General features: G+C 48.2%; 1 protein-coding gene across 2 annotated transcripts; it reads left to right on the top strand.

Annotated features, from left to right (window-relative positions):
* The first annotated feature begins 34,442 nt into the window (after positions 1-34,442).
* On the top strand, positions 34,443-65,153 carry CUNH14orf132 (chromosome unknown C14orf132 homolog). Of its 2 annotated transcripts, XM_055593080.1 has the most exons (3): positions 34,443-34,751; positions 59,576-59,770; positions 64,233-65,153. In XM_055593080.1, exons 1-3 carry the CDS (start codon positions 34,725-34,727, stop codon positions 64,278-64,280), a joined length of 270 nt encoding a protein of 89 aa, XP_055449055.1. In that variant the 5' UTR covers positions 34,443-34,724; the 3' UTR covers positions 64,281-65,153. The 2 variants fall into 2 exon arrangements, with proteins under 2 accessions (XP_055449055.1, XP_055449056.1); XM_055593081.1 differs by lacking the exon at positions 64,233-65,153 and having other exon boundaries at positions 59,576-60,189.
* Positions 65,154-71,382: the final 6,229 nt, after the last annotated feature.

Genomic DNA, 71,382 nt, shown 5'->3' with positions numbered 1-71,382 from the left:
CACAGAGGCCACCCAGCAGCACCCAGGCTAAATGGGATGTGAGCTTCTGCCTCAGACTATTACTCAGAAGCTTAAACTTCCTGAGTCCGAACCATTCAGGAGCCAGGGAAGTCTCTCCTTCACCACCACCACCATCTGGCCTGGCTGCCATACCCGCTAGGTGCCTTCTGAGATTAGCTGGTTTGCAGGTGGAAAGGGCACTAACCTGGGTTGAGCCTCTGCTCCCTGACCCTCCCCAGCCTCATCTCACTCTGAGAGGCCACCTGCAGCCACTCCTCAGGGCAGGGCCCCCAGCTGGCCAGGGTATTCCCCACCCTGGTTCTATGCACTTGGCATGTCCTTTTGCTCCTTTTCCTACCTTGGCTCACTGGCAGGCAGTGATCTGGGATTCTGGGCTCCACTTGTATGTCTGTCTCCATGGACTCCACATCATGGTTAAAGGTAGCATGGTGGATTGTCACTCACATACTCAGGGGTGGGACCTGACCTGAACTGGGTCCATATTGCCTTCCGAGCTACAGGCCGGCTTCCTGGCTGCTTGCTGGCACTTGCTCAGCGGGTAACTAGGGTTACGAGAATTCAGGGTTTATTCACATTTCCCATTCTAGGGTTAACATCTGTCATGGTTGGCTTTCTGTTGCCAGAAGTGAATATAGATAGGGTAATTTTATTTTTGCACTAAATAATATTTTTTATCCTTTTTTAAGCTGATTTTTTAAACTTTATCTTAAATTTATATATTACTTTATTTGCCCATCATAGCCTTCTTCTTCCTCTCCTCCTGGTCCCTCCCTTCCACCCTCTCTACCCTATCCCCCTCTCCTAAATAGGGTAATTAAAAAAAAAAACATAGAGGCTTATTCAACTTGCAGCATCAAGGTGCCATAACTCTTTGAGGGCCTGCCGGCCACCTCAGAACATAACACAAGACTGCACTGCTCTTGGGGAAACAGAGCAAGCAGGACAGCTGAAGTCTGTTCTCTTCTTATAAAGCCAACCTGAAGACCCCAGCTGCATCATCATTTAATCCTAGTTACACACCAATGACTTCACCTCCAGCCGCCATTAACCTAAGAGCTGTGGACTGACTCTAGCTTTGGAGGGACATATCCAAATCCCAGCGTTTGAGTTTTCCCAATTTTTGAACTATTAATATCTTGAACTGTTTGTGGAGAACCTTCCTTCCACTGTGGGGGTGTCGGTTTTCAGGTCAGGAACATCCCACCCCTTCTCCATTCTCTGCAGCTTCACGGAAGAAACAGCCATCAGCACATTTCCCAGCATGCCCTTCTAACACTGGTCCTGTTTTATTCTGCAGATGAGGTAATCCCCTTTGAGACATGGAAGGGGAAAGAGGAGAAGCTGTTGTCATGGCCAGCAGCTATGGACAGGCGGGAATCCTGAGTGCTGGATACTCTGCTTCCCACCACTGGAGTCTCCCTGCTGCCGCTGGGCTTGGGCAGCCTTGGTCCCTGACAGTGTCTTTGCCAGAGTACCTGCCCTTTGGTCCTCCCTAGGATGAACACCATCTGCAGGAGATACACCCTCGTCTCCTGGTTGCAGATGGCTCACAGACAAATCCCTCACTAGGCTTGTTCTTCGGGCAAGGAATGGCCCCATACACAGTCACCTCCTGTCCAGGATAGTAATCTGAAGCCAGTGACTGGTTCGTGCATGGATATAAAGACCCAGTTCTCTGACCTCCCCAGCTCCAGAGGTCTCCATAGGCCTAGCTGAAGCCTCACAGCAAACACACCGAAGTCGGGGTCTCCCCTGCCTGAACCTGTCTTCATTACTTTTCTTTTTTTTTTTTTTAAAGATTTATTTATTATGTATACAATGTTCTGTCTGCATATACACCTGCACGCCAGAAGAGGGCACTAGTTCTCATTATAGATGGTTGTGAGCCAGCATGTGGTTGCTGGGAATTGAACTCAGGACCTCTGGAAGAGCAGCCACTGCTCTTAACCACTTTTCATTGCTATAAGACACCATGATTAAGGCAAGTTAAAAGAGAAAGGGCTTATTTGTCTGATGGTTCCAGGGGGATAATGGTCCACAATGGTGGAGCAGAGATAGCAGACGGCAGGTGGCTGGAGAAGCAGTCAGAGTTCACCTCTCAAACCACGAACAGGAAGTAGAGAGCCCACACTGGAAAAGATGCTTGAAACCTAAAAAATCCCGCCTCTCAATGACATATTTTCTCCAGCAAAGCCACACCTCCTGACCTCACCCAAATGGTGTCACTAACTGGAGTTCAAGTATTCGAATGCCCAAGAATATGAAGGACGCCTCATTCAAGCGACAACCTTCCACCCTTCCTTATGGGTCTATCCTCCATGCAGAGTCTCCAACCAGGCTTCCGCTCACAACTGTCCTTCCCAGTGTGTCTTCGCTGAACTCAGTCAAACAGAAATCTTGGCCGTGCAGGCCTCCACGTCAGTCACATAAGCCACACATTTCCAGGCTGGGTTGGTTGTTAACAGCACGTACTAATTATCTTACTGAAACAGACAACCAGACTCAGTGTGGAGCAATAAACATAAAATATGCTACGCTCTCCTGATGGTCGGGTGAAAAGCATGGAGAGATGTTACAACTTCAGATAGGGATATATCAGTTCATGCTGTCATGTACCAGCAACACACGGTGGAACTGTCGTTCGCCATGGCTACTTGAGAGGTGGATCGAATTCTTGTGGAAATGGTAGGTCTAGGGCAGGGCTTGGAAAACAATTGGTGGGGAGCATTGTTCTGCGGATGGAGGTGGTGTGTTGGGGGTGGGGAGTGGGTGTGGTGTGAAGGCCAGAAGACGAACTCAGGTGTCATTCACCAGGCATTATGCACTGTTTTTGTTTATTGGTAAGGGTCTCTCGCTGACCAGGAACTCAACAATTAAGCTAGACTGGGTGGCCAGCAAGCTCCAGGGATCCTCCTGCCTCTGCCTCCTCAGTGCTGGGGGATACAGATGCACCCCACCATGTTTTTATTTGGACTCTAGGAGTCAGGCTACTGAGGATTCAGGATGACAGCAAATGACATGAAGTTTGCCTCTCAGAACTGCACCTTCCAAATGGCCATGCCTAATCGTGAACAAACACAAAACAAAGTTCCAGGTGCCCAGTGCCCCCTCGCTGCCGCTGCTTCATCTCATTTTTCCTTCTGGGTTGTCTTCCCTGATCTATTCTCTTATAGTCATACCCACAAGGTGTCCTGCAAGATTCTCCAGAATCCAGGAAGACCTTCCTTAGTCCTCATCAGAGCTGGCGACCGCTGCCTGTGCTCATTTGTTCTCTTCAGACAACTCACCCACAGCTTCATCTAGAAAGCACTTGAAAAGTCCCTTCTTGGTCTCCCTGGGGTAGACCCTAAGGACATGCTTGCAGATGCAATAGTGGCACCTTCAAAACTGTGGGCTGAAAGGAAGAGGCATACCAGGGCCCCCGAGAACAATGGGTGAGATGGTTGGAGGCTGGACTTGGGAGAGGGGGGTCAGATAAGTCCTGAGACAGATAAGCCCCAAGAGGCTTTCAGGAGAATTTGACTGCTCAAATTCAACACAAAGAGAAGGCCCTGGGTTTCCCTAAGAGGAGGTTGGTTGTGTCTGGTGCGTCAAACGACACTCAGAAGGAAGGCACACAGGCAGAGTCACAGCAATAGGAAGCATCCCGTGAGCACTCCAAGGCAGCAGGCAGTGGTCCCGCCTTTACTAAATAGGCATCCATAGACAGATGGAGCTATGACATCCTGAGCCCTCATCTTGCCAAACTCAAACCTCACCCAGGACTTAAAAAGAAACTGAACACTCAGCCAGATGAGAACTGGCTACAGTGTTTTGTCCTTCCTACCAGATGGTCCAGAAAAGGTGATATTTTATGCTTTAGCCAGTCAAACAACTCCTTGGCTCTGTTCCATGATTTCACTATAAAAGCAAAGCTGTTCCAGGTACCCTTCAATAGATCCCAAACCACTGTGTGCTGGAGCTGCCCAGTCAAATATCACTGAGTGCTATGATGATGATGATAATGGTGATGATGATGGTGACACTAGTGTGGTGGTAGTGGTGGTGATGGTGATGACGATGAGGTGGTGATGATGGTGGTGGTTGATGGTGGTGATAGTGACGATGATGTTTAAATTCGCTTTAATTTTCTGGCGGCACTGTCAGAGAAAGGGGTACATAACAAGGTAACAGGGAGGAACCATATTGTGCTTAGACTCATGAGAAGTCATACAGAGGAATTAGGCATTAGAATCCCTGGGGCTCTGTGCCCTGAAAGTCAGGTTGAGAGTCTTCATAGAGCTCCTGGTACAGTAGGTTCTGGAAGACACAGAGGCTGTGTGTGACTCAACCCAACCTGGCTCATATGACAGGAGCGAGCTGTACCCAGTGAAGTTCGAGCTACTATCTCATCGCTGGCATCATGAGTCAGGGCTCCTGGGAAATCAAGGACTCAGCCTGCACCCCGCCTTCACTCATAGGCAAGGCCCCAGCGGAGAGAAGCTCACCTTTTGCCTGAGGTGGAGCTGGGTGGAAAAGCTGGGCACTTTCTCTTGTCTACACTGCCATGTCCCCCACAAGACCGTCACTTGGGCTCTCAGCTGACTGCCAGGGCCAACATCTGCCAGCTGACATAGGGTCCCTACAGTGAGTAAAGAATTCTTGGGAGGCAGTGGGACGAATCTGCAGGGAAGACAATGCAGCTTCTATGACCAGAGAGAGCTGGGGACAGGTAAGACCCCACCAACAACAACAACCTCCTCTCCAGCCTCAAAGCAGCACAGAAGGGTGCCTCTGCCATGAAGCTCATGGTAATTTATAAGGGGTTTCCAACCACAGTATCTCATAGAGAGAGACCCTGAGGGACACTGCTATCCAGGCTGTTGTGTCTATGGAAAGCTGATAGGAGGAGCCTTTGGGGGCTTTGTCAGAACCTTTCCTGGAACAGGAAGTTCATCATTTCTTAAAATGTATTTGGTTTGGATTTGCCCTGGAGTGGAATTCCATCTCCTTTCAGGGCAGGCCCCTTCGACACAAACCTCCCTCCACACTGTCCTCAGCAAAGGGACGCTCTTCTTATCCCTGCTCACACACTACCACCCCTCCCCAGCCGACCTGGAGCTATTCCAACCACAAAGCTCAGGTTGTTAAAAGAAGAGGCGAGGAGAGGCTTTAGGAGGAGAATCATTTGTTAGGCACTGGAGCCCCCTGCTGGCTGTAGAAAGTTTCCCCAATCTTGTAGAAGGGTCCTGTTCTTGTCTGTCCAACCCTGGCTGTGACATGCAACCAAAGCTGGCTACCAATGAATGCATCCCGATACAAACTCGTAACTTCCTTTATGACCTTATGAAATATCTTGGGGATAACTCAACTGTAAATGGCTAGCATGAGAACTTTGTGGATGACAGTGCCGTATCACAATGTCAAAAAGCTGGACTCGGTAAATGGGACATTCCCAACATAAGCCACTTTTTACTTCAGACCAAAGTGTATGATTTGGAGAGCAATGAAGAACAGTGATGCCTGTTTGGTCATTAATGCTAGCAGTTGAGGGAAGTGGAGGGAAGCAGCTTGTTAGAGTCCTGCTTTCTCAGACAGAAATCACAAAAGAACCAAAGAGTTACATAGAAACACGGAATGTTGAAAGAAGCCAGAGAAAATCAGCTGCGGATGTACAGCTCGGGCCTTGGCAAGGAGTTATGGTCAAGCGCTTGGATCTTTGTGCTCCCATACAGCCCAGCCACTGGGTGTGAAAGTTAGGGAGATGCCACAGTTTGAACATGTGAAACATGGAGATTTCACAGCGGAGCATATGTGTCTTAACAAGAGGGAAGATGCCCTTTCTTCATATCTATTAGACTGGAGAAGGCAAAGAACAGTAGCGTGTATGCAGAGGCCTATTGGGATGGGTGTCTGGGTGACATAGGTGACATGACATGGGTAAGGGAGCAAATGGAGCATCAACATCAAAACACAGCTCTCGCCTCAACAGGAATAAGGGATAACTTATTCTGGAACCAAATATGAATGACCACGGTTTTGAGAACACAGATTCAGGTCACTCAAATTCCGTGCTCCAAAGTAACAAATGAGCAAATGAAGTCATGAACCAAGTATATGACAGATACATGGGTGGAAACATGTGGGCAAAGTGGGGTGGTCACTGTTAGAGCCTCGGCTACCATCTGCTGACAGACTTTGCTTGTGGGTTAGTGAAGGCAAGTGGCTTGCTAAGAAGACATTTTAAAGTTTTGGGTTTTCTTTTTAATAGTCGTAGTATGTTAGGTCAGACACAGACACGGGGTGGGCAATAAGTGGCTCTCCGCAGGGGTGAAAAATAGTCCAAGATAATTTGGCTTCTGGTCGGAACATTTTAACTCTGCATAGTCATGGCTTTCATCATCAGGCTTTGCAAAGTCTCCAAGAAGGGTACAGTCTCAGGTGCAGCCCCAGCCCGCCCCCAGCAGGAACTTCAGTTCACAGCAGAATGCAGCCCTTGCAGCAGGGATGAGCATGGCTCCTTCAGCTGTTCAAGGTTAAGGTCAAGAGTTTGGACCTTTCTGCTCCCATATGCCCCAGCCATTGGATGTGACCGTTCAGGATACCTTTTGATTCGAATATAAAATATTCCCTAAGGGAATATATTTTGTGGTTTTTTGTGGCCTTCATGGGCAGCAGAGAGATGAGCCATGGGAGGCAAGAAGGCAGGATAGTGCAATGCTACTCAGCAGCTGGTGCCATTCAAACTCCGTTCGGGAGTCTGACACCGAGTTATTTTAGGCGTATTTAGACACAGCACAATCTAGTAACAAGTATTCCAGTCATGATTGACTCAGTCCCTTCTGCACAACAAAGCATACCTAAATCTCTTTGAGGAGCAACATAAGCCAAATGAGGATCAGATCTGACTGCATCAGAACTCTGTTAAGTGCAGACGACACTTCCATAAAGATAGGTTTTATAGACTGACTGAGAATAACAAGTTTACGAGGAAGATCTGGAGGAGGTCAGGTGCTAGAGAGTCTCCAGCCATGCAGAATAAGCAAAGGTCACCGGGTACAGAGCATGTCCACTCCAGCCTTCTGGGTGGAAAACAGGTTATGCGTTCCTTCCCTTGAAGGAACAATCCTGGGTGCTTAACATTCCAGTTTCCCCTGATGCACAAAGACCTTCAAACGCCCAACAGTCCCTCTACAGCCTAGAGTGTCCAAACGTTGGGTCCCCAGGCAGGACCACTGTCTGGAAGGTTGTGGAGCCTTTGGGGGATGGAGCCTGGCTGGAGAAAGGGCAACACTGTCCCCCCTCAGGCTCTCCCTCCTCCCCGTCTCTCTGCTTCTTGTGACGTGAGAAGCCTCAGTTGCTGATTGAACTACCACGGAGCCACCTGCTGCCAGGCCTGCCCCATCACGATATGCTCAAACCCTGAGCCAAAATAAGTCCTTCCCTTAAGCTAGTTCTATTCAGGTGTTTGGTTACCTTGACAAGAAAAGCAAATGATATAACAGGGTGACTTTCTTTAGTTACTGACAGCTTACAGGGAGGGAGGGACTCTGCCAAAAACAGGCAGAGCTCCTGGGAACTAGGGCAATGGTTCCTTCTGATGGGCATCTGGGGGCACATTACATCATCCGCCACACCAATGTCAGGCTGTCCCCATACCATCCTACCCTTGGCAACACAATTGATACTATTAAATCTTTACCAGTGACGGGAGTGAAAGACTAAAGATTATTTGAATGTATGAAGTCATCTTTTTACTCACAGATTGGCTTGTCTATGCCCCCCTGTATTTTGCAACATATCCACTCAAATCCCTTGCTCACTTTTCCTGTCACTATTATACACACATATGAAGATGTCGTTGAAATCCTTCCTTATATATAATTAACATACCCTAATAAGATATTTTAAATGTGTGAGTTTGACTAATAACCTGACACTGTTGGGATGCTTTGTGATCCTCCCAAATGTGTGCTGAAACTAAACTCCCACTGTGAGCTACTAAAGAGAAGGAGACACTGATCTGACTATAGAGTTTAGACAAGGCACTATAAATGGGAAACACGAACAAATAAATACCCCAGAGAGAGAGAGAACAACGGAGCGATGTACAGATTGCCCCACCAAAGTCCAGCTTGGTGAACCAATGAATTTATTGGGGTTCCTTAACAGGAGTGTGGACCATTGAAGACAATTGCATCACCAAGGCTCACCCCAGTATTGGTGGCATGCTGGAACCCAGGAACCCGGGAATTCTGTATGATTTGCAGGCAGCCTGACAGGTCAGAGTGTCCTCTCTTTAGCAGTCCTCACTGCTGAGGAAAGAAGGGCTGTGTGCATCTGGGTAGGTTTTATGGGCTTTTTGAGACTTTTGAGTTGTTTACTTCCTGAGTCTTAACCAGCCTCCCATAGAACTTCCGTCCAACCTCCCTCTAGGATGGAATGCTTCTACTCTGAGAAAATTGCTACACAACCAAAGCCTAGAGCATGGAGATTCTGATTAGGAGAGGGTATCAGGACACTGGCTCAGAACTATATGCCAGAAGAGACCTGCCTAATTTTTAGTGTACTCAGACTGTTGTACTGTGTTTTCAGCCATAGAAACAGGACAAATGAGGAGGCTATCTGAGAGGGTAACTTTCAGTATAGTACAAGCTGAAGGCTTGGTCTTCTCCCACACTCTTAATTATAAACCTTGCAGTGTGTTCTTAGAATCTTGGCAGCTTCCCGTCCAGATCCATTCTTACCCTCCATTCCAACGAGCTTTATTTCCCCTGAAACCTTTTGAGTCTCTGGAAGTTTGTACATGCAGGTTTCTGAACAAAGTCATGTCTTGTTCATATCGATGTCCGAGAAAGAGTCACCACCTTGTCAGTGAGAGAGACTTTTCCTGTTCATGGCATATACTTCATACGCCAGTGTCATGGGAGTGTTTGCAGGACAGCTATTGTTAAGTGTGGCAAGTCTGGAACCTTGAATGTCACCTCCCTGTAGGTACAGAAAATAGGCTATCAAGACAGGAGTGACGCTATTTCCCCCTTACAGTGGTATTAAGACATTCCCAGCTGAGTGGCTCGAGGCCATCTTCCTCTGCACATTCAAGGGTCTTCACGTTCTGACTTAGCCTCTCCTCCAGTCACATACATCAGGTCCTTCTGTAGTATGCAGGAGCCTGGAATAGTCTAGACTATGTCACCTGCCTCCCCCACTGTGTCAGCTTATGGCAGTACCTCCCTTCATCCTGCCCTCCTCTGTAGGGTGAGCTATACCTGAGACCCAAACCCCTGCCTTAATGGACTTCTCACTTGGTCCTCATGGCATCGCACCAACTACAGCCTTCCTGTGTGTGTGTGTGTGTGTGTACAAGTGCATGAGTAGGGGGAGCAAAGGTCAAAAAGAGGACCTTCCTCTTTTTGAGTCAGGGTCTCTCACTGATTTTGGACCAGCCTGTGAGCCCCAGGGATCCTTCTGTCTACACACACCCTGACCCTCAAGGCTGGGGTTTCAAATACCTACCACTGTGTCCAGATTTTACATAGAAACTGGGAGCTGAGCCCAAGCCCTCATGTTTATGTGGCAAGCATTTTTCCAACTGAGCTACCTCCCCAGACCCTCCCTACAGTTTTTAACAGTGGTTCTCTCTCCCCATGCACCAGGCCACAGCAGATGGACTGTCATTCACATTGCGTGATGCGACAGATAACTTAAGAAGAGTCTGTGAGTGAGTGAGTGAGTGAACAAAGAACCAGATCTGAAAGGCACTACAAAATGTCTTCACAAAAATAGATCCTTCCCTGCAAGGGGCTCACCATCTTCTGAGGGAAACAGAGATCCAAGCACCTGACCTTAAAACAAACCTAAATAAGAATCAGGTCTGGGGCCATAAGTAAAATGTGAGCTACAACTTAAGTGTAAAATAAATGCTATTCGTTTGGCTTTCTGTGCCTGAGAAGGCCTGGCAATAACCGAACACACCACACAGGGGCAGGAGAGGCTTGTTCTTACAAGGATTTAACATCCTGCACTGAGTATGCACCTCATTCTGCATCTGGTGGAGACAAGGAAATAAGCATCCTCACACTTATTAAGTGCCTACTGTTTGCTAAGAAATGGATAGGGCAAGCATATGGTTTGTATGGTTTGAATGTAAAGTAACTCAGCACGTGCGCACACACACACACACACACACACACACAACTCACAGCCATGTGCTTGAACACTTAGTCCTCAGGTGGTAGAGTTTTTTGGGGGAAGTTATAGAAACTTTAGGCAATGAGACATTGTTGGGAAAAGGTATCACCGAGGGTAGACCTCCTGGGCTGGAGCTTGGTGTGGACCCCAGCCTGCATACTCTGCTTCCTGGCTGTCTGTGCTACGGGACCAGCCACTTTCCTGATGCTCAAGTGACAGCTGCTCCTTCCACCAACTCTTCCCCACCATGCTGGGACTGTTTCCTCTCGGACTGTGAGCCAGATTAACTCTCCTGTTAATTTCAGATGTTTTACTGCAGAGATGAGCCAGGTGGGTGACATTGGGAGGGGCTGTCCTTTGCTGCAGCTGATCCTGGAAGGGAGTCTCATCTGTCTCCTTGAATCCAGGATCTGATATGTCTGAAGTCAAGGTCTCATGGGCAGACAACAGTAGATCTGGGACTCAAACCTACTAAGATGTCAAGGACCGTGTGTATTCCTCTTATTTCTTTCACATCCTTTCCTCTGGTGTATCTTTCCCAGGCTTGTCCATGCATTAGTAAGCTCTCAGATACTTACTTAAATGCTGACTTCCAATTGGGTAATTATTTCACTGCTGGGACCTATCTACTAGCTTATCACACACATGACAATTGAAATGGTTTGGAGCACAGGATGTGTTGAAAGAAATGTATCTCTGTGGATAAAAATAGATAGAACAAAAGTAGCCTTGGATTCGCTGTTGTACCTAGATTGTGGAGTTCACTACTCTACACTTGTCATGGCAAAAATTTAGATTTTAATAGCTTTCCAAGCCCCCATTAGGAGGTAAAAAAAAATTGACAGAGCACCACTTCTACCTTACACCAAGAACAAAAATGTGTCCATGGTCTGAGGCCATCGGAAAGAGTTCAGGTCACAGGCTGCCAACCAACCTAAAATGTAAAAAGTCAGGTGCCTCCAAGAATTGAGCACGTGTCACTGGGCTCCAGAAAGACTACTAATCAGCTGAGGTGTTTAATTTCAATAGGGAATGTTGGGAGAAGAGAGCCATTGTCCCTTGGCCACACAGACCTGCGGCTATGGGTGGCAGTGTTGCGGTGAAAAGCCCATGTCTGGTTCCTGGGATGTGGCCTGCTCCCACTTCAGCCCTGGCCACAGCAGGGATGAGTCCATGAGAATGACCTGAGCTTTGCTCAGATCCCATGATTGCAAGCACTCTGAGCTAGCCTTAAGATTCTACTCCAGCTACTTCAGGTTTGGGGAGATTTTAAGTGGGGAGCCTTTTATTTCCAGTTATGCGGTGAAAATGGTGCAGTGCGTCTCGACGACAGGAACAACCGTGTCAGGTCCAGGTGCCAGTAGTTACAGCTAGGAGAGAACCAAGGACAGGGGAAGCCCCGACCCTGGGCATGACACGGAAGGAGATCTGCCAAAGCGAACTCTCCGTTAGGCATAACTCCATGGGCAAATTCTACCAAACATCCAAACAATACTGCCCATCATACACAGACTCTTCCAGGAAACAAAGGAGTAGGAATGACCTCCAGGTTTGTTGTCTGAGACCAGGCTTATCGAGGTGCTAAGACCAGGAGAATAATTGGAAGGAAAATAAAAAGGATGTAATTTAAAAGCAGGGAGAAGATGATTCAGCGAAATAGTAGTGACTCATACCATATATCCTACATACGCTTTCTCTCACACACATATTAAGAAGAATTTATTGCAGAAAGTTTGGGTCATTTCAATATTCATAAAGTGATCATTGTAAGTGATCACATAAATAGACTAAAAAGAAAAAAGCGTATGATTAGGATGAAGAAAATCAAGTCTCTGAAATGCAGCACATTTTCAAGACACTGAATAGAAAAGAATTTTCCAAGAAAGCCTATGCAAATTAAAGGTCGCACATGCCTGTAATCTCAGGGAGAGTGTGGCAAGAAGATCATGAGTTTGAGATCAGCCTGAGATACACAGCAAGAGCCCGTCTCAAAAGAAAACGGAGATAACAGCCGAAGCACAAGCTAAAAGTTCATTCTATTCATGCTTGACAATGGAAGGCTGCTTTGTTTTTCCCAAAGATCAGGACAAAGCTAGGACACCCTATGATCTCACTCTGCACCATACTGAAAATCTCAGGTATTCTAATGAGGTAAGAGAAAGACAGAAAACACAGAAGAAGGAAGGAAGGAAGGAAGGAAGGAAGGAAGGAAGGAAGGAAGGAAGGAAGGAAGGAAGAAAATGCGTCCTATATGCTTGCAACATGCATTTCTAAATAAAAATCACCAAGACTGCAAAAAGTAATTTTCACCGGGTCACAAAATTAAATGTCAATATTTAAAAATCAAAGGCGTTCCTTTATGCTGCAAACGAGCAGTTGGAACTTCGTAAATAAAATAAAATAAAGTAAACGTAACAGTGCCATTTAAGGTAGCATCAAAAATGTGAAAAACTTGCAGGAGTATATCTTTCAAAACATGCATATGGACTGTGTGATGATATAAAAACCAGTGACTGCACAGAGCAGAAGTCTAAGAAAAGGAAGAGGCATGCAGCGCTCATAAACGGGAGGTTTGACATGACAAAGATGGGGGTTCTAACCAGACTGACCAGATTTTGTGCAATTTCAATCAAAACCACAGCAGGATATTTTGGGAAAATTGACAAGGTTAGTCAAAAGTATTTGTAAAAAAAAAAAAAAAAAAAAAAAAGTCAAAAGCAAACCACCCAGGAGTTGGTGCTGTGGCTGAGTATGGAGTACAGTCAGCAAGTGCAAGGCCCTGGGTTCAATCTCAGCACCCTCCCCCCCCAAAAAAATGAAAAAAGGAAGCAAACGTGAATGATTCCTGCTGCCAGATCAAACCTACTACAAGGCCAGTGTCTGAGAAAGCTCACTACTAAAGCAAGGATTGACATGTAGGTTGATGGAAAAGACTAGAATATCCACAATAGAACAATTTGTATATGGTCCACTTGATGTTTTTTTTTTTTTTTTTCCGAAAGTTCTATGAGCAATTTAATGGAGAAATTATACCCTTCTCAACAAAGTGAATACCTGGATAACTCCAAGGAAATAAACATTAAACCACATCTCTGAAAATAACGCAAAATAGACCACAGGGGTAGATATAAATCAAAAATTCATGGTAATGTCGAACATAGGCAAGAAGAAGTCCTTGTGAGTTAGATGTGTGAGTGTGTGTGTGTGTGTGTGTGTGTGTGTGTACTTGTGTGCACAAGCATGTGGAGGACAGAGGACAACCTTGAGTGCCATCTGTCATTCAGCAGGTGCCATCCACCTTTCCTGTTTGAGACAGGGCCTCACACTGGCCTGAAACTCACCAACTAGGCTAGGCTGGCTGGTCAGGAATCTCCAGGGATCCACTTGTCCTCACATAACCTTGCCCAGAATTACATGGGTAGTAGGGCTTAACCTTGTGTCCTCATGCTTGCAAGGCAAGCATTTTGCTGACTGAGCCATTTCCCCAGTCTGGGCAAAGACTTCTTAGATATAGTAGCAAAAAAGAAAAAACAAAAACAAACAAACATAAACAATCCATGGGAGAAAATATGAATCAGACCTCATCAAAATAGGAACACGGGCTCTTCTAAAGACTGGGGAAAGTGTATTTGTGTCTCACATGTCAGACAGAGGGTTTACAACATACAAAATACTTTTTAAACCATGAAAACAGACAGAAGACTTCAGTTGGCACTACTCAAAAGGTAGTGGAGTCCTTCTAGCCTTTCCCCCACTCTTCCACAAGGCTCCCTGCCCAATGTTTGGCTGTGAGTCCCAGCATCAGTTTCCATCTGTTGCTGGGGGGCAAGGGGGCTCTCAGAGGACAGCCATGCCAGGCTCCTGTCTGCAAGCACGGCGGCAGAGTGTCATTAATAGTGTTAGGGATTAGTTTTCTCCCAGGATGTGGGCAGGCATTGGTTGGACATACCCTCCCTACGTTATCTTGATCCCTGCACATCTTGTAGGGAGGGTAAATTTGGGGTCCAAGTTTTTGTGGATGAGTTGGCATTCCCATCCCTCTCCTAGAAGTCTTGTCTGGTTAGAGGATGGCCTCCATGTGCCCAGCTAGTAGGTGGTCTCCACCAGGGTCACCCCCATATCCTCCCAGGAACCTACCCTGTCCTAGATCTCCATCCTGTCCGAGAGATGACCCAGGCCGTGGTTTCTCTCCTCTCTGCAAGCCCTCTGTCTTACTGCCCCCCACTTCCCCACATCCAATCCCCACCCTTATTTCCCTTAACACTCCCTCTCTTACCCTGCTCCCTCTCTTTCGGTACTTTTTCTATCTCCTCTATTTCCCCTTCTCAGCGAGATTTGTACATACACCCTTGAATCCTCCTTGTTACTTAAGTTCTTTGGGTCTGTGAATTGTAGTATGGTCATCCTGTACTATACGGCTAATATCCACATAAGAAGACCAACTAACCTGGGCTCCAATGGGAGAGAGAGCTTGAGGAGACTGACACACCAGCCAAGGACAGTGTAGGGACTGGACCTAGGTTCCCTACATATAGGTGCCAGATGGACAGCTTGGTCTTCATGTGGGTTCCCTAGTAAGGGGCTCTGAAAAGGGCTCTCTTGCATGCTTTTTGATCACTCCCCTCTGGCGGGGCTGCCTGCCAGGCCACCATGGTAGAGAATGCACTCAGTCTTGATACAACTTGATGTGCTGGAAAGGCAGGTGAAGGGGGGGGGCTCCCCTTTTGTGAGAGGGAGGGGAGGAGGGATATGAGGAGAAAGGAAGGAGGATGGGACTGGGAGGAGAAGAGAGAAGAGGCAATGATAGGAATATAAAGTAAATAAATAAATAAATAAATAAATAAATAAGAAAAAAGATAGCTGATGTCTTCTATCATCAGGGAAAGGAAAATGTGAACCAGTATGAGATGAAGTTGAACAACTTTTTTAAAAAGCAAACCTGACTCACAAATTTAAATTTTAGTGTTCATATAAAGTTTTGTGGAAATGCATTAAGTCCGCTGTTTTGTATGTCACTGACCTAACAATAATTGAGGCAAACATTCACAGTGGATAACACAATCACAGTGCCTAGAAGGAAGAAAGAAAATCTGAAAGGCTAACCACATATTTAAATGACTAAGGAAGCTTCAGATTTGCAAAGAGCCTAACTTTGTAGAAGTAGCCCTTGCCAAGTTTTCACTGTGGATATCAATCAGCTATTTGCGTGTGTGCAAAAGTTTGAATGTTTGATTCTGAAACTTCCACAAAGGTCCTATTGAATTAAGCTTTGCTTTCATCACCTTATCCAAGTCTAATGCATACAAAGAAGAACAGCAAAGTGGGCTCTTTGTGTCAAATATGTCTATTCTATCTACTTACACAGGCATGGGGAAAGCCATAGTACCTTAGTGAACATGTATTTGACAGAAAAGAGTAAACCATTTAGTCTGATGAAAGAGAACAAATATACCTTAAAGTATGAATGTTATGCTCCTCAGAACACAGAATTGTTACCATACCACAAAGATCAAAAAGACACAAATTTTCCTTTTAATTGTTTATTTTCTTTTTTGAGATTATAATTGTGTAATTTCCCCTTTCCCGTCTCTCCCTCTATGTATGTAACAACAATTAATTTTTAAAAAGAGGATGTTTTTCTTTTTTTTTCTTTTTTTTTTTTTTTTAAAAAGCAAACTTACAATAGGGAGTTCAAAGAACAATAAAGAGTCCTGAGGAATATAGAACAGCACAGCCATATCACAGCTTGGCATTAAGCACATGTTTTCCATACAACACAACTGAGATGATTCATCTCAACTGTCAACTCGGGAGAACTGGAATCGCCTAAGCCTGTGGGAAGTTACCTTGAGTATGTTCACAGAGGTGTGAAGACTCTCCCTCTATGGGGGACGCATTCCCTGGGCTGAGCTCTGAGGGACAGCATGAACCAGAGCAGTGGAGCTGAGCGCCAGCGCTCTCCTCTCTGCCTCTTCAGTGTGAAAAGCTCCCTCACACACCTGCTGCTGTGACTGTGACCTTGAACTATGACTGACTATAAACATTTTCTCCCTTTAGGTTGCACATGCCAGGGTATTTGTCTCAGCAACAGGGAAAGAACTAAAACAATAACAATTGTGCTCTATGATTTTAATCCAATAGAACAAAACTGTATTTGCAGGAAAGCTATGTGTGGGTGATAGCATCAGGACAGATGGAGTGAAGCCTTGTTTGTAAGTTTCCACCTCGCCTGTAATAACAGACACACTGGAGAAAACAAATAAGGCAATAGAAAATGTGCCCAACCTGAGTATGTCCCAGGATGCCTGGGAATGGGCCCAGTGCATTGCGTCAAATCACAGTGTCAGAAGGCTGAACATTCCTCCCTGCAAAGTGATGGTCACCAAGGAGGTCAAACCTCTGTAAAACATCTTCAGGTTGGACCATTAGTCAAGACAAAAAGCACCCACCATCTTCAACAGGCCTATGACTCATAATATTTCCTCTGACCATACGAATGAAAATAAAAGTCAACAACAGAAAGAATTTTACAAATGTGTGGAAAGCAAATGGTATATTCCTAAATAATTCATGAATCCTGTAAGAAATTACAAGGAAAAAAGAACATGAGAACATAACAAAATGGAATTAATGAACTATGTGGAAAGCTGTACAGAGGAGGAAATGACAGCTCTAAAGAGTCTATATTGAAAAAAGAAGAGACCAAGGAGATGGCCCAGTGGGCACAGTGCTTGCCTTGCAAGGATGAGGACATGAGTTCGAATCTCACACCAGAACCCACATAAAGCTGAGTGTGACTATCCCCCTTGCTCGTTCAGTGAGATGGAAGATGAGGACATGAGAACCTCTAAAAGGTCACAGGCAGTTAGCCGGGGCTCTAGCTTCACGTCTGTTCCAGTGATAAAAATACCTGGCAAAAGGAAAAATTAAGGGGTAAAACGGCTTCCTTCAGCTTACGCTTTCCGGTTACCGTCCACTGTTGTGGGAAAGGCAAGAACGGTAACCAACTTGTCACGTCACACCCACCATCAAGAGCAGAGAGAGGAGTGACTAATACATGCTTAACCATGTGTGAGAGAGACAGACAGACAGAAAAAGTATGTATATGTGAAAAAAGTGTGTGTGTGTGTGTGTGTGTTGTAAGATGTGGGGTGTGTGTGTGTGTGTGTTGAACATCCAGGGCCTTAAGCATGCTAGCAAAGCACTTAGCCCCTTTTCACTTTTTTTTTTTTTTTTTTGAGACAGGATCTTGCCAATTTTCCTGGGCTGGCCTGGAATTTAAAGCTTTCTGTATAGTGGCCCAGGAAGCTGGGACTGCAAATCTGTACACTGTGCACAGCTGCCCCACTTAACCTCCTCCATCACCCTGAGAGGCAGCATCATCATGTCTGCTTTACAAATGAGAAAAGCTGGGGCTTGAACTCAGACCCTCATGCTTGCATGGCAAGCATTTTACTGACCATGCTCTTCCTAACTCTCAACAGCTCCTTTATGGAAGAAAAATAAAATAGCTCATCACAAATACAAGTTACTAAACCCTGCAGCTTGCAAGTGAAGGCCTGGCTATGCAGCCGTTGGGGCTAGAGTGGGGGGCACAGCCCCACTCGGTCTTGCTGAACAGTCCTCAGCAGGCAACAGAGCCACAAACCAATTAATTTCTCAAACACCTCCTCTGTCATGTCTGTTTTATCCACCAGGCTTCTGTGAACAGATTGTACCACAGCTAAAAATAAAACGTCAAAAAGACTGGGCTGGAAACCCCATGGTTTATATCTCACAGATGAGACACCAAAAGATTCCCCAAAGTACCTGGGCTGCCAGAGAAGTCTCCCAGAGCTGGGGTGTAGCTTAGTAGCAGAAAGGTTGCCTAGCAACAGGAAGACCCACACTGCATTCCTAGCCCTACACAAAAGAAGAACCAGATCAAATGCTGTCTAGCCCCAGGCTCAATGCCAGCAATGGCCAGAGCTTGTTTTATAAACAGCAATTACAAAAGAAACCATTTTATTCTTGAAAAATAATCAGCAGTCCCAGGCCAGGTGGACTTACAACATCTAATAGTCTCTGAAGTCCTAAGTGACCGAAAAAAGATGATGGGATTGTGATGGTCAACCTGATTGGATCTGTAATCAACTAAGAGGTGCCTCTCTGTGTTGGTCTTCTCGGGCATTTCCTGGAAGAATTAACTGAGTGGAGTCTCCCCAGTCTGAGCCTTATCTTCCCCCAAGTGGCTCAGATACAGTGACTCCTGAGGAACAAGCGTTGGCGCTTGCCTGCTCTCCTTTGCTTCTTGCTGGTAAATGCATCTGTTGGTGCTGTTGCTCCCACCACCCCCTTTCACTGACATCACACTCAAGCTTCCTTGGCCTTTCAACATGGACTGAGGACCAGAAACTCTACAGGGTTCTTCCGAGGCCTTCAATACCAGCTTGAAATAGCTGGGGCTTCCAGCTTCCTGGACTGAACAGAAGGTTCCCTGCCTCTCCAGTGCAATGACTCAGCCCAATACCAAATTGTAAACTTACTTGTAATGTGACAAGATATTTTTTTGCATCTCAGTTGTGTGTTCTGGAGTATAAATTTTGTATTGTCTATGTCATGTCACAATTTCAAAAGGTCGGACACCTCTGCTAAGCTATTTAGTGAATGTGCTTTTATGTCATACACATTCTATTGGTTCTATTCCTCTGGGGAACCCTGTCTAATATGAGAATATAGAAAAGGATGTTGGCATCAATAAGATTCAGTAAATGAGGCTTCCAAAGCCAAACCCAACCAGAATGACACAGCAGTGAGTAGCTGAAGTATGCACCCTCTGATGATTGTGGGAAACCCCAACCCCCAGTGTGATGGTGTTTGGAAATGGAACCTTTTCGTGTGACTGTGTCTCAGTGAGGTCACATGGGCAGAGCTGAAAGATGGGATTAGTGATTCCTTGTAAGAGAAGACATTAGAAAGTGAGCTGTCTCTCTCTTTCAGCCATGTGGGCAGTGAGAAGGTGGCCATCTGTAACCCACAAACTGAGCCCACCACAGACCTCAACCATACCTAGATCCTGAACTTCCAGTCTTCAAAATTATGAGAAATTTCTAGTGTCTAAGCTCTACAGTCTGAGGTGTTACTATAGGGGAAACAGCAGCTTTGCCATGCAGAAACCTAATAGACAACCAACCGCCATAACCTACTGATCGAGTCTTCGTTGATAATGGAATAGGCCAGCCCCTCGGGTCCCTGATGTGATTCACTGAGGAGTCCCACAAGAGTGGGACCCTGTTGCAGGAAATGAATTCTCTGCCCCTGACAGCATAGAAAAACCAGAGGAAACCACAAAAAAAAAATGCTGTGAAGCAAAACTGCTAGTGTGGTTTAAGAAAGAAACAAAGAAAGAAACATTGAAAGAAACAAACAATGAAACACTGAAAGAAAGAAACAAAGAATCCTAAACCAGGGAAACATTCCAAACAAAGGTAATGACCAATCCCAAAATTGGATTCTGCCCTACCATACAAATTACTCCCAGGGCCCAGACAGATGGCTCAGAAGTTAAGAGATCTCAATGCACAACCGTGAAGACTGGATATGGGATCCAAGCATCCACAGATGAAACCTGGCATCCTGTGACTGTCTTCAACTCCACCGCAGAAGGGAGTGGAGTCAGCAGGTTTCCAATCTGATGGAGAAAGCATAAGCTTCAGGTTCAGAAAGAAACCCTACCTCCAAAGAATGGGTGGATAGTGATAGGGGAGGACACATGACGTCTTTTTCAGCCTCTGCATGTACATGTGCACCACACAGACACATTCACACACACAGATAAATAAGTAAGCAAAAAACTCCTTCACAAAAACAGCTGAGGGACTTGGACCATCGTTCCCAGTGGCAGAGCTCTTAATTAGCATGAATGAGGTACTAGGTTAATTCTAAGCATTGCAAAAAAATTAATAATAATTATTAATTAATTTAATTAAAGACATTATGGAACCACTGGTGAAATTTGAACAATTTCTATAGAAATTGTAATATATTATTATATTATGTTAGTATTACATTATATTAATGTGAAGATGTCTAACTTTGATAATTATACTCTAAGAAGGATATTCTTGTTCTTAAAAATATGCAGTAAGTTTAGCCCAATGGTGAAGTGGTGAAGATGTCCATAGTTTAGTAGCTAATTAGGTCTACATTTCTGTATTAGTCAGGGTTCTCTAGAGGAATAGAACTTGTAGAACAAATTCATTTACAAGAATAGCTTACAGGCTGTGATTCAGCTAGTCAAGCAATGGCTATCTACCCTTGGAAGGTCCAGGAATCCAGCGGTTACTCAGTCACAAAGCTCAATGCCTCAGCTGGTCTTCAGGACATACCAGAGTACTGAAGAAGTAGGCTCTAATACCAGTGCGGGAGTGAACTTGCTAGCAAGACTCAGAGCATGCAGGCAAAGAAGATGCAAGCTTCCTTCTTCCACATCTTTTATATACGCTGCCAGCAGAAAGTATAGCCCAGATCAAAGATGGTTCTTCCCACCTCAAAAGATCTGGATTAAAGGTGTGTCTTTCCACTCCAAATTAAGCAGAAATCCCTCCCTCACAGGTGTGCCCTCCATTTTGGGGTTTTAGTTATTTCCAGATGTAGTCAAGTTGATAACCAATAGCAGTCGAAGTCATGTTTTCATGGCTCTGGAAGCAGCAGCTGGTTGTGGTGGTTTTCCAAACCATATTTCAATCATCTATAGAAGAAGAAATGCAGAATGTAAACTCTAACAGAAGTTCCCAGTGTCCCTGACTTCCAGTCGCACTAGTCTTCAAGATCAACTGTACTTTTTTCATCTGTGGTGTGTGTTGAGTACATATGCGTGTATGCATATTTTTTCGTGTATGTGGGCAGTTGTGTGAGGTCCAAGGTTGATGTCCAGGATCATCATTGATTTCTCTTTCATCTTGTTCAATGAGACAGGACTTCTCAGTGAAACACAACTCACAAGGGATCCATGTCCCTGCCATTTGAGGCAGGAGATATAGGCAGTCAGCCCCTTGTCTACCCAGCACTTACATGATGTCTTAGTTAGAGTTACTATTGCTGCAATGAAACACCATGACCAAAACAACTTGGAGAGAAAGGGGAGGTTTATTTGGCTTAACCTTCTATATCTCATTTCATCACCAAAGGAAGTCAGGACAGGAACTCAAGCAGGGCAGGAACCTGGAGGCAGGAACTGATGCAGAGGCCACTGAAAAACTTGTTGTCTATAGCTTGCTCAGCCTGCTTTCTTATAGAAACCAGGACCACCATCCACAATGGGCTAGGCTGTCCTCCATCAGTCAATAATTAAGAAAATGCCCTATAGGCCTGCCTACAGCCCAATCTTATTAAGGTGTTTTCTTAACTGGGTTCCCTCCTCTCAGAATTTTTTAGCTTGTACTAAGTTGACTTAAAACTATCCAGCACACATGTTCTCACTGTATGATAGATGCTTTCTCGTTCTCACATTTGTATGGTAGATACTTTAAATGCTAAGGCCTCTCTCTCCCTCTCCCTCACCTTGACTTTTTGTAAGTCAACATTCTTGTAGCTACAAATGGTACTCAATGCAGCTTAGCAAAACAGACTTATTGGCTGACTTGGCTCTGGGGCCCTCGAGTTCCAGGGATTCAGGCTGCTCTCTCAAACCCACCTCACTGTCCTTGATCTGAATTCTTTCTGCTTTTAGGCCCTTTCCTCCCAGAGTAGCTAGACATTCCCAATTATCCCAGACTTTATACCTACCATGTCTGTGACGTCAGGAGAAAGAAAACCCCTCATTTTTTGTCTCTGCAAAGACAGTTTCAGCTGACTCTCCTGGGAACAACATGCATGTCCCTGGGAAAGCATAAGATATAATTGCTAGTCACCCAGTTTGGGGTGATGCAATAACCCTTCACCTGAGAAGTTGGGATGCAGAGCTGTCTGTTTGGCCTTACCATTGCGTGGCCATTGTGGGGTCTGCCCTGGGGAAAACAGAGTTCTTAGAGCAGAAAGGCCAGGCGGGTGGTAGACAGGCGTGACAACTATATTGAGCCCTGATACGCCAGCTTCCGCATACCATGATCTTTTCCAGACCCTCAAAAGTGCCTCTGGCCAACACAATGCACCCAAGTCACACACACAGTGTCACCTTCTTTCCACTGGAAGTAAGATTCAAATGCAGATCCTAAGCCAAGGTCACCGGGTAGGTTCCACTCATTTGGACCTGGTAGCCCCTCTAGAGGTCTAGTAACATAGGCCTGAATGTGTAACAGCAGAGCGAGGTAGGGAGGAATGACAGGAGCACTCCCTACATGAAGAAGCAAATATCAGAGCCTGCCTACAGTGTCTAGCTGTACAAACAGCAAGGACCCCTATGGCAGCCGGTGAATGTGCTGGTGGTCACAGATGGCTGTCCCTCATTCTGCTCTCTGTGACCTCTGACCCTATTTGTTGGCCATAATTCCTAGATCATAAAACACCATCCTTGTGTTTGTCAGCTTCCTGTTGTTAGGGTTGGAGAATCACTGAAGAAAGACCCGAATCTCAAGTAGTATGCAAAAGCAGGAAGCATTTATTCTGCAGAAATTTACCAGCATGCCAGAGCCACTATTCCTTAGAAAGGGACCCCATAGTGAGCACACAGGCTCAATCTAAAAGTAATTACTGGGATTTCCAGGAGTGAGGTAACCTTTGGTTTGATTGCTTAGTCATAACTCAGAAGTTAGGAGAGATTTAGGATTGGCTAAACATTTAGGAACTTTCCAGAACTGCTAAGGACTTTTCCTCAGGTTTGCTGAATCATTATACTTAGCTCAAGCCCATGTGTTAACTTTTAAGCTGATTGGCTGCCTGCAATCTTCAGTTTTTCCAGAAACTGTTTTTCTATGTTCAAAAAAGAAAAAAACAAAACAGAAACTCGGCTTAGTTAGGCAAAGTTGAAAATGAAGCCTGTCACGGAGTCAGATTAGACAAGAAGCTTGGGGCCTTCTGGGGGTCTCTCGGGAGCTTTGGAGTTATTAGACCTCTCACCTGTCACTATCACAAATACCCAAAGGACCCAATTTAGAAAGAGGTATCACCTGGGACTCATAATGTTGGAGGTTTTTTTTAGTTCAAATCCAAGTGGCCATGTTGCTCTGGGGTATGAAAAGGGAGAGGGAGAAGAGGGGGAGGGAAGAAAGAAAGAAAGAAAGAAAGAAAGAAAGAAAGAAAGAAAGAAAGGGAAAGAGAGAGAGAATCCTACAATCTTCTTTAAGAGCACAACTCCAAAGACCTAAAACTTCCTACAGTGTCCTGCCCCTTGCTGCAGTGCCAAGCTGGGGAGCAGACCTTCAAAATGCAGGCCTTTAAGGATGTTCTAGAAAGCACTGTAACCATTCATCAAAAGCATGCGTCCTGAGCAATCTGATTCCATGACTGCCTTTGGCTCTGAGCTGCTTGGCTATCAGTTTCTAGGACTGACATTTCTCTAGAGATTAATACCTAGGGCTAGGGAGGCAGCTGCCATGCCAGCAAGAGGACCTGAGTTTGGATGTCCAGCCCAAGTAAAAGCTAGGCATCTTGAACGTGGATCTTTCTGAGGTGGGGGTATGGGGTGGGAGGAGACAGGCAGATGCTCTGAGTTTGCTGGTCAGCCAACCTAGCCAACCAGTGAGCTCTAGGCTCAGTGAAAGCCTACCTCAAAAGAAAATGTGGAAAGCAACAGCAAAAGACTTCCGTCTGCACTGGAGTGCAAGGAGAATGAAGAATCGGGTCCTGGCTACCACCTGGACGTCCCCAGTGGGGGACCTTACTTTGAGGAGTCACACGAGAAGTGATGGTCTCAAATGGCTAGGCCAGGTGTTGGGTTCAAATGCTGACTTGACACTCTGTAGCCACTCTAGGGAGCTGTCTGCTCCTCTCTGAATGGCAACTGCCCTGCAGGGGTATTTTGGCAACTGGGTAGAAACCAGTGAAGGGACCTGAGACACAACACACAACAAAACAGGGGCAGCCTGGAAATCACGTCGCTGTCCCGCTGTCCCCACCGTCATCATTGTTCCCGTGAGACACCAGGTCAGGGCTGCCCTGGGCTGCAGGAGAAGCAGCACCTCTCCAGGTCACCATCAGCATCGCCACCCACCCCCCCAACAAGACGGCGAGCTCCCTGCCATGTCCTCCGAGCTAATCAGCGCTTTAATTAAAACAGCTTCATCAGACTCTACAGAGGAGCGGCCAACAAAGAAAGGAAAGGGGGCTCAGCCTGGAGACTCGGGTGTCTCCTGTAAAGCTGTGCGCGTGTGGGTGGCATGGAGGATCTAGCCTGGAACTGGGGGAGGCGGGAAAGCACCCGCTATGTGGGGGAGATGATGGAAAGCAGCACAGGCTTTGGGGAGACCAGACATTTCTGAGGATAAGCACCCCTTATCCCAGCAGCCCAGGTCTCCAGTCTGAGCCCAAGACTCCAAGAGCAGCAGATGGCTACATTCCCCAGAGAGCGCAAAGTGAGCCCGGCTGAGTTGGAATGGTTGTTTTGTCCGATTGGAAAACGGGGCCTTATTTGGGTTAGAATTTCTCAGACGGGGTTCCTTGCTGATGCTCTTTACCTGCTCTGCGGCTACCATCCACACACCCGCAGTCCTCTAGGACAACAGAGCTTTCGAGGACCCCTCCAGCCTTCCTGCGTCCTCACCTGCGTCTGGGACTGTTTACTGTGAGCGGTTCCACCCAAGAACCTTCATCAGAAATGGAGCACCAAGTAGCTGGGGAGACAGCTCAATGGGTTAGGGGTCTGCTTTCCCAGCACAAGGAGGCGAGTTGGATCCCCAGAGCCCACGTGAAACAGGTAGGCACGGTGCCATGTGCCGTAATCGCAGCCCTGGGGGGGAGGTGGATCCCTGGAGCTGGCTGGCTGGCTAGTGTGGTCTACTTGGCAAGTTCTAGTCCAATAAGACAACTTTTCTCTGGGAGGCCTATCTCTGAGTCTGAGGCCAGACTGATCTACAGAGCGAGTTCCAAGACACCCAAGGGTGCATAGAGAAATCCTGTCTTGTGGGGGGGAGACATTTCTCCCCCCAAAAAGGTTGGTGATAGTCCCTGAGGAATTGTGCCTGAGGTTCTCCTCTGACTCCCACATGAACCCTTCCCAACCACAAACCAAGCCTGTAGATAATTTAGGATGTTCTAGTGGTGATATTTAAAAAGTCAAAAGAAGCAGGTGAAATACTGATTGACTAATTGATTAAATACTAGGCTTGGTTTAACTTACTATATCTAAAGTAAGACCAGTCTGCCCTCCTGCTTCTGCCTCCCTGAGTACTGGGATCAAAGGCATGCTCCACCACTCCCAGCAATAAAAGCATTACATTTTTTACACTTCATCTTCAAATTTCTGCCTGCATTTTCCACTTTCCATTTTGACTCAGTGAATTTCCAGGGCCATAGAAAGCTCCCATATTGGCCAGCACAGGTCTATACTGTGAGTTCATGAGTGGCCATGCTTCCATCCATCACAGTACAATCAGACTATGGTCCTGGGGAGGGTCCTCCCTGATCAGGCAAGGTTTCTCTTCTTCCAGTCTCCTGATGTTTGCATCCATTCATTTATTCACTCATGGGAGCCTGGAACAGGCTGCCTGCTACCTGGTTGGAAGTCCATACTTACATAGGGATGAATGAATGAATAAATGAATGAATGAATGAATGAATGAATGATGTGTTGTAAGGGTCCCTCTGCTCCCATACAGAGGTGTTACTAATGCTCTGGCCACAGTGACACCCAGGACCCCTGCTCCACATTCTCTCTGCTTTCCTGTATTAGTTTCCTCCCCACCCCCATTACTATGATAAAACACCCTCACTGAAAGTAACTCAGGGAAGAAAGGTGTTTTTTTCCCCCTTACAGTTTCAGAGATATAGAGTCCATTGCAGAAGGGAAGAAATGGCAACAGAATATATCCAAAAGATGTTCAAGTATGCAACAAGAACATTTGCTCAACCATGTTTGTAGCAGCTTTATTCATAATAGCCAAAACCTGGAAACAACCCAGATGTCCATTAATGGAGGACTAGATAAAGAAATTGTGGTACTTTTACACAATGGAATACTACTCAGCAATTAAAAACAAGGAAATCATGAATTTTGCAGGCAAATGGTGGGATCTAGAAAAAAAAAATCATCCTGAGTGAGATATCTCAGGAGCAGAAAGAGACACATGGTATATACTCACTTATAAGTAGGTGCTAGACCTATAAGATAGGATAAACATACTAAAATATGTACACCTAAAGAAGATAAGCAAGGAAGAGGACCAGGGGTAAGATGATCAATCCTCATCTAGAAAGACAAAGGGGATGGACATTGGAATTAGGAGAAAACAAGTAACAGGACAGTAACCTACCACAGAAGGCACCTGAAAGACTCTTCCTAGCAGTGTATCAAAGCAGATGCTAAGACCCATAACCAAGCCTTTAGCAGAGTGTAGGGAACCATATGAAGGAAGGAAGAATTAGTATAACCTAGAGGGGACAGGGAGCCCCACAAGGTCCAAATATATCTGGTCACAGGGGTCTTCTCTGAGACTGTTTATCCAACCAAGGACCATGCATGGATATAACCTACAACCCCTGCTCAGACATAGCCCATGGTAGCTCAGTATCCAAGTGGGTTCCCTAATAAGGGGCACAGGAATTGTTTCTGACATGAACTCGATGTCTGGCTCATTGAGCTCCCACACACACACCAAGGGAGGAGCAGCCTTGCTAGGCCACAGATAAGGACATTGCAACCATCCTGAAGATACCTGATAAGCTAGGGCCACATGGAAGGAGAGGAGGACACCCCCTCTCAGTGGACTTGGAAGGGAGCAGGGAGAAGATGAGGGAGGGGAGGATTGGAAGGGAAAGAGGGAGAGGACTACAGCTGGGATACAAGTGAATGTATAAAATTATTTAAAAATAAAAAAATATTTTAAAAAAATGATCAATCTTTACAGCCAGATCTTATAAAGGCATTTTCTCAATTGAAATTCTCTCCTCTCAGAATAGATTATGGGCTGTCAAACTGTCATAAAACTAGCCAGCATAACTCTTGTAGAAAGAAAGAAAGAAAGAAAGAAAGAAAGAAAGAAAGAAAGAAAGAAAGAAAGAAAGGAAGGAAGGAAGGAAGGAAGGAAGGAAGGAAGGAAGGAAGGAAGGAAGGAAGAAAGGAAGGAAGGAAGGAAGAAATGGCAGCAGATGCATGAGGCCTGGTATTCAGGAAGTGTGTCTAAGTGTGTCAAAGCCCACCCCTGATTACACACTCCCTCCAGCACGGCTCCACTTCTCCTCCAAACAGCACCACCAACTGGGGACCAGCTGTTCAAACACCCGAGCCTATGGAGCATTGTGCATTCAAACCACTGCATTTCCTGTGCTGTGGGGGCCCTTCACCTACAGAAGACAGGAGGACCCACAGCTGAGCCACATCTGAACCATCCGGTCCCCATTTGTGAAAGTCTGTCCTGATGTGTGTACCTGGGCAAAAGACCTGGGCAAGGCCATTGAGAGGCTTAGAGGACAAGGTCTCTCTTCTTCTGGTCTCCGGATGTTTGCAGCCATTCATTTATTCACTCATGAAACACTCCCAGAATCCTCCATTTAAGCCAACTACCTGCTAGTCACTGGTGTGTTTTGTGAACTCAAGTTCCCAAGTGGGGAAAAAGCCACCTCCGTACTGACAGTTCTTCAGCGATAATTGGCTTTTAGAACTTCATGATTATGGAGGAGGTGAGATATTGAGCGTTGAGGTGCCAAATTTTCTTGGGTTACTTTTAGCCCCCATGATAAACAGCCATTGACCTCCTCTGTATGTGACCTAACAGCCTGTAATTACTGGGTAAATCTTGTTTAGAATTTTTTAGACCTATAGCCTCTGGAGCCATAACCCAAACGTTCTTGCTGTGGTCCGCCCCCATGATGTCCACCGACAGGTTCAGCAGATGGACTGACTCATCGCCTGCTTTTGTTCTGTGACTATAAAGCATTTACACGGCCATTTCCATGTGGGAACGTGTCATTTAGGACAGCGCGAACGTGTGCTCTCGGGGACAAAGTCACTCATTTGGTGTGGCAGAAAGGGCCCCTTATTCCTTTGAGGGGAAAGTGGTGTCTCCTGTCACCAGTTTTGTGATCGAAGGAGAAGAGTCCTGCCCTCCCTCCACGGCCCAGCTGCCACACTCCATCCCAGAAGAGCATTGGTGAAAACCAGAAGAAACACCAGTGAGGGAGGAAATACCGAGTAACACATTCCCTCTCCTCCTGGACACTAGAGTGGCACAGAGCCGGCTAGCCCTTCATTAACTTGGTCTTCCACACTCAGACATGCTGTGCTCTAGAAAGGTTAAGTTGCTTCATGATGTCCTCCCTGGCAATGAGCTATGACACATACAATTCAGTCCTCACCTTCCCTGGGTGGCTGGAAGGAAAATGGCCCCCTTTAGACTGATATGCTTGAAGGTTTGGTCACCGATTGGTGGGACTGTTTGGGGAGAGTTAGGAGGTGCGGCCTTGTTGGAGGTGACGTGGGATTTGAGGTTTCAAGAGCCCAAGCCATTTCCAGTTGGCAGATGGTGCTCTCTCTCTGTCTCAGTCCCTAAGAGTGTGTGTGTGTGTGTGTGTGTGTGTGTGTGTGTGTGTGTGTGTGTGTGTGTGTATCCAATGTAAGCTCTCAGCTCTTGTACCAATGTGCTGCTGATCTTGCCTGGTGTCTACCGTGCTCTCTGCAGGACGGTCATGGGTTCGCCCTCCTGAGCCCCAATAAGCTCTTCTTCCTACATATTGCCTTGGTCATGGTGCCTCTTCATAATGATAGAAAATAACAAAGACACTCCCCAAACTGGAAGCTTGGGCCACTCTTTCTCCTTGTACATAGTACTTGGAACACAGTAGCTACTCAGAAAAACTGAACTGAATGGATTGTTTTACTTTCTCCTTCTCTTTCATCTCTTTACCCCGTGTGTGTGTGCTCACACATATACCATGGCATGTAAACAGAGGATCAGAGGACAACTTTCAGGAATCAGTTCCCTCCACCCACCAAGTGAATCCCAGGGACCACACTCAAGTCACCAGGCTTGGCAGCAGGCACCTTTACCCACTGAGCCGTCTCACTGCCATGGGACTTGTGCAACTAAAGAAAACGAGGAAGGGAAGTGAATCCTATCTTCCATGCTTGACCATTACTAGAGGTTTTGCATTGGTTTGAATGAGACGTGTGTTCTTTATAAGCAGGAGCTGCTGGGGGAAGATAAGGACTTTGGAGTCCTCTGCTCTGGATTTGAAGCCCAGCACTGCCTATGGGTGCGGAGGGACCTCAGCAAGGCTGACTGCTCAGTCTGTCTCCCGTGCTCTCTGTGTACTGATGTACAATGCATGCTTGGTGGTTCCTGCTAAGTGGAGCTACACTGGGCGGCGGTTTTCGCCTGGGAGAAGCAGTAGCCTTGAGAATCACCTGGATGGAGACATCTGAGTCTCATTCCAGAGTACTAGGCATTTTAACAAGGTTCCCTGCTGGCCCACATACTAGCAACCAGTCTCTTCTTTAAAAGCCCCGAGAGAGACGCTGTAGTGAATGCTTTCAAACAAAGGTGTCTCATGTCTCTCTGAGGGAGCTGATGGGGGAGGGAACGCTGTGGCAAGGCCTCCTTTTTGCTCCTCAGATTTGCTTCCTTTATTCTTGTCTGTTCCAAGGATGAGTCCTGGGCCTCCCCACCCCATCCCCACCCTTTCCTGTGTGCTTCTTGAATAATGTAGCAAGTCACTCAGTGAAGTACTCATGAATCTTTAAAGCCTTTCCGGGGTTTTCCAAAAGGGCCAGGACTCCATCTGAGGGTTCTGCAGCCCCTGCCTCCTTCATCTGGATCCCAGATGAGAGTCAGTGGCCAGGCCAGGACCTGCTGTGGTCTTCTGGCTGGAGCCTTTCAAGGGACACAGTGTTCCCAGCCTCTGCATCCAAGTTCTCAGCACCCATGAATTACACATACAGGGCTTGGCTTGGCTTAGCAAGAGCACATTCTGATTGTCCCTGGAACCAGAGGCATAGCCCTTGCTCAGCCCCAGGCCAAGTGGCCAAGGCCCAGACCTTGTGGTGACCTTTGGCCTCTTGCCCTCATCAGCTCTGAGTAGCAGGGTAACCACTGAACTGTTGCTGGCTTCAGACAGGAGTGATCAGCCCTCGCCTGGTCCCCACGAACAAGCTAGAGGAAAAGCTACCACCAGGCTGCCAGCAACCCCTTACAGCACTCCTGGGAGAGAAAGAAGGTGCCTGGGAGGTTTTCAACACGATGTAGACTAAGAAGTGGATGAGTGAGAGGGGGGCTGGAGGCTGATACCTGGTTCCTGCACTAATTTCTGAAAACTCAACAAAGACAATGCAGGGGGCACAAAGGTCTCTTTGCTCACAGAGAGGCACTGGGGAAACCTGGAGTGCTAACCACACTGGCTGTCCCTTCAAAGGGGGGCCTGCTTAACCTGCCGTCCCCCCAGAAGTCTGGAAATGCTCGTGGTTAGTCGCCCTATCTGTGGAGGGAGACGATACCACATTCTTCCCCAGACCCTTATCATGATCTTGGTTTTTTTCTCAGTCATTCTATAGAAGCCATCTGTTTGGAAGATGTCACATGAACTTTACAAAGAGTTTTGATGTGGTCACATCCAACCTTTATTTACTTTGTTTCTCAAGGAGACGTGTGTGTGTGTGTGTGTGTGTGTGTGTGTGTGTTATGTGCATGAGGGGTTGAGTTAATTATGACCAGGAAAGTTTTCAGCAAATTGTGCTGTGCTTAAAATGCCTAAAATAAACTACTCAGTGTCAGACTCTTGAAGTTTGAACCAACATCAGCTACTGAGTTGTGCTGAACCGAATTAAATTTTTGCCTCCCAGGAATTGTTACTCTACTGACCATGGTGGTGGTCTCAGAGACCATCTGCCCTCTTCCTTTGGGCAGATACAACCCCTTACCCAGCTACAGAAGGGGAGTGTGGGAGGACCATAAGCCTTTCTGCCCTTGTGTAGTGTACATACACAAAGGACCTGGATAATACCATCTTCTGATTCAGACAGAACTGGATAGAGAGGGGAATGTCAGAGCCCAGTGCTGGACAGATTGTCAATCCGGGAGACACTACTGAGTGAACAATCCACAGAGCTCGAAGTGACCTCCAAGGTATGTGACATGCCTGGTGAGCATTCCTTGCAGACCATGCAGAGAGGAGAGTGACCTAGAGAGCAGAGGGAACCTCTAAGGAGCCAGTCTGTCCCAGGGAGGGTTAAGGTGGAAACCAGAAACTATGGTTTAAGGAGAAATGAGAGCTGAGCTTCAGACTGGGGGCCACCGTAGACACTGTGTCTCTTTAGCACCGTCTCCTCTCCTTGGTAATTTAATGGTAGCAGAATGGTCTTTATAACAAATGACTCTGGGACAGCTGGATATTGTTTAAAAAAGAGAAAGACTGAAGCATAAAGAGGAAGAAGGGTGAAACCCGCATGCTTTTAGGTAGGATTTTTAAAATTTATTAGATTCTGTTAAAGCTAAAAATGCCACAGAGTGGGAAAATATTTGCATGTGTCTGACATAAAGCTTGTTTGCAGAATCTATAAAGAATACTATCAACCCAATAACAAAATGTCAAGTGACCCAAGCTTTCAAAATGAGTAAAAAAAAAAAAAAAAAAAAAAATTGCACAGAGCATTTGCAGAGGAAATGAGACCAATGGCGCTTGAACCCATGAACTCACTCTCAGAATCATCTGCTGTCACAGAAATACATATCTGAAACCTAAGGAAATGCTATCTCACAACCAATAGAGTGGTTTAAATGAAGGTATCAAGTGTTAGTAAAGCAATAAGTCAGCTAAGACTCTTGTGTTCTGTAGAATGCATAGAACAGACAGAATGTCTCTGAAGAGATTTAGACACCAATGTTCAGAGGAAATTTACTCCCAACAGCCAAGGGCTTGGCAGAACCCCAGTGCCCAGCAACAGGACAGCAGCTGGAGAGGCAGCGGTTACCCATCCATCAGAAGGTCACTCTGCAGTCAAGCGTGACTACCAATACACCTGGCATGAAAAGAAGAAAAAACTCTACTGGTGTGTCAAGACTTAAAACTTGAATATGCCAAAGAGGTCTATTCGAGTGGCCAGAATACAGCAAAGAGTCACCTTCTGTGGACAGCTGTGGAGTTCTCAGGTATTACAGGAAACCACCTTTTTCCTTCTTCACTGTGCAATGAGCTAGCATTTACCACGGGGAGCTGATGAGCACTGGAAATGAACTCCATGTTGACTGGCCATACCTGCCTCTTCCTTCAAAGGTGAAAGGCCCACAGCCCAGGGGTGAGGAGGGCAGATGAGCCTTGTCCAAGGACACAGGGCTGGACTCAGGTACCGACCACAGGATGCTCAGGGATCTGGGTTTGCAAAACAGAAATAAAACAACTGCTTTGCCTCCACCCAGCCTCTCTCTTCCTCCAGAGCCCCGGAGGGAGAAGTCTGTATTTTCAGTGGGCAAGGCCAGGCCTGCAGGCCAAGGAGCCATGCAAGGCAATGATCTATGGGGCATACTGTAGAAGTGACGTTGCTCCAGGACCACTTCTGTGGGAATGGGTGAAGGACGTGTTCATATAAAACTTCAGACATAAATGTGTGTAAACAGCTGTTTTCATAAACACCAAAGAACAGAAACATCACAGGTGTCCTCTGACAGATGTGCGGTTAAACTAACGGTGCTATATCAATAAAATAAAATACTACCCAGCAATAAAAAGGGACCAACTGTTGCTACCACAACAGCCTGGATGAATCTCCAGGTAACCAGGCTGGCTGACACTTACTCTGGAGGGTTATTAGTCATGGTTCTATTTATAGAACTTTCCTGACATGATAAAATTACAGGGACGGAGGAAAAAAACCAGTGGGGAGGTACAGTGGAAGCATTGCTCTCTAGGAGAGAGCCTGGATAGCATGCAAATACCAGCAGGTAACTGGTGGATCACCACCGACACAGACACGATGTGACTGAAATGGGAGGTTGGGAAAAATGCATCCCAGAGGGAGTCTTCATCCCATAAAGGTTTAAGCTTTAAAAGGTGGAGCTTTAAGAACAGGAGAACAGAGGCAGTGAGCATCTAGAGTACAGGAGGCTAGGTGGTAGAGCCCGCAAGAAAGCTTCAGAGAGCTGCCCCTTGGGCTTAAAGACCATTCTTTATTCTTCCTAATTGTGAGCCTTTAATGGCTGGGCCATCCACTTTATTCTTTCTCTTAGACCGTGTTGGGGTGGGGCAGGTGGGGGAGATCATTCTTTAAGTTGTCCAACACACACACACACACACACACACACACACACACACACACACACTTCTGTGGGTGTAGGTCTTCTTGATGGATGTGCAGAGAAGCAGTGGAGCCTGACGGTTCTGAGTAGGCTGAGGACCTCCCAGGCCATAGAGCGGTGGTTCTCAGCCTCTGGGTTTCGACCTCTTTGGGGCTGAATGACCCTTTCACAAGAAAGGGTCTGATATCTGGATATCAGATATCCAGCATATCAGACATTTGCATTATAATTCATAACAGTAGCAAAATTATAGTAATGAAGCAGCAACAAAAATATTTTTTTATGGTTGGGGAAAACCACACATGAGGAACTGCATTAAAAGGTCTCAGCATTAGGGAGAGCCAGTGCCACAGAGAGATGGGACCCAATGTGGCGATTCTGGACACTGAGACTGGAGGCCAGTATTTGGGCTGAAAGGGTGCAGAAGCAGTGGGTGCCAGAGGCAGGGAAATAAGGAAGAGTTGAGCCCAGAAGAGTTAAAGAGCCATAAAGCAAGGGAGGAAACAAACCCCACTCCCACTCTGCAAATGAGATACCCAGACTCAACCAAACACTGATTTACCCAAACCACACGATACAGAAAAAAAACTATAGACTTTCCGCTTCTTTCTGCCCAGTTCAAGAGCAAGTATTCAGGAGTCTGGGAGCAGGACTCTGTCTACACAAACAAGTCCAGGAAAGCTCTTTTGGAGGACCCAGGAGGGATGGAGTCAGGTGCCCTGGGAAGAGCACCCACCTCGCTGGATTTGGATTGGAGGCTGGCTCACCAACACAGCTGTCCCGCCGCAGCCCTCAGTTTCCCCATTTGGCCATGGCAGAGGGACGATTGCTAGAAATCAGGGGTCCTGCTGGGCCCGCCCCCAGGGGTGGGGCTGGGAGTGGTCACGTGCAGGGGCGCCGCGCCCGGGGTCTCCCGCCCTCTCCAGGCGGCGTCTGGAGTCTGAGCCTGGAGCCAGGGAGGAAGCTGCGAAAAAAAGCGGTGTCGCCGCCGCGCCAAGGTTGCTGAGGTCAGGGTCGCCGGGGCCTGAGGGCACCTGCTCGCTGTTCCGCCCTCTCCCTGATAGCTGTGCGGGAGGCTAGACCGGCAGCGGCGACAGAGGCGACAGCAGCTGCAGCAGCAGCAGCAGCAGCGAAAACTGGAGCGCAGGCAGCAGCGGCAGCCACGCCAGCAGCGACACCATGGATCTTTCTTTTATGGCCGCGCAGGTAATCTGGAATCTTCCCCAGGAGCCCTGGGGTCGCCAAGTTTGCAGGACCCCAGCCTCGCTGTCATCCCCGACGGAGCTCTAGCATTCGTGGCGAGGTCCTTTGTCCCAAGCCGAGCAGCCCCACCTGGGGCGTGTACCCGGGACGGGAACTTGGCTGTCCTGGGTGGAGTGGCCCGTGGCCCTTTCACACGGAAGGGTGCAGTAGAGATGACTCTATTGAGCACCCCGCTTAGCAGCAAGACTGCTCCGAGGAGTCTGGGCAGCTGGAGTCCCCCTCTCCCCTGCCCCTCCCCCACCCGCTGTTTGCTCTGGAGCCCCCGGACTGGCAGAGGGGAAGCTGCTCTTCCCACTCTGGTTTTGCTTCGCGCTGGTACTCTGTCACTTGTTGGTGCCCTCGGGGAACCCTACCTTCCTCTCCACTGTGGGTGGGATTTTAGTCCGCGCCGTGACAGGGCTTTGTGACAGAGATGAATGGTTCGATCCATTTTTGCTTTGTGCTGGGTTTGAACAGGGGACCACCAGCACCACCACCCCCAACACACACACACACACATACACACACACACACACACACACACACACACACACACACACACACACAAGATTATCCTGGAAGCAGACAGACAAATGACCCCTCGGTGGTCTGCCTGGTCTCTGCTGCTGGAGGATCTCCTGGAATTATGATCTTAGGTGTTCTCTTGAGCCAGAACAAAGACACACACCCTTCTCTGGAGTCGTGTGTGGCCCCTGGGAAGACCACAGTATGACGGTGGAAGAGGCTACATTTGACTGGACCACAGTCCTGATTCACAAATCAGACATTTCGCCTTCTGTGGTTGTGTTGGGAGCAGAGTGATAAGGAGGTCACCCTTTTGTCTCCTGAGTGTGTCAAGGACCCTCAATCACTGCCTCTTGCTTTGGGGAGTGATGTCTGAAGGGACACTTTCCGTTCTCCAAACTTCACCCGTGTGGTGAAAGTCTGTTTAAAATGTAACTTCAGAAGCCAGACTGAATATGGAGGGTTGTTCCCAAATGGAAGCATCAAAAGGACACAAAGTCCCCAGGTTGGCTCTAGGGAATCAGGACCCAGCTCTGGGCTAGCTCTTAAGCAAGAGAACCATAACTTCCAACAGTTCCTGCAACCTGCCCTTCTTTGGGGGTGACCCATCTCTTTGTATTCTACCCACGTGTAAATGCTTGTGGAAAATAGTCACTACCATCATAGATGGAGGTGGGTTTAGCAGAGCTGGAACTGGGGTGAAGAGAGAAGCTGGAAGGATGTCAGAGGCTGCCTTCCTCTCTGCATCCAACAGAAGCTGGTGTTCCCATGGTTACAAGACAAATTGATCATTACTAACTAACCTTGGGGCTGGCTAGAGCATCCACAGTTGCCATGGTGACTTGACAAAATAAACAGGGCTTTTCCAGCACCTGTGGGCAGGGCCTGTAGGAGTCTGGATGTGGGGGAGGGGTGTTTTTGTTTTTGTTTTTGTTTTTGTTCTTTTGTAATTCACATTTCACTTGGTCAGTTTGTTCCTGCCAACAGACGGCATTGATTACGTGCTCAGCACCGTGCTAGCTGGAAGGCAGAAAAATATGAACGAGCACATCAATGGAAGACACACTAAGGTTTGTTGAGGACCTACTGTGTGTGAACTCTTGCAGGTCCTGTTAGCCTGGAGTTCTACATATCAGAATGCCACCTGTCAGGGAGAGTGAATAATTTACCCAGGGGCATGCAGTCTGTGAGGAAGGAAGCCGGTTTTGAACCTAGACCGTAGGATCTGCAGAGGTTCTGTGTGTTCCCCTCCTGGCTTCACCCTAGGGACACATTCCAAGGTGGCTCCTCTCTTCCCTTCCTCTGGAGGTGCTGGCACCATGGCGCCTCCTGCGTAGCACAGGTTTGGTTCTTCTCAGGATTACTTCCTGCTATAGGTCTGTCTCACTGCCCCCACAGGATGAGAAGAGGTATGTTTTTTTAAATCTGTAGGACACAGCAGTGTGTGGGAGTGAGCTCTTGGCCTGCGTACACCTGGCGTGTGTGCAGTGTGTGTGAGAGAGAGACCTCATTTCCTCTGCCCACTCTCCTCTGTCAGTCAGTGCCTGCAGAGCGATGTTGGCACACGACTTACTTCTTTAGCACCCTGTGTCTCATACCCTGTCGAGCACTAGGACAGGAGTGCTGAGGGACAGGGTGGGGTGGGACCCTCTTTCTGGGTGGTTATAAGGTATTGGTCAGACCAAGACCCAGCAAGAAAAATAGGTATGTGCTGGACTCAGCACGGAACAGGCGCATAGTAGGTCCCCAGAAAGTATTAGAGGGTTGGATGAGGGTGAGATGAGATGTGTGCTTGTGAAAAGGCACTCATACGGACAGAGGGTGAATGCGAGATGTCAAATGTGAATGCCGTCACCAGGGCTTTGAGAAGGAGGCAGTGGACATATTGAGAGGATAGGCAGATGGTCCCAAAGGAGCCTGGGAAGGAGCCTTCTCAAGGAAGTGGCATGGAGGTAGAGAGGCTCGGGACAATTGAGAGCCCTTCAGCGAGCTAGAGGACAGGAGACAGAGTGGGTCTGAGAGAGACAGGGGTCAGGACCAGGTTATGGAAGGTGCTGACTGGCCGTTGAGAAGTTTGGGTTGAATCAGACAGCACTGGGAGCCTTTGTGGGGTCTACGGCACAGATGTGGCATATAGTTAAAGCCACAGCTATGTGTCCCCTCCCCCACTCCTTAGAGAGTTCATGGAAGCTGGTGGAATGGGCAGGGTCTGGAGTGTTGTTCACTGGTGTAGGAAATGTGACCAGATCCACCTGACTCCAGACCTGGGCTTCCTGCCTTCAGCTACAGCTAATGCTACAAAGGATTCCTGTCTGCAGCTTAATATGCCTAGAGTGTATAAGCCTCCCGAAGGGTTTGGGGCTGCAAAAAATAAGTGTTGAGATAACACCCCATCAGTTGTGCAGTGTAGACATGTTACCCCGATGCAGAGGTGTGTTCTTCATGCTCCGTAGCAGACTGAGAGGGGCCATAGGAGAGGCTCAGCCTCAAGCCCTTGGACAGCAGCCTGGGCATTTGGCCATCTCACCACACAGTCCCTCACAGTCCCTGGATCCCAGAAGCTCTAGAAATTGTGAATGTCCAAGACATCCATTTCTCTGTAGCCAGAGGTGATCGGATGGGCAGGGCTACCAAGACCTCAGGGCTGGGGAAAGAGGGAGGGTCACAGATCTCTAGGATGGAGCCCAGATGATTGTACCCATTCTTCCGTCCATTGCTTCCTTTCAGGAGGTGGGATCTGCTCCTGCAAACCTAGAAGGATCCTCTCCTTCAAACCCAGGCTGCCTGTGGTGACTTTCTAGATTCTGAGCATGTTGTATTGGTGACAAGTAGGAACGTCTGAGATTGTGTCCTGAGAAGCAGGGAATGTCACTGATGTTGCTGGGACGTTTGTGCTGGTGGAAAGATTCTGCTGTGTGCTAAGCCGGTGGTCATCCCCATAGGGTTTGTGACAGGGGCCGCACTTTCCCAGGCATGTTTGAGAACTCAGCCATGCTTCTAACTTAGGCTGTCTCTACCTTCAGTGGTGTCTGGCCTGTAATAATCAATTTTTCCTGACCTTAGGATCCCCTGGGGGCTTTAGAAGTGTCCTAACCCTTGCCCCTAGGCCCACCTGGTATCCACACCACAGTAGTATTTCCAGTGTCCCATCAAGACGGAGACCTGAAGTACATAGTCAGCCAGCAGGATCCCCTCCCTGTCTTTGGTTGAAGCAGGTCACTGGCTTTTTGGCCAGTCTTAGGTCATAAAGAGACATATGCGGCCCTGAAAAGTCCCAAACACTGTATTGATGTCAGAGCTTAAAATACTTAAGCTAAGAATTTGCTCCAAATGTGAGATTCTCTCTCCTTAGACTGTGCCTGTCACCTGCAGGCTGGCGGATGGCTTTGTTCTTCCTACTGTTCAGACTGCGAGGAACCGGGGTTAGCCTGGAAGTTCCGCCACCTCCTCCACAAGCAGGAGCATGGAAGCCCCTGTGCTTGTCCAGGACCATCTCACCGTGTCACCCCTCCAGCCAGCCAGCATGTGGATGGTCAGAGCAGACCAAGAAGTGGGGGTTCAGTGGCCCCTTCCAGAATCGGCCTCAGGGAACCTCCCATTTTCTCAGATAAACAAAGCATTACGTTTCTGCTCATTTAATTTAAACAAGTCCTTGAAGGAGCACAGGAATAGACAGCCAGCTAAAACAGAAGACTTTCTTGTCGTTCAGCTCTGAGGCCAGAGGTTCTCACACAGATGCCCACCTACCCTGGCCACTAAAGGCCTGGAAAGAGGTCTGTTCCCTGCCATGGTTGGTGTCCCTTGGTCTCTACACACTTCACTCTAGTCCCTGCTTCTGTGCTGGCATGGCGTCTTCACGCTTTCTGCTGTGTTTCCACTTGGTCCCCAGTGAAAATCTCCTGGGCAGCTTATCTTGAGCCTGTCTGTGCATATACAGAGACTTTTAAAAGTAAAGGTGTTCGGTTAGGACTTAAGCATTTTTTCTTGAGGAGACACAATTCAACCGACAGTGAGATCTGGGGACCCTCCCGTTAGTCACTGAGCAGTTTCCTCTCCAAGTCTCAAACTCCTCGCCTTTGAGACAAAACGGTACTCATTTTGTTCATGGAGTGAGTGGGGGATTTTGTGCATGTCAAGCCCATAGTGGATTGTGTGACAAGACCCCTGGGAGCCAACCTGGGTCACCTTTTATAGAGCTTAGCTTGAAGATTATGTAGCTGTAGTAAACAGGAGAGTGGGCAGTCAGGAGGAGGAGCCAGTATGTGGACGGTCAGCATTGTCTTAACACAGTGTATCCTTTCCACTAGGAATTACTATGAGCCATTCACTGGGACAGAGGGACAGGTGATGAAGGACCAGGAGACAGGACTAAGGAGCCTGGGGCTAGCTGGGTGGCTTCATGGACAGGAGCAAGGTAGTGAGGGGTGCCCTGAAGAGTAGGGGCCTGACCTGGAGGTATGGGAGACGCAAGCCCCCATGCTGCAGTTCTCACTTGTGCCAGGCACACACACAGGCCCAGGTGGTCCGTGTGTGTTTTAGAGAAAGTGGAAATGGTGATATTCACATGCTCTGTGTGTGTGTGTGTGTGTGTGTGTGTGTGTGTGTGTGTGTGTGTGTGGTTTATAAATGTGGAGGCTAGAGGTCATGGGTGAGTGTTTTTCCCAGTTGCTTTCTACCTTAGCTTTTAATACAAGGTCTTTCGCTGAACCTAGGGCTCACCAATTCACCAAGAGAACTGTGGGCTACAAGAGGCCACTGTGAGAACAAGAGGCTAGTGGGCCTCGGGGGTCTTTCTGTCTCTATCTCCCCAACACTGGGATTGCTAGCATATGTTACTGTGCCTGGCTTGTTAGGTGGGTTCTGGGTCTCCAACTCAGGTCCTTATGCTTGCTGTTGAACTATTCCTCCAGCCTCCAGATTGGATTTGAGATGCTAACGATTAAATTGAAATCTATAGCAAACAGCCCAGGCTGCTCAGTTACTGTTGACTACTGAGGTTGCTAAGAGATCAAAAGGAGTCGTGTAAACTGCTGACAGTTTTGTGGGACAAAATTCAAGAAGGAGTCTGCTAGGTAGGTATCTGCTGTAGTGGCCTTGGTGGCCTGACATCTAGGCATCCAGCTCATGGCTTCTGCACACCTCCCCATATGGCTACCCTCTCTATGTGGTGTTCCAGTCTGCAGGGTTTATTTTTAGCAGCTTGGACCTCCTCCTGGCACAGAGTTCTCAGTCTGCCTATGCCCTGTGCAGCACTGGCTCCTCCTAAAGTGGGAGTCCAGGGGTCCCAGGTAGAAGGTACCTTAGGCTCCTTAGGCCCTGGCCTCAGATGTCCTGCGCTGTCTGTGACACTACATCGTCCTGATTGAGAAAGCCCTGTGACAGTCTAGATGAAGAGGGAGGGGATCAGCCCCAATTATCCATGTGGCTCAGCCTGCACGTCCAGGGAGGCGGGAAGGCATGGACCATGGCATCCTTGGAGACTGGTAACTACTCTGAACCACATAGAACAGGAGTGCAGGTTGTCTTCATCCTGGAGCTCCAACAGATTTTTCACTACCCTGCACAGAGCCTGGCAAAGTCTTGTATTGCGCCAAGCCTAGGAGACACAGGAACTACCCTGAAACAGGTGGTGATTATGTTAGGTGAGCCATGTGCAACTACAAATATTTGACCGTGTCAGATCTGACAATTCATATGACCTAATCTCATGGCAGGGGAGTCTGAGGAAGCTTTCTGTGTCTGGGGAGCTGAGACTATCCCCTCACCTTCCCTCAGAATGGTGGCCTTGATGGGTGGGAAGGCCCCTGGAACAGGGAACTAACCCTGAGCCTGTCTCAGGCATCACAAGGGTCTAACAACTGCTGGGGTATTTCCTGTCTGCCCCCTTTGCCTTGTCTCACCTCTAGGGCCTTAGGAGTCTCACAGGAAATTTGCTTTTTTTATTTGCTTTTCACAGAGAGGGAGAAGCATAAAAGACTTTTGGTCCCATTGGACATGAGACTGTTGTGTCTTGGATGGGTCTTCCTTGTATTGTACAAAGGATCCTATGGAATCACTCCAACAGGCCTGTCAGACATTAGCAGACATTTCTTATCCATAGAAGCTCCACTGCCCGAAAGAATAGAATCCTGGAGAGCCAAGCAAGTCACTATTTGGCCCATTGAGTGGGGTCCCTGCAGGTGTTAGGCAGGGAAACTGACTGCGAAGAGGTGAGAAGAAAAATTCAGTTCAGATTGACTTTGTCAACCTGGATCAAACCTCAGGGAGTCTGATGCCAGGCGACTGTCAACATGTTTAAAACTCAGTGCAATTTGGAGGAAAACTTTCCAAGCAAAAATCACTCCCATTCCAGGTGCACAATAAAGTTTAATGTGTGACGACACAGAAACTGCTTGTCAAAATACATGTGACCATGAGGGGGTTCTATAAAGGCCTAGAATGTGGTGTGGTATCTGACTGAGATAGCATAGAGGTCAGCAGGTGACAGCTCCCCTCAGACAGGACCTATTAACTGGGTCTAGGGAGGGAGGGTCTGGGATAAACATTTTGGGGGATTTGGGTGAGGTCTGCCTCTATAGCAAAATGTCACCAGGTCATTAATAGTATCCACTCCCAGCCTTCTGGGCAGAAAACAGGCAGTTCCTCCTTTGAGGAGAGCCTCTGAGTGTTCAACATCCCTGGTTCCCTAGTGCTCTGTAGGTGCAAGGACCTTGGTACCCCCAAAAGCCTGTTTTCTTAAAGTGAGAATTGTCATTAAAAAATACAAATTTTCAATTATCTCAGATGCTTCCAGCCAGAGGACCTTTCTCCTTCAAATCCTCACTGAAAAGACCTAGTAAATATTTGGGCATTCTCATCAGACCCTCCTCAGGAGAAGCTGTGGCATCATTTCTTCAGGGGTATAATGAACAATTAACAAAGGCATAAGAATCGCAGACATTTTTCTGGGTCAAATTTCTAGACAGTATTTTAAAACCCAGGACTTCACGGAGCCTAAAGAACAGGTATGGGAGTGTGCATCCACCAATGATTACTGCTTATATATCAGCTTCTGTGTGCCCTGCCTTGCTATTGAGCCAAACCCTAGCTTCTTCCATCGCAAGAGTTGGAGACTTATAGTTGTGCCTTCTCTGCCCACTCTGTCTCCCTGAGGTGTCCCTGTCCCTTCCCATCATGGCTGCTATTTATCCCACATTTACATGGTACCTAACCACGAATTGTACAAATCAGGAAACAGAGGTAGGGCCACCTTCCCATGGTATACAGCAAGGATGCAAGTATGGGTATCTGTACTTCTGTTACCTGTTTTTATTTAAATTTTTGGTGGTGGGGGTGGCAGTGGCAGCTGCGGCAGTGGTGGTGGTTGAAGTTGGTTCTGAGAAGTTAAAAGTTCACAGAAAAGTTTGAAGGGGAGTGTAATGATTCCCATATTCAGAGCCTCTCCCATCATCAGCATCCATCACTAGAGTGTTCTTGGGACACAGTGGAGATTTGTGTTGATGTCTCATCTTTAGCCAAAGCATACAGTTTGCACTACTCTTGGTGTTAGACATTCCATATATTTGGACACATGTATTATGACATGCATCCTTCATGATAGTATCATGCAGAGTATTTTCACTGCCCCCAAACATCCTCAGCGCTCTGTCTTTTCTCTCCCACCCTCCCACCCATCCTGGCAAAGGATCCCAGTCCATAGTTTGTTCAAGTGTGTGTGTCCTCACCCCAAACTTTCCATGTCATTTCATGGCTTGGTAGTTCACTCTTTTTTAGCACTGGCTAACAGTCATTTTGGATGAACCATTTGCTTACCATCTTGGTTGATGGCAGGTTATATTGTTGATAAATTAACCTGCTATATATAAAAAAAAAAGTCTGTAGGTTTGGGGGGATAAGTTCTCTGCCCTTTAATTGAAGTATTTAAACCATTCACATTTAATGTATTTGTTGATATGGTGAGGCTTAAGTGTATGATATGTTGCACAGTTTTCTGTTTTTCCATCTGTTCTTTGTTCCTGCTTTCTACCTTCTTTAGAAATGAGAAATTTTTGTTTTCCTATGTTATCTCCCTAGACACAACTCTTTGTTTTTATATTTTAATAGTTATGTAGGATTTGCATTAAAGATCTTTAGCTCTTAGCCCACTTGTATAGTGAATGTTTACAGTAGTTTGCTTCTATCTCATCCCTCCCAGTTTTTGCACTGTGGTGGTTACACATTTACTTATATGTAAGTTATAAACTATAATTATTATATTATAAATATTATAAACCAGCATTATTACTATATTTGTTACAAATAAGTTTTCTTCAATTTATTTGAATAATAAGGGGAAACCTTATGTATTTTCCCCATGTGGTAATTACTACTGAGGTCTTTTGTTTCTTTTGGGTAGAGTCTTGTTTCTTTGGGGCATCATTTTCTCTCTGCCTGGAAGGGCTTTGACATATCTAGTGCTACTAGAATTTCTGGGTGAATTCTTTCAGCTTTTGTATGTCTGGGCATTCTAAGTTGGCAGTTTAATTAAAAATATGGCTTTACCTCTTGCTTGTGTTGTTTCCAGAGAAAATCTTCTGCTGTCTGTATTCTGTTCCTCTAAGTATAGTCTCTTTTTCCCCTAAGGCTGCTTTTAAGAGTTGATTCTTCTCCCTGGTTTTGAGAAATTTGGTGAAGATGTACCTTTGTGCAGTCCTCCTCCTGTTTCTGGTGATTGAAATTTCAAATGTGTGTGCAGGGAGCCGGAGAGATGTTCAGCAGTAAAGAGTTGCTCTTCCCGAGGACTCCAGTTTGGTTCCCAACACCCACATCTGGCCATTCATAACCCCCTGTAACTCCAACTCAGATACTCTCTTCCAGATTCTGTGGGTACTGCAATCACATGTACATATACCAGCCCCACATAAATACACATCACCAAAAATAAAATAAATCAGAAGATGCATGTGAAGACTGTATTTTCATCACATTTGGAAACTTTTTTGGCATCAGTGCTTTTATAGGCCTTTTTATGCCTATATTAGACTGCCTCAATTTTTTTCACAGCACATTGGTGTTCTTTTCTTTTTCTCTCTGTTTTGTTTGAGCAGCTGTTATTGATACAGGATTGCCATCATTTGATTCTGCCATCTTTAAACTAATGGCAAGGCCACCCAGAGCATTACTATCTCAGAGACTGTGGGTATTATCTCTAGCACTTAATTTGTGCCCTTTAAAAATTATCTTGCATTTTTCTTAACATGTTCAGTGTTTACCTAAGCCTCTTAAAATGAGTGAAACACAAATGTAGCACCTGTTTTAAATATCCTCTCACACTAATTCTTAAGTGTTTGTTAGGCTGGGTTGAGTTTGAGTGAACCCCTCACCTCCTGCTTTGGGATGCATCACCTTGTATGTCTGGTCCTTCTTGGTCAGGTACCAAGCTTTCTCTCTCTCTCTCTCTCTCTTACTCCCTCCTTCTCTCTCTCTCTCTCTCTTTCTCTCTCTCTCTCTCTCTCTCTCCCTCTCTCTCTCTCTCTCTTCTTTTTAAGACAAGTCTATGTGTGTGTGTAGTTCTGGGTGTCCTGGAACTCACTCTGTAGACCAGGCTGGTCTTGAACTCTGAGATTCATCTGCCTTTGCCTCCCCTAGCGCTGGGGTTAAAAGGTGTGCACCACCACACCTTCTGTATTCTCTAAATATTCTTTATCTTTATTCTGGATGAAGGCCACTCATTTGGGAAGAGCTCGGATTCTTTATGGATTGTTCTAAGATTTGCTAGGCATTACCATTGCCATATTTAGTCTGATGGTAACTATTGTGGCTAGTGAGGCTGGCCATTCCTCCTGCTGCCCTGTGAGTTATGAGATCCACAAAGTGGCTGACGGGAAGAAGGAGGGGTGGTGGTTTTGTGTGGGCACCAGGCACTGTTTGCTGCTCTCCATTTGACGGACTGTCTGAACACACATGACTCACCAGCCACAGTGTGTGGGGACCACGAGCGCCCTCTGCAGGCTTCCAGGGATCACAAGATCACAATGCCTCTCTCTCTCTCTCTCTCTCTCTCTCTCTCTCTCTCTCTCTCCACACAAAAAGCCTTACCTCTTGACATCAAAGTCCTGAAGATTATTTTCATATGCTGATTATGGTTTGTTTGTTTGTTTGTTTGTTTTTCCAGTTGAGTGAGTAGATTCAGTTCCAGTGACCCGATCTGGACTGGAAGCAGAATTTCTTAACCCTATGATTTTAGCATCTGTATTTCCACCCATCTTTTCTCCCATTGTGGTAAAGAAATGTACACTGGATCCACTCTGGAACCCTGGATATGAGTTTCTCTTTCTGAAGGACACACAACTCAAGAAGCTCAGATTGTTACACTGGACGCAAGAGTCTCATGCCCGAGTTGGAGATCTAAACCCATGTGCATGCTGCTTGTTTTGGCCACTTGGGTTCTTCCGTGTGTGTGTGTGTGTGTGTGTGTGTGTGTGGTGTGTGTGTGTGTGTGTGTGTGTGTGTACACTTGTGTCCTGTGACTGTACATTCCAGAAGAGGCTGTTGGGGCTGGTGTCTGATCCAGATGTTGAGGCTATACCAGGAAGCCAGCAGGGTTACATTTCAGTGATGGGGCTGGGTCTAGATATGATTTTGGAGGGGTGTTTTAAGTGCATCAGACTGCCCTAGAATTTGCAATCCTCCTCCCTCCACTTTCCATATGCTGGGATTATAAGTAACCAACCCCCCACCTGGTTAAACCTGAGTTTCTTTAGGCTTCTGTCCCAACATTAAGACCCTGGGAAGCCCCTTAGAAAGGAGAAGGTGAGGGAGGGGAGTAGATGCTGCAGAGTGAGGCTGGCTCAGCATGGCTGCCTCCCACTCAGTGGCCCCGCAGGTCCCACAAGGAGCCCCCATCTGTAGCCTCAACACGCAGCTCTGGAAGCTGATTAGAAATGCATTAAGACTGGGCTTCTGTGCCAAGGGAGGCCTGAGGGGTGACTAATGTGCTCTTCCATGCCGGGCACTCCACTGTTCACCCTGCCACAGCCACAGCGGCACCACGTTCGCCGCTGCCTCCTCCTCTCTAACTTCCTGCCCTTCCTTCTCCCTCCTGCAGAAGTTCATCTGGCCCTGCTGTGCCAATCAATCAGCATGCTGAGTTCTGAGCTGTGGAGATGGGCAGTCAGGAGAGTGTTGAGGAGCCTAGAGCAGCTTCTCTAGTCCACATCCCCTTTGCTGTAACTCACCCCTATCTTGAAGCACAAGTGACAAAAAGAAGTGACATTATCATGGAGGCAGGGACCCAGCCCTCAGGTAGAAGACGCAGGGACAGATGAGTCAGGATCAGGCCACCCTCAAACGGAAATCCAGTGAACACACCCATCTGAGAGGAAAAGACCCGTAAGCTCAAAGGCCTTAAGATGGGACCCAAAGTCATGCAGGCAAAGCAAGAGCTGCTAAGCTATGACCAAGAACAGGAGCCAGTAAAAACTAATCAACTGCAGAGTGCTGGAAGAAGATCTCAGGCTCAGAAACATGGTTTTTTTTTTACCCCTGCTGTAATCCTGTTCAGACCCAGATTCTATGATTCTATGTGGACAGAAAGGATAGTGGCTGAGGGAGTTGTCAAGGCTTGGATAGACTGGTGCCAAAACTAGGACAAAGGAAGGAAGGAAGGGAGGGAGGGAGGGAGGGAGGGAGGGAGGGAGGGAGGGAGGAAGGAAAAAAGAAAGGAAGGAAGGCCATGTCCTTCCACATAGCTGACGGAACCAGCCGTACGTAGGTAATTTAGGACATGACAGAGAGTGGGGACCGAGAAATTACATGTTAAGAGAAAGAGACAGAATAACTTAGGATAGTTTCGAGAGGGCTATCAGTCAGTACTGAAAGCACCAAGTTCATTTTCCAATTCCTTAAAGACAAAGTAAACACAGTTCACATTGGTCCAAGGACAGGGTTCATGAAACAGATAAGCTTGTTTTCAAAGACTAGCTTCCCGTATGGCAGGCATGGTCCACGGTCTCACAGACAAGTTAAAGAAACTTGGTAAAATGTCCTGCTTATTTCTGTCTCAAGGTAAAGGCTAGAGCATATTTTTCACTGAATAATCTATAACAAAGCAAGCTTGCCAGGCAAGCAGCTGCCCACAGCTTGAGAAAGAACGTCTGCTTCCCACACACAGCCCTCCTCCCCCCTGCACCCCTCAGCCCTGTTCAGCCTTCTGTCTTGAGGAGCTCTATCTGATGCTCCCTGACAGCAAAGACCTTCATTTCATATATACCAATCTTGCTGTGCCACAGCCCAGGGCTGGACCCGGTAAATATTTAATGAATGAAATAAGGTCAGGCACAGATGTCAATGAAAGCAGAGCGTGCCGGGAAGCAGACTATGTCCTAGTGGGCCTAGAGGGCCCACACTTCCTGCCAGCACAAAGAGTCCAGCTCTGTCCCTCAGACTTCACCTTCCTAATACCCTTTGTCCCTGCAGAATGCCTGCCATGTGCCAGGTCCTGGCACACTTGGCTTTCCGTTTGGCATTTGTTACAAACCCTGATGTGTCTTTGGTATACACCTCAGGTGCCTCTTAGTTTACTAGGGGGGGAAGAGCCAGAAGGATGGAGACACCTGCCCTGCTGTCGTGTAGCCCATAGGCTCTGGGGATGCATTTGAAGAAAGGTCTAACCCTCGAAACCTCCATACTCGTCTGTCAGGGTAATCACTCAAGTGTGCCACGACCAACTGTCACAGCTGTCAGAGGACTGGAGGATTGCAGTTCTGAAACCAGGATGGTGCCAGGTAAAGTAGGATGCTCTGCCGCCCGCAGGGGCCAGCTGGGAGGCCTCAGGGAAGACAGCTCTGCTGCCCCAGAGTTCCATGCACCTGAGCACGCTCCCCTCCCCCAACCCCCACTCCCGAGGGCTTGGGCTTCACCAGTGAGAGGGAGCTGTTTACTGCATTGGAACAACCCACCTGCCATTTGCTCAGTCGGGGATAGAAACATGGGCAGAAGCTCTGAAGGACACCCCTGGTGGCTTCACACCCTGAACTCGGTTAGCTTCTGTGAGGTATGGCTGAGGATGAGTGCTGTCCACTCTGCCTGTAGTCCGGCAGCTTGTAGAAAGATGTCAGGAAAGCAGGAAGAGGTAGCAGGATGCAGGCACATCACGGGTCCCAGAAAGCTGATGCCTCCGGGCTGTCTGCCCCACAGCATGAAGCAGGCTCCTCTTCCCCTGCAGCCCTCTGTGTCACCTCCTTTCAGAGCCCTAGGACACCCCACCCACAGACAAGCCCCAACAGCCATAGGTGGCTTCACAGAGAGAGCAGGATGTCACTGATTCCTCTCTCTTCATCCTCTCATGGGACGACTGCCACCCAATGTTAGGGAGCACAGCCATGGGAACACCCCAGACAGGCCATACATACAGCTCACCCCACTGGCCCCCAACAGCCATGGTAAGGAAACGTGAAGAAGTAGGATGTCTGGTGAGACTGAGAGTGAATATGCCAGGCAACCTGAGCCACACCCCCACAGAACAAACGCAGTGTTTTGTTTTTTTTTTCTTTCTGCACATATCTGCCTTTCTCTATGAGACCTTCAGGTTAGGGAACAAACGCCAGTGCCTCCCTAAACCATCAGGCCTGGGTGTGAATTCTGACAAACCATTTCATCGTGATGGCCAAATCTCACATGCCCAATCAGGTTTTAAATCACCAAGGGCGAGTAGCCCACTGTGTCAGCATCTCCAGTGACGGGGGCTGGGGGGGTTGCCTCACTAGCTCGCAAAGCAGTGGCTTCAGGGGGAGGCAGGTAGCCATATTCTTCCTTCTGCTGGGCTGGTGGGAAGCCGCTGAGCCTCTCCACGCTCTGCTGTGCTCGGCCACACAGCGCAGGGAGGGGATCTGTGGTCAGTTACCAGAAGTCTCGGGAGCCTGCAGCCTAAATATAGCAGTGTGTCACCAGGAAGTGTCAGACAAATTGGCTGTTTCACTGTGACCTTCCTGTCTTGAGCTAGCAACCTTCTTCCCTTTCCCGCTCTGCCTGGCATCCTAGGCGGCAAGTCTTACCATCTCACGTAAAAGGCAGCCTATCCCCCTCCTCCCCGAGCCTGGGAGAGTACCTGAGATGGGAAACAGGTCCGAGTCCCAGGCCTGACTCTGCCTCTCGTCACTCGGATCTAGGCACTGGACTTGGCTGAGCCTCAGTTTCTCTGTTCAGAGGCCACAGTAGCACGCAGCACACGTCTGGACAAGAGAAGCAAGTGAGGAGGCGGGTGTGAAAGCACACAGTAGTGCCTAGCATTCTTAGGGCCCTGCTCTGTGGCTCCGGCATAAAGAGACCAGACGAAAAATGAGCAGCTGCACAGGGCCGTGCAAATGCTAATAGGTACGATGCTTGAGTGGTCATCCTGTCCCCTCGCTCTGTGTCACCTCCTTTCGTGGCTTTAAGACTTAACACTGGGATCGGGCCTAGAGCCCTGAGCTTGCAGGACCTACATTCTACAGCTGAGCCGTGTCCCCAGCTTTATGAAAATCCCCAGGTGTTTGTATAAAGCAATTTCCTTAGAACACGATTCTCTCAGAAAACCCTCTTTGGATCTTTCCCCGGTAGCCTCATTAATGTGGGCTGTGGGAGACAAATGTTGCCTGGTGGAGTGCCTAGCCCCCGGCCTTCTCTGTGACACTCTTATTCCTTCCTGAGTGCCTCTGTTCAGGAAGGCCTTCACCGCAGCTTTTGTGCAGTAGATATTTTTGAACCTTAGCACAAATATGTCAGGAACTGAGACAGGCCTGATGCTTCCCCCTGCCTGAGTAACTTCAGAGATGCTGAGGAGAGATGGCAGATGGCTCGGAATCGAAGACCTCTCTCAGCCGCTGCAGCCGGTAGCTAGGGCTCTCGTTCACATCTGCAAGTCCTCTGGGGGCTGTGCAGGGTGGTCAGAGGAGTCTGCACAGCACCTCAAGCTGAAGGACTCCGCCCACAGCTGCAAACCCACCCTTGACCACTCTTCCATCTTATTCTGAGGGAGGTCACCAATACAGCGAGTCTTGCCAGACAGCCCTGCCTGAGGATCCCCTCTCTCCACTTTCTGAGGCAGCACTACAGGGAGGGGCTGCCATTCCCAATTGGAATTTATGGGGGTTCAGGGGATTTGGACTCAGTGCTCACACTCTCAGATAAGTGCTTTAACCACTGAGCCATCTCTCCAGCATCTCTTTTAAGGGGCACTCATTAGTCACTGTGTGGTCCCTGCAGACAGCAAGACTTAAAAGAGATAATCACTTGAATGAAAATCCACGGTTTTCTCATATCCTCTCCTCCCTGGGTCAGCACACACCACCTCAATGAGGCTTTAATCAGGTTTGACCCTCCTACGCTCAAGGCTCAGTCCACTGCTGCCTGGTCCTTCAGCACATTCAAATGTCTACAGCAAACCTGCTTAGAGTATAGGTTGTGAGTCTCATGTGGGGTCATATAATTGTATGTGGAAATGGAGAAAATTTTGGCAAAAGTGAAAGGCTGAAAACACATGAAAATTAACTTAAAAAATCAAGAGTTAAAAAAAAAAAAAGCAAAAAGCCTTGAAGAGGAATTATCTAGATCAGGTTGGCCTGTGGGCAGGTCTGTGGGGAATTATCTGGTTAATTGATCCAAGAAGACCCATCCCACTGTGGGTGGCACTATTCCCTAGGCAAGGGGTCCTGTCCAGTATGAGAGAGGAGAATTCTGGCTGAGAGCAGGCAAGGATCCATGCCTCTATTCTCTGTCTACTCTTGAGTACAGATACAATGCTTTTAAGTTCCTGCCTTGACTTTCCCACAGTAATCAACTATAACCTGGTATTGTGAGGCAAATAAACTCTTTGCTCCCTAAGTTGCTTTGGGCCAAGGTATTTTTATCCCATTAACAGACATGAAGCGGGAGTGTGGGTGGGGTTTCTCACTGGCCTGTTACTGGGGAAGGGGCCCAGGCTGGCTGCCCTGAGATTCCCAGGAACCTGCCTGTTTCAGTCTCCCCAGCACTGGGATTACCGGCACCTGAGCCACACCCAACTCTCTACACAGAGCTTCTGGGATTGAATTCAGTTTTTCACGTTTGTGAGGCAAGCACATTGGTGCCTGCACCTTCTCACTGTGAGTTCTTTTGTTCGTGGATATGTCTGTCTACCTATTGCAAATTTTGTGTCTGGAAAATTCTGCTAAGTTCTGCAAAAAGACAGAAGTTGCAAGCTTAGTCCAGTTTCCTCTAACACAGAAATCACACACACACACACACACACACACACATACACACACACACACACACACACACACACACACTGATGTAACTGTGGTTTTTATGGGTTTTGTCTTTTAAACTGCTGTACCCCTGAGCTTCAGCACCAACAGGTGTTTTGGAGGAGTCAGCCTACTCTAGCTCTGGCCTTTATTAATTGGCTTGTACTTTTAATTGGCTTAATTAGCGTGGTTGTTGCAGTCTCTCATGGATCATTTCACAGAGGCTCAGACAGCACAGCCGCCCACAGGCGTCTGCACCCAGATCATCTGAAACACCCTCGCTAGCTCTTTCAGCTGAAGGCAAAGCATGGTCCATGTGAGCGGGATAAACCTGCCTAGCTCCCCGAAGGCTTCTGGGATTGCGCACATTCCCAGAACTCCAGAGCAATGGCCACAACAGGCCCTGTGGGCCTAGGCAGATGGAACTAGACCTGGGCTTTTCAACTGAGGGTCAGTGTGCCATCTTCACTCTTGGGCAGCCAAGACCAGGCTACTGCTCTGATGCCCTAAATATTCTTGGTAACAATACACTGTGTCTTCTAAGATGATTTTGTCTCTAGCATGGAGAATATTCAGTGGAGCATGATATTACACAATGCGGCGAGCTTTTTATTGAGTACTTGAGATGTGTCCAAACAGTCAGGATCAAAGACACCTGTCTCTCCTGTCAGGATTGCCCTAGAAGAAGCTGTCAGTGTACAAAACCAGAACCTCTACCCCAGGAGAGACAAATGATTTAGCCCGAGGCTTGCCCAACATCTGTGGTAAATGTAGGAGTCTTGATGTAGGATCAGTTTGCAACTGTAGGACAAAGTCGCAGCTCCCAGTCCCTGACTGCCTGCTCTTCCCCAGCCATGCTCACTGCTCCGGCTTCCCCCGCAGTGGCAGCATGGACCTAGGAAGTTATTGCTCACAAAGCCCTCTCTGCTGGGGGCACAGGTGGGTGGCATCCTCTGAGAGTTGACTGTGTTTGCTTATCTGGAAGGTCCCTACGAGACCCTTGTATTCTAGTGAGACCCACTGTTGGAGAAGCCACTGGCCAACAGGGGAGTTTGACCCCACACATTTCGTCTTCGTGGCACCATGACTTGTTCCCCAGTGCTCAGTCAGGGTTCGGATGGCACTTCCCGAATGCCACCAGAGATAGGTGACTCTTCCCTGGCTTCTGACCCAATTGGACATACAAAAACAACCACAAGTGAGCCGGGAGGGGGTCAGCAAGGCACAGCTCCCTCTGTGTGTCTGCCGCTCCTCCAGATGTCCCTGTAACGGTGGTTCTCTCAGGAGCCACAGCCTTGCGGCCCTAGAACCTGCTCTGTTCAGGGAAAGGGAATACACATTTGGTTCCATTAGTGCTACTGAGTCACTCCAGAGGAGTGCTGAAGCCCTCTGAGGTAGAGTAGGCTCAGTATGTGGCATCCTCTGCCAGCTGCTCCCTCCAAGAGAAAGCCTTCAACTCATTGTCTTGCCTCTGCCCACTTCAAGAAACTGCCTGGAAACTCACTGACCTACAGAAGGACTGACCATAGCCACTCGTGGGAGGCCAGGCTTGGCCAGGAGGAGAAGCCATCCAGCTGGTCTTGAACATTTTTCCTTGATGTTCTCAATCAGTGAACCACTGTCTTCTAAGATAAACTGAAGCTTCATGGCCCTCTGAGTTTTCACTGTAGCCTTGGGCTACACCACAGAGGATGGATCCCAGGTGGTGACCAGCCACATCCGGCATATTTGTCCCCAGGGCTAATGTTCCTTTCACTATTAGTAATCAAAGATGATGGCTCTGTGGAGACAGCATTTTTCTGCTGTGTGCTGAGTTACTATGGCAACAGCCTCAAAAGGAATCTATTTGCTTTTTACTCTTAATTCTGCAGTGTTCTCAGGTTTTCCAAAAATACCCTTCTTTTTCTGGGCCCCTGGGTGGGGCTGGGTGGTAGAGTAGGCAGCTAAGTGTATGCTGTGCTGGAGAGTTCTGCTCGCAGCTGTCAGTTGAGCACACAGTTTTTATTGTACTGTGTCCTTAGCAGCTACTTCATGTGAGCGGCTGTGCCGTGCACTGGGACTCAGGAGGAATTTAACTCCAGCCTGTCTGTCTTTAAAAAAGCTCCCAGCCCAGGGAAAGATAGACATGCCCATAATGTAAGTGCATGGCTAATTGTAGTAGCAGGCAAGGTAATGTCATAAGTAAAAGGGACGCGTAATGTGACCAATACTTTGCCCGCCGTGCGGGTTTGTTGGCGTTGGACTCTGGCAGAGAAAGTTGTGAACTCAGAGTGGGTGACGAAGGTTAGAAGTCGGCAGATTTGCAGTTGCTTTTCTGATCAGTTGCTCGTGAGCTGTGAGTTCTCAGGAAAGTGACCATGCCTCTCTGAGTCCCAAGCCCTGCCTCGTGCTGGGCTGTTGTGAACACACAGTACAATGCCCAGGCATAGGGTAGCTCTTCTTGGGAGACCCTTCCCAACCCACGCCAAGCTCCTGGGACAGTTGGGAGTGGCTCTGGGGGTTATGAGTGTCTGCAGAGGGCCACGGAACGGGCAGTGGTAGGGCCAGAGCTAGCAGTAAAGTGGATGGAGGGCCCTGGCACCGTGGTTCAGAGGAGGCAAGAGAGCAGTGTCCCATGAAGAACCTAGGACCTGGCCTCATCGCTAGGCTGCAGGCCCACTGATCTCTGGGCTCCAAGGGGACCCCATGGAAGTCACTGCTGAACAATGTTAATAGCTCAAGGGTTATTGAGCTGCTGCTGAGGGAGGCAAGAAAGCAAACGCAGGCACCACCAAGCATGCCCTCAGTGCAGGTGACCCTCAAGTCTCCAGTACCCATGTGCCCGGCCACATTTGGGTACTGCAGCCTGACCTGTAAGTTCCTCACCAGCTGAGATCCCTGTTGAGGGAGGAAGCATCTCTGTCACTGGGATGGTGGGACACAGGTGACCCAGTGCTTACAGTGGCCCCGGGAATGACGGTGGTGTTTGTGTGTTGCAACACGAAGAGTTTAGTTCCTGGTCAGTTACTTATGAGCCAGGCAATCTCAAGGAAGATATTGTGTTTCCCTGAGCCTCGACTCAGTAACTCTCCTCTTGTGCCTTAGTTTCCCCACCTGGAGAACAAGAGTCAGCCCTATCTCGTGGACGGTCCTCAGGCAAAACAGCCGCAAGTTATAAAGGTCCCAGTCCACCACACCTGGCCTGGAGCAAACTCTTAAGTAAATGTTACTTATGTTTTTTACTGCACCCAGTTTTACAGGGAAAACTCTGCAGCGTGGGTGCTAGGCAACGAAAATGGCAGGTTCTGCCGGTAGGTGGCAAATATTTCCATTAGCTGCAGTCCCTGTGGAAGAACAACCCGGGAGGGGTCAGCCACCATCTCTGGGGGAGTCTTCAGACTCACAGCCATTAGCGGTTTTCCAGTACCTTCCAGAGTTTGGTGGGGAGGGAGTTAACGGAGCAGAACACCGTCTTCCTGCTGGGGCGGTCCACGCTGGTTGGAACCCTGCTCCAGAAACGAGAGCTGTCCTTGGTGCTGAGCTAGGCCGCGTCCCGCCCCCTTCAGCCCAGCCACCACCTGGGATGCCACCCTCCTGCACCTGGAGTCAGTCCAGGAACCCACAGGTTTATTTCCCAGCACACGTGCTTTTTGGTACCCTTTCTGGGAGACGTTGTTCCTCCACCATCAACAGACTGTAGGGTTGGACCTACAGTCTGCTCAGCCATGTATCTTGTAAACGGGAATCACCCACCCACCTGAGCACTCTCCAAGTCTAGCCTGGTCTTTCTGGACCCTGTTCTTGTTCCTACCTGTGATCCCAGCACTTGGGGAGGCAGAGGCAGGCAGATCTCTGTGAGTTCGAGGCCAAAACCAAAAGAACAAAAAAGAAGCATTTGCCCACACTTGTAATCCCAGTCCTGGAGGCAGCAGGGACAGGAATCTCAGGGCTCACTGGCCGGCCCTCCTACAAGCTCCAGACCAGTGAGAGATACCCTCTGTAAAAAAAAAAAAAAAAAAAAAAACAAGGTGCATGATGCCTGAACAGCCATAACCAAGGCTGATCTCTGGCCTCCACGTGAATTCACTCACACACCCAGAATCATACCTTGTAAAACACCTGTTGTGAAAATAAACCTCCAGTTCCAGGGGATCCAACTCTCTCCTCAGACCCCTGTGGGCACATCATATATAGACATACATGTGAACAAAGATACTTGTGTGCATAAAATTTAAATTAAAAATAGAAAATTATACAATAAAGTGGGATTTTGCCAAAGCCTCAATATTTTATTTTCACAACAGGTGTTTTACTTCTACAATAAGAAAGGCAAACTTCAAGGCAATGAAAATATGTTCTAAAGTATGACCAAACTGAAATTATACATGTATAAACAGTACAAGGTATGATTTCAACTGAATCTCAGCTAGTTTCAAAATCGTCTCTCTGTAAAGGATGCCACCCATGTTTGGGTTCATTGCTGATGCTGTCTTCTCTTCGAATTTCTCTTCTGTGTAGATGGACCTTGTATTTTTCTCTATGGAAAGGTGGGTGTGCCGCTATTCTTTCCTTTGCTAGCTTCACACTTCTGTCCCTTATTCTGTCCCTACTTCTAACCTTATCTGAGGCAGGCATAGAGAGGCAACCGAGGACCATTATCTTAATTACTTTTCTACTGCCATGACAAAACACTATGACCAAGGCAACTTATAAAAGAAAACCTTTCATTTGGGGCTCACCATTTCAGAGGGTTAGAGTTCATGATTATCATGGTAAGGAGCATGGCATCAGGCTCAGGTGTCAGCAGCCATGGTACTGAAGCAGTAGCTGAGAGCTCACATCCTTGTCTGTGAGTAGAAGGCAGAGAGAGCTAATTAGGAATGGCATGATTCTTCCCATAAGGCCACACCTCCTTTCCCAAACAGTTCCACCAACTGAAAAACAAATATTCAAACATACAAGCCTATAGTGGCCTTTCTCATTCAAACCACCACAGCCACCAATTTGTCGTCCTCAAAAGTTAAAGCCAAATGGCCCTGCAGGAAATCCTCACTCGTAGATGAAGGTGTTTGAAGGAACAGGTACAGGTATACAGCCCTGGTGACCTTGGGTGGTAAGACTGCTCAAGTCCCTAAAGTAGATGGTTAAAGTGCTGTCAAATGCTGCTGTTTGCTTCCACAAGAGTGTCCTCTAAAAATCTTGTGGTGCTTTACAAAGTGCACACCTGGAAGTTTTTGATGACTTCACAGGTCCTGTGCTGTAAGAGCCATGCCTTTACTGAATCCAGGGAGCAGCCAGGTGATGTGATCCAAAACTGAGACTTGTGGCATGCCATGGGCTGGGCACAGAGGTATTCCTCGCCTTCCATAGGCTTCTCTGCTGGAAACACTGGGAGGTATTTCCTACTGGGAAGCTGTTCTGAACTGAAGGAAAGTCTACCACCACGTGGAATGCAATCAACTTTGGGCCAGCGGGCCTTTCCCCTCCCCCTTGTGTGTGACAGCGCAATGCGCACACACTGGGTGCTAAAAGTGGTGCCAGAGACGTCACACCCATACTCACCTGCGCACACTGTTTCTCGGATGGTTACTCATACACCGAGCTTACCTCTTCCTTGTCGACGGGGGCCAACTTGGTCCTTTTTGCCTTTGATCCTTGTTTGTGTGGCATCAAGGATGGTGCAGAGCAAGAATCTGTACTCAGTCACCCTACTTTGACATTTAATAATAGGGACAACGTGCCTCGCCTACTGCTCTTTCTTTCTTCCCTTGAACCAAGTTTATAAAAGCTTTGCAAGATCTGGAAATAATTGGGTTTTTTTTTTTTCATTAAGCAAAAGTTGCTGCTGTAATTCCCAAACTGAAGACAAACCAAGTGGCAATCTTCCTTCCAGAAGTGGAACCGCCAAGGGACAGTCATCCCATTGGTCTGTAGCTGAGTCATCTTCCTCATCGTTGTCTCCAGCCGCTTATCTCGCCAAATGTCTGTTACTTTAAATGAATTCAGACAATCGGAGTTGAAGGTGTCCTTAAAAAGGACTTTCTCTGTCTCTGTTCCAACCAAGTAATCTTATCAGGAGGGGATGCGTTTTCCCCCAATTTAGCAGCAACCCGGATGCTCGTTTGGACAGACAATGCAAGCATCATTGGATCCAGGAGTCACAATGAAAACCATGCTTCCTGCCCCTGAATCTGGTAGTGGTAACTGGTAGTGTGAGAGGGTCTTTAGATGGAAGGGGGCACACTCTTGCAGGAGCCCCACTGGGGAGTGAAACGAGCTGTTTCTTCAGAGCCTGGGCCAGCAGGCTATGCTTAGCCGGTTGTCTGTCATCTCAGCTTCAGGGACTTGCTCTCAACTCACCACACTGCTTGCTGTCCTCCAGAAAGATAATGTACCTGTCACATAATCTGGCTCTGAAGGTTTGGGGTACAGCCTTACTTGGGCGAATCATGTCCCATCAAACCATTCTGAGGTTATGAGCCTCTCTGCCACCCAGTGGAGGAGAGTGGCAGGCTGGCGGCAATGACAGTTTGTGAGGAGATGCAGAAGGTGATTTGTTCATGCTGCCATCAGAGTGAGGGGCTGTTAGGGCTCTGTGGCCATCCTGTAGCTCATGGCCCAAGCTGAGGCTGAAAGGCTTTTGAGAGGCATTGGATCTGTGAAGAGACAGCAGGTCTATTTGAACACTGTCATTCTTCTGTCTGTCCGATGCACGGAAGCTTAGTTTGGGTTCTGAGGTCTGATGCATAGGCTGCAGCCTGTGGGTTTTAAGTGGCAGCTTTCCTTGTCTGTACTGAAGAACAGGGAAACCTGAGAGGGAAAATGGTCAGACGCCAGCATCTTCACCTGCAGCTCAGCTCTGGAATCTCCAGCACCCTCCTCGAACACCCGGGACAAAGACACCTCTCTATTGTAACTCAAGAGCTGTCCTGTGTCTGTCCCAAGACACACTGTGTTCTGGGGCCCATCTTTCTAACCCAGCAGATTCCCCTGGATGCTTATAGACCTCCTTCAAGCATCCACCAGAACATTCTGGAGGCCCCCAGGGTGCAGGCAGGGTAGCACCCTGGGTAGACCCAGCCCAGAAACTGTGATGTATGCAGAGGGGGAGGTCTTCTAAATTGGGGGTCTGGACTTTTTAATTCCTGACTAGAAAGCTGCATGTTTAAACCTCTCTCCCTGCTGCTTTCCCCTCTTCTCTTTCACACACAGAAAAAGGAAAATAAAAAGTTAACAAAATGTTAACTGGCTAAATACGAGGTGGTTTGTAGTGTTCCCTGGCATATGTTATTACTACTTTTTACTTATCTTTTTTTTTTTTTTTCGTATTTTGAGACAGCTATATTGATCATGATCCTTTTCCTTCAGCCATCTAAAGGCTGGCATTCCAGGCATGAGCCACCACCACTAGCCTAACATGAATTGCCTTTTAAAATCATAATAAGAGCTGGGTGGTGGTGGCACACACCTTTAATCCCAGCACTCGGGAGGCAGAGGCAGGCTATCTCTGTGAGTTCAAGGCCAGCCTGGTCTACAGAGCTAGCTCCAGAACAGCCAAGGCTACACAGAAACCTTGTCTCCAAGAAAACAAACAAACAAAAACATTAGAATAGGAATAAGGGTGTTTTGTAACCATATTGGAGTAGGAGAGCCTGGCACAGGGTTGGAGGGAGTTAGTGGGGTGAGATCCACTAAGCTTTGTGTGTGGAATGCTCTCCAGAGTATCTGCCATAAAGCTTGATGCATATGTTTGGGGGTTGTTGTTACTTTTGTTCGGTTTGGTTTGGGTTTGGGCTAGCTTAGAACTCACTATGTAACCCAAGCTAGCCTTAAAACATGTGAACTTCCTTTCAGCCTCCTAAGTATCAGGATTAAAGCCATGCACAATAGCCAGCTAGGAACACTCACTTTTATGAGTCAAAATGGGCATTACTGCCCTACAAAATGTACTTCCTTGCACGCCTGTTGGACTGGTCCCCTCTAGGAGTGCGCCTTCTCCTGCTGGGCAGTGCTGGTTCATTCTATCTGTTCTTCTTGCAGTTGCCTATGATGGGAGGAGTGTTCATGGACTCGCCCAACGAGGACTTCAGTACCGAATACTCCCTGTTTAACTCCCCGGCCAACGTCCACGCAACCTCCAATGGCCACAGCCAGCCAGAGGAGTCTCCTCGCTCCACCAACGATGCTGTTCTGCTCTGGATTGCCATCATAGCAACTCTGGGGAACATAGTGGTGGTAGGAGTCGTGTACGCCTTCACCTTCTGAGGGCTCAGTGATGCTAAAGCCGTGGGAAAGGCCCTCCTGCTCTGGACTCGACTGCCAAGGTTCTCCCTGTGGCTCCATCTTGTCCCAGCCACTGGAGACACCTGTGTTCTAGACCTAAGCTTGAATGGCCTCTGCAGGGGCAGGAAATCTGTAATTTCCTCCAGGCAGCTCTAACTTAGAATAATCCATGTTGTGGGTTGAGCTGATTCAGAACACCTTGAAGATGGTGCTTCCAGCTCCTAAAAGCTTGATGGGTTGGGTCCTTCAAATAGCAGACTGAAAAATTCTTAAAGCTTCAGTCAGTCCCAGGAACATCCCATGGGTTAAAAAAAATGTAGACCTTTTTGTTGAAACTTTCCTAGAAGTAAATTCCCATTCGTTGTGTCGTATTTTTCTTCGGACTTAATGAACCCAGTGTGTGGATGCTGGGACAAGAAGAACTTTCACAAATTAGAATTCCCCACCTTTTAATTTTATGTGTCATTTGTTTGGAATATGATGGTGATGGTGTAGGGTCACAGAATGTTGTGGAATTAACTTAAAAGAGGTACTTTTGTCACCAAGACACTTGGTCCCTTGCAGGACCCAAGTGCATCAGAAAACCGAGGGACTGGAATGAACTTTCTGATTTTTGTAAGAAAGGCAGAGGGTGTCTTCAAGATTTAGATCCTCCAGACATTAACCATTTACCACCCAGATGAAGTGACTGTCTCTTCTCCGAGGATTCATGGGAGGTAAAGATGATTTAGTCGTTTCCCTTCGTCATTGGACAGATGTCATGGAGAAGGTCAAGGTGATGGTGTGGTTAGATAATATAGGAGCCGGAGCATCAGAGCATTTCCTGATCTCGCTGAGTCTGGGCTCCACCCTAGCCAAACTCTCTACTAAGCATGGCCCCACCTCAGCAGCTGAGGCAAGATGTCCATCTTGGGCATTCCCAGGTCGTCTAGTGTCAGTGCTGTAAATTGGCTTAGAATGTGTGCCCTCCCTCATGGGTCTCATTCCCCACGCCTATCACTGAACCCGGAATACCTGCAAATGTTTTGGCCCTGGGTTGCAGGGATGGGGGGAGCTGTTAGTAGGGAGAACTGGTCCAACCTTTGTCGCTAAGAAGGAAGGGCGTAGGGTATCTGCGAAGATGCTTAGAGTCATCAGGAGGGCAGGGTGCCGGGCTGGCAGTTAACGGTTGTGTGCTGGAGGTGGAAGTTGCTGGATATTTGCGCTGACTTCCTGCCTCACCAACAGGACCCTCCCTCCTCATCACTCCTCCCTTCCCCCTGAGTCCTACCCTAGAGCAAGGAGGAGGACATCCTCATGAGAGAACTAGGGGTAGGGATGGAAGTAGGCATGTGCTGTAACTTCTTCCCCGTGCTGTCTCATTTACCACAGGGGAGCTGCAGCTGGTGGTGCTCCCTACCTTGTCTCCATGGAGACAGCAGGTTGGGGAGGGAGCTGTGCCTGCTGTAATGAGAGAGGAAGCGGGAGGAAAGCTAAAGACAGGTCCTGGCCTTGTAAAGTATTGGTGTGTCAGTACTTAGACTCGAACACACATGCATGCACGCGCACACTCACGCAGTCAGTTAACACGTGTTGATGTCTCTCCTGCTCTCCTGGGTTGGAGTGGCAGATGGTCACAAGCACGGGAAGCCCCTTTGTCCTCATGGCATCATGGACAAACTGGTCCCATTCTGTCCTACTGACTCCTACAGTTTCCTGTCTGAACTTGCTCGCCACAGATAACAATGAGGAGTAAATGACAGATTCCAGTCAGAATAGCCAGAGTGAACCGCACTATCTTCCCTGCCTCTGCTCCACTCTGTCTGCGGTCATCAGGTCAGGGGCAAACAGGCCTGAGCTCAGTGCTTGAGTACTGTGAGCAGGCACGGTGCTAGACTTCATGTACAGCCTTCATCTTTCTCTCACCTCACAGCAGCAGGGTTTGTGCACAGAAGGGAAGCCAGAGGCTCAGAGGAATGGAGTAACTTTCCTGAGGCCACACAGCATGGAGGTGAGGATCTGGGATTGGGACCTGGGAAGCTGGGCTCTGCAACTGCCTCTCTCTGGCACTGTACAGGGTCCACTGAGGTACCTTTGAACTGGACCTGAATCCTCAGAAGGTATTTCCCAAGGCGTCACAGCTTGGGATGGCCTGGGCCACCCACAGGTTTTAGACCATCAAAAAGGGGCAGCCTCAACTTGGCCTGGACTCCGGGGGGTGGTGGTTAAGATTGACCTTGAGTCTCCATGTAAGTCTCCAAAGAGGGTCCCTGAGGTAGGGTTTCTTGGGTGCACATAGAAGGGGCCCCGCAAGGTATGTAAGCCCCAAGGAACTGCACATTAGCAGGGTCCCAGTGGCCAGCACTGAGGTCAGAGTGTAGACCTCGCCTGTGTGGCAAGTTGACTCAAGCTGGGGTACAGTCTTTCTGTGAACCTCAAAGCTTTCCAAAGCAGAGGTGTCACCTTCTTAGGGATCCCAGCCAGAACCCGATTGGCTTTACCCTAAGTAAGGTGGGCCCGAGAGCCTCCTTAATTTGACAGGAAAGACCTTGCCTTTTGCGTAGCTGGCCCTTGGAGAAGCACTGCATCTGCTGGAATATTCCATGTGGTCCATGCAGTCCAACTAGTGAGCCTGATGAGTTCCTTCCCTGCCCATCCCAGAGAGAGAGAGAGAGAGAGAGAGCACTGTCTCTTCCTCCTTGCATGAGTTTCTAGCATCCTAGAGAGTGGGAAAAGGGGGTAGGCCCCCCAGCCAGGGAGGCAGCAGGCCAGCTTCTAGTCCTGGCTTGGATGCCTGTCCATTGATCATGATCTGTCTGGGAGCGCATGTGTGCTCTTGGGCTAGTCCTCTCTGGCAGGAGCATGGCTTCCCTTTGGGATCAGTGTGCAGTGAAATGGCTCATCTCTCCTGGTGCCTGTCCTACTTACAAGCTCATATACTTCTCAAGTTGAGGCCAGGGAGGGGTGGCCAGGGACAGAATGGCACATGTGTGCCTGTACCAAGCCCTCTTACCCTCTATGCCCTATGACCACTCAGTGCAGGGTGGGGAAGAGAGGCTGCTGAGCTGGGACTGAGAGCCCAGAGGTGCAGGGCACAGGCCCCGGAGAGAGGAGGGGTTCCTCTGAGAAGCCCAAGGGGGTGAAATTATGAGCTCTGTGGACTCCCTCTGCAACCCTCCTGAGATCAGCGCTTGAGCAGGAAGTGTCATGGTGGCGGGAGGGAACCACACAAACCACATGGCTAAGGGCAATGCGCATTATTTCTGGAGTGACAAAGCCTTGTCATCAGTCGCGATGGGTGGGGGCTACACCTGGGATGTAAGTCTGCATCACTTGTCCTGGCTCTCTGTGCTTGTCATCTGTGTCTTACTGGTGAGAAATAAAACCAGAGGACTTGGAGATTGCTTGGTAGGTCATGCATAAGGACCCGAGTTCAGAGCCCCAGGATCCACGTTAAAGTAGACGGTCTGGACATGTGGTGCCCCCCTGTAATCCCAGCACTGGGGGCGGGGGAAATAGGCAGGTCCATGGGGTTCACTGGGCAGCTACTCTAACCAAAACAGTGAGCTCGGGCTCAGTGAGAGACACAGTTTGGGGGTTGTTGTTGTTGTTGTTTTAAATGATGGATGGATGGATAAGTGATTGAAGAGGACATCTGATGTCAACCTCTGGCTTCTATGTGCATGCGCACAGACAAGACACACGCTTGTATGTGTGTACATAGAGTACACACATAGACCAAGAGGGGGAGGGAGAGGGACCCCAGAGGACTCAGCCCCTGCCCCAGGACAGCCCTGAGCACAGTGGTGTCCTTGTGCCTACACCACAGCACCAAGAAGGTATGGTCTCAGCGTCTGGTTCTTCTCTCAGCCGACTTCTGCCTCAAAAGCTTTCAAACCTGCTTTCCCGTGGGGCTAAATCCCAGCAAATGTGTGTCCAGCATGCAGGGAATGTGTGTGCTTTGGCCACGGGGTACGTCAGAGCCCTGGTTCTACATGGAGCTCTCTGTCTAGCGGAATAGCCCTAGTTGCTGTGCCTGCCTCTTGCACTCTTTCTCCATTTTCCAGACTCGCAGGCTGTATGTGGCTGAGGACAGCTATGTATCTCCCACCCAACACAAAATCAAGGTTTTAAATGACGTGTTTTTTTTCTTTTTGTCTTTTGTAACCCAGTTACCTGGTTTGGGGGTGAAAACTTTGAACATGGTGTCATTGTATTGAAATGTCAAAGAGTTGGGCCTGAGAATCACTGCATTTGCAGTCCATCGTGCTGTTCTGACATCACCAATGGGCCTGTGTGAAGGCTTGCAGCAAGGGCATGGAAGCCCAAACTCTAGTGGGTATGGGAGCATTGCCAGGTAGAACCTATCAGCAGAAGAGCAGGGTCTTGTCCCCAGATCGTCCAGCCACAGAATTCCCATGGTTCTTCATTTCAGGCACCTGGGTTCCCCAAGAGACATTGGCAATGCCTTGTACATTCTTAACAAGATCTACAGAGGAGTGGGGACCTGCTGGCATCCAATGAGTAGAGGCCAGAAGCGATGCTCATCCACAAGACAGACCAGTGGCCGAGTGCTATCCAGACCCCAAATGCCAACAGTACCAAAGATGGGAGATGCCATTAGACATAAGGGTCCAGGGTGATGGGGAGTTTTCAAAAGCTACATCGGTCATGTGTGAATTGGAGCAGTGAAGCACAGTGGTTGCCCCAAGCTGAGGAAACTTCAGGTGTGGGACTGGGCCTTGGAAACCCATGTGACAGTTTCCTTTTGAGAAGAGCCTGTGTGGAGACAACCCTGCAATACAGCTGTAACGCTGAAGCGGAAATTGTCAAGCGACCGTGGTCCCAGGATCTGTGGGCTCTGACCCTCACCAGTGCATGGTTGGAGAGATTCTGACAGGGACAGGAAGGCTGAGGAACAGCTGTGGGACAAACCCAGCCTCCTTCCTAGCTCTCTCTGTGTCCCCCATCCCTGATCCTCAAATCTGCAGGCATACTGACTCTTTCTACTATTGAGATTTTTCCAGATTTCTTAATCATCACCTGCTGCCTACAGATGCCAGTTTTTCATGAGGAGAACATCAGCCTAGCTCCTGTTTTTGGTTTTGTTTTTTTCTAGTCAGCTTGTAACCACGTGTACCTGGCATGAAGGAAGTTTAACTATTGTTCCAGGTCTTTGCTGCACAGGTACCTGTTCTCCATGTGCTGTTGGCTTCTACTTGCCCTGGGAAGGCTCTTTGCTGATGTGGGATTTTGGTGTGCTCTTTTGAAGGCGTGACGGTGACACCTTCCTGTGTTAGCTTTCTTGCTACAGTTGTCATTTTCTATTGCAATAATTAAACAGAAGGAAAGATTAACCCTGTGTCTGGTTCCCATCTGGTTGTCTTTAAAAGCCACAGCTCCAGGGTTCGTGGTAATAGGTCCCTTCCTCCCCACTTCCCTCTGAGCTCCCTTCACCGTCACACCTAAAAGGAAAAGGCTGCATACTGCCAACCCATCAGCTCTCCTTGCTCGTGTACCCACTATCGGGGAGCAAAGTTTATCTCCCTCAACTTCCCACCTTCAGTATCTGCCCCGTCCCTGATGCATGGGCAATAACCAGCAGATATTCAAGGCGGGCATGAATAAATAATGACTGATGCCTGAACGACCAGCTCAGTATGCTGCCAAGGAACGCTAAGTATGCAGCCACGGTGGTGTCCAGTTATTCACAGAAACACCGCCAGGTGGGGTGACATCCCTGTAGTCAGCAGCCATCTGTAGTCTGAGGCAGGAAGATCTCCATGAGTCTGAGGCCAACCTGAGCTACTGAGTGAGACTGTCTCAAAAAAAAAAAAAGTTTGTTTTAAGTAGCAGTTGGGTGGTGGTATCCTGAGCACATTGCCTACATGTCAGCTGTCAGGGGTAGGTACTAAAGGCATCTCCACTGCACAAAAGAGGAAACTGAGGCACAGAGAGGTTACCCCCACCCCAAGGCCTGAAACTGGTGACCAGCACGGGAACTCTGACTATGGGCCATGGCTCAAGGCGGCTTGCAGCTTCGTCTCAGGTTGACTGTCAGGCCCTGGGGAGCGGAGGCTGTCCTGCAAGGTACTAGACCAGATCTTGGCCACCATGGTCCACTTTCTACTGCAGGTAAGTGAGCCTGGTCTCTCTGGGGTGTTGAACACCCACCCAGACGGAGGAAAGCCTGTGGGTGTGCCACTGAGGACTCCAGGAGGACTCAGGGAGGACTGGACCTTGCCCATCTGGAGGGATGAGGGTCCAGCATGGAAGGCTTCCAGGAACAGGGCCGCTGGAGTCTAAAGGTCAAGGCAGCCATGAGGGGAGAGGGACAGGGGGACACAGCTCGCTGGAAGGGACCTGGAACATCAGAGTGAGGAGCCTGAGAGATGAGTGGTCACCATCATTGTGTCCCTGAGAAGGCTGGTGCTCAGTAAAGGCAGGTGGTGGTCTCTGGGGGGGGGGGGGGAAACAGGTGTGTCAAGGCAACAAGAGAACCATGAAGGGACTCCTGCTTTCTGCTCTGTCTCTGAAGCCTGCTCCTGGACCTACCACCTTCTCCACTCTGTAAAAAGCCACCTCACCCCAGGACCAAGTCTACCGGTGCCTCGGGTCTCCCCATTCATCATGTGTCTGGGAAGATGGCCAGAGCCTTCATACTGCAGTGTGGACTCTGTTCTCAGGTCCCAGACCCGAATTTGAAATGTGTTTGTTTGTTTGTTTGTTTGTTTGTTTGTTTGTTTGTTTGTTTGTTTTAGGCCATTTATGAGATCTTTTCCTCCAAAGGCAATATCTGCATCTCACCACTGCTAATTCTGTATTGTAAGCAGCGACAGCTGGTCCAGCCCAGGCCATTGTCCGCTTCCCAGTCCCACCCTGCCTGCCAGCATTTGTCCTGCATGTGGAGATTTACAAACTTGGCGTGTGAACACCAGCATTCACAAGCTGTGTCCTGTCCCCTGGTCCTCTTGGCTTGTGTGGTGCAAGACAGGTTTGTTGGGGTAGAAGTACACACAGGCTTGAGGTCTGCTGAGACGTGTGGAAACAGACACAGCTGCCCCTGTGCAGGATCCTGCCACACTGTGGGTTGCTAGGCAGCTATCTTTCCTGGGGATGGGCTTGTCCTCCCTTTTGGGTACACGCCTGAGGGCAAATGCGCTCTCTCTCTCTCTCTCTCTCTCTCTCTCTCGCTCTCTCTCTCTCTCAGGCCTTCACAATGCGCAGTCTAAGAAAGGCATACTAGTGAGTTCTGCCTACATGATAAACAGACAGGTAGCAGGAATCGGCTAAGAAACTAGTGAAGGGGTAGGATGACCCATTGCACCCCACCCTGACACCTCTTGGGCCAATGGCTTCCTTTATCAGTTTATCAAAGCTGGATGCACCTCTAGAGTTGAAGAAAGGCAAGGAAAAAGGGGACAAGATTTGGGCACCATGATGGCCTCCTCCATGATTCCCACCAGGTGGGTCTGTTTACTTGGCTGCCCACTGCAGTCTCCCAAACCCACCTTCTCTGGGACTTTTCCACTTGCCTTCTAATTTCTCTGTCTCCTGCAGTCCCAAAGCTAACATTTATACAAGCCAGAATGCTGGAACCATTCGTGCAGGTGGCACAAATAGCGTTTATGGCAATCAGCACTAGCATGGATGATGCCCAAGAGTTTGCAAGAACATTCCAGCCCAGCCCTCCAACTTCCGTACCAGAGTCCAGGCATGTGCCTCCACACGGCAGCCAGGAAAGCTGTTCTTTTCCTACTGGGAGAAAACAAATGGCCAGTTGCCAATCACAAGTGAAAGGTACAACACCAAGAAGCCTAGAGTCGAGTAAGAGGAAGCCAGAAAAGACTTTGCACTGGGCTGGCACCCCAGGCCAGACAATCAAGACCCCAGAGTTTGACAAGAAATAAAACAAACCTGTTACCTGCTCAAGAGCGGTCAGTAGCTTGATGAACCAGGCTCTGTTCTAGGAGGTGAGAAAAACGAAGTTCCATCCTTTGGATGGAGAAGGCAGAGGGGCAAATAAAGGATTTGGTTTGAGAATAGGAGAGCAGGGGGTGACGTTGCTCAGTTGGTAAAGTGTTTGCCTTGCCAGTACAAGTATCTGAATTCAATCCTCAGACCCATGTTTAAAAATAAAATAACCATGTCTGGCAGTACACGCTTGTAGTCCCAGAGCTTGAGAGGTGCAGAGAGAGGATTCTGCCTCAGTTTAGCCTACTTGGGGCAAGCTCCAGGTCAGCGTGACCCTGTCTCAAAATAAAAAGTAGATGGTGCTTATTTTAGTGCTACTATTGCTGTGATAAAACACCATGGCCAAGAAAGCAACTTGGGGAGGAAAGGGTTTCTTTGGCTCACACTTCCACATCATAATTCATCATCGAAGGAAATCAGACAGGAATTCAAACAGGGCAGGACCCTGGAGGCAGGACCTGATGCAGAGCCATGGAGGGTGCTGCTTACTGGCTTGTTCTTTGTGGCTTGCTCAACCTGCTTTCTTATAGAACCCAGAACCACCAGCACAGGAATGGCAGCACTCCCCATGGGCTGGGCCCTCCCCATCAACCACTAATCAAGAAAAATGCCCCACAGGCTTGTGTAAAGACCAACCTTATGGAGACATTTTCTTAATTGAAGTTTCCTTCCTCTCAGATGACTTTGGCTTGTGTCGAGTTGACATCACACTATCTAGCACGGTACTTTAGAAACAAAACCCAAATTTATTGTCCAGACTTCACATGCATGCACGCACATACACACACACACACAAAATGGGGTGACACATACGAGCTGGGTGGTGAGGGATTAAAGTGAGCACAGGACTTTAGGACAAGCGCCTATGGCTTTGGGGTCTGTGGTCAGGGTATTTGTGACCAGGGAAAGGTGGAGCACTGGCTCAGGCTAGAGACAGTTTTGAAAAGGGACCTGAGTTGCTCCCACACACTGACATCATGATCCCAGTCTTCCAGACTCCAGAATTGCAAGAAATAAAATGTTGTTTATAAACCATCCATTGCCTGGTGCTCTGTTACAGGAGCTAGAGCAAGGCACTGCAGAAGCACGCAAACATGTCATGGTCTCAACAGTGCTCTGCCCAGGGCCCCTGGGAGGATGCATTTGTCGGGTCCCTTCCAGGAAATGCCCGACACAGTTAACTTACAAAGAGAATAGGGTAGTGCTGGGGAGATAACTCAAGAGGGTAAAGTCACTCGGTGGGAAAACTTGATGCTGAATTCAACCTTGGCACCCCACGTAAGAGTGGAAGGAGAGAACCAGCCCCACAGAGTTGCCCTCTGACCTCTCCACACATGCTACGGTATGCACGCTCCACACAGATATATCATGCGTTTATATAAAATGAACGAAGGGAAAGGCTTTGCTCCCTTAAGGTTCTGGCCGTCCCAGCTCAAGATCAGGAGTCATTCTGCTTTAGCGTGTGGGAGAAGTGACAGCCTGAGGCAGGAGCCTGTGGTTAGAAGCCGGCAGCTTCAGCCCCTGCGGGCGCCCTCTGTGACTATTAGCCAGGCTTCTCTAAAGGAGAGAAACTGAAAGGACAAATGAAGCAGGTGATTGGCCTGTAGGCTGTGGTCCGGTCTTCCAACAGTGGCTGTCTCACTGGAGAGACAGAAAACCCAGTACATTGCTCGGTCCACAGGGCTTGGATGTCTCAGGAGTCCCAACCTGGTGCTGGAGGCCTAGAGCAACGGTCTCAAGCCGAAAAAGGACCATCGCAGAACACAGATATTTACATTATGATTCATAACAGTAGCAAAATCACAGCTATGAAGTGGCAAAGAAAATAATTTTACGGCTAGCGGTCAGGACAACATGAGGAGTTGTATTAAACAGTCCCAGCGTTAGGAAGGTCGAGAGCCACTGCTCTAGAGGACTCCTAGAGATCGCTACTGGCCTTCAGTGTAAACTGGAATCCTGACGAGGCTGGTTCTGATATGGGCAAAGGAATGCTACAGCTGCAGGACAGACGGACATCCAGGAAGAGTGGGAGCGATCAGGTAAAAAGCAGTTTCTTGCTTCTATATCATGTCGTCTGGGATTTATCCTTTCATACAGACTCAGGGTAGGCCTTCCTGCTTCAAATAATACGATCAAAGGATTGCTTTGCTGGAGTGCCCAGCAGCTCAGGCTTACAGGTGATTCCATGTTCAGTGAAGCTGGCAACCAAGATTGGCCGTCAGAGCGACACAAGTCGTGGCAGAAAACATTCAACAACAGTCGCAGCCTGCTTCTCGGTGCTGTTTCCCTGGGATCCTGTTTCCTGCTTTGCAAACCAGCTATGTGGTACTTAGGGTGGAGGTGGCCCTCTCCTTCCAGAAAAGCGGAAGAAGAACCAGGCAATGCCAGTCCCAGGCACTCAGGATCTTTCACTGTAGGGACAGCTCCCAGGCTAAGCTGCTCTTTACAAAGCCCAACAAGGTCCCCCCACATCTGCTCAAGCCCCTCCCCATGTGCTTAGAGTGAGCTTCATTTTGAGAGGGCAGGCCAACACATTGCCTGGTGAACAGGACAGTGTTAACTCCGCCTAACTGACAACCAATTGTCACAGTCCAGCCCACTGGAGGGTGTCAGGTGCTTCTGGTAGCCAGGTTGGAGAAGAGAACCTTTAGGGGGCACCCTGGAGCCATGAATCCCTGCCTCCTGTCCTGGTACACATGCCTGGAGGACCCAAGCATCACGTGGAGCTGGGACAGCTGTTAGGGGCCACCTGTGATGCCCCGCCCTCATGAGCCTGCATTCATGTACCACGAGTCCATAAGAGACCCTGTCAAGGCAGGAAATCCAGAAAGCTAATTCATCCCTTTAATCCACCACCACCAACCGGAGCACAAGGTTAAGGGGAGCACTCCCAAAGACTTTCACTGTGAAAGATCACACCCTGGAAGGGCAGAGTGTGAGCAACCGCAGCAGGGGGCAGTGTGACACTAAAAACAGTGGGAAAAAAAAACCCAGAAACCTCCACCACCCCACCACATCCTGCAGATTTCAGCATAAGGGCTTTGTGAGGCCAGGGGGACCTTCTCCCCAAGCCTCTATACCTTGCTGTTGTTTGCAAAACCTCACAAGGAGAAGCTGCTGATCCAGAGGGTCCCCAAGGATCAGGCCTACATACAGAACTGGGGTCCCGACTGGAGACCACAGGCTATACTTGCTCCCCAGGCATTTTCAGATTATGATACAGACAGAAAAATGCCCAAGTCCTCCAAGTTGTTACACCAACAGACCAGGAATCAACACAGGAAGCCAAATTCTCCCAGCATACTCCAAACCCCCTCAGCCTGTATTGCCATGAGATCTAACCAGCTGCCACAAGAACATTGACAGGGAGTTCTGGTTTCTGGTTTGGCTTGACCAAATAGAAAGATCTGCTCAGTGGCTACTGGCCATGGGGAATGGGGACAGAAGGGGATCTGGGTCAGGCACAGTCTGTTGTGAAGGGCTCCACACTCCCCAGGTTATACCCTGGGCCCAGTCAAAGGGCTCCACCAGGACCCCTTCCCTGTCCTCTTGCCTACCTCATTCAATCCTTTCCCATAAAGGCAAGGGCCTCAAAGGGCCAGGACAATATG

This window comes from Psammomys obesus, unplaced genomic scaffold (genome assembly GCF_907164565.1).
Source record: "Psammomys obesus unplaced genomic scaffold, mPsaObe1.curated_primary_1811, whole genome shotgun sequence".
NCBI lineage: Eukaryota > Metazoa > Chordata > Mammalia > Rodentia > Muridae > Psammomys > Psammomys obesus.
The sequence above is the reverse complement of the archived record's forward strand: the minus strand, read 5'-3'. Positions and strand labels throughout refer to the sequence as shown.

Coding starts and splice junctions, on each gene's coding strand:
- CUNH14orf132 (XM_055593080.1), top strand. CDS start 34,725: ATGGATCTTTCTTTTATGGCCGCGCAG. Junction 34,752..59,575: donor TTTCTTTTATGGCCGCGCAG/GTAATCTGGAAT, acceptor TTCTTCTTGCAG/TTGCCTATGATGGGAGGAGT. Junction 59,771..64,232: donor CTCTGGGGAACATAGTGGTG/GTAGGAGTCGTG, acceptor TCTTCATTTCAG/GCACCTGGGTTCCCCAAGAG.